General features: G+C 36.6%; 4 protein-coding genes and 1 long non-coding RNA gene across 6 annotated transcripts; all 5 read left to right on the top strand.

Annotated features, from left to right (window-relative positions):
- Positions 1-4402: 4402 nt before the first annotated feature.
- Positions 4403-30825, top strand: STRS1 (DEA(D/H)-box RNA helicase family protein). 2 transcript variants are annotated; one of them, XM_010263317.3, is made up of 14 exons: positions 4403-4604; positions 7104-7790; positions 7935-8059; positions 9114-9221; positions 10166-10246; positions 14039-14117; positions 18376-18461; positions 18542-18598; positions 18705-18772; positions 21121-21189; positions 21379-21472; positions 28094-28258; positions 28373-28465; positions 30253-30825. In XM_010263317.3, the coding sequence occupies exons 2-14, from the start codon at positions 7106-7108 to the stop codon at positions 30346-30348; spliced, it is 1806 nt and encodes a 601-aa protein (XP_010261619.1). In that variant the 5' UTR covers positions 4403-4604; positions 7104-7105; the 3' UTR covers positions 30349-30825. The 2 variants fall into 2 exon arrangements, with proteins under 2 accessions (XP_010261619.1, XP_010261620.1); XM_010263318.3 differs by having other exon boundaries at positions 4464-4604; positions 7099-7790.
- Positions 30826-35940: 5115 nt separating this feature from the next.
- LOC104600438 (uncharacterized) lies at positions 35941-37257 on the top strand. Its single transcript, XM_088903217.1, has one exon. It carries the CDS (start codon positions 36213-36215, stop codon positions 36942-36944), a length of 732 nt encoding a protein of 243 aa, XP_088759343.1. The 5' UTR covers positions 35941-36212; the 3' UTR covers positions 36945-37257.
- Positions 37258-41995: 4738 nt separating this feature from the next.
- On the top strand, positions 41996-45995 carry LOC148804196 (uncharacterized). The gene is made up of 3 exons (XR_016085533.1): positions 41996-42154; positions 42387-42442; positions 42563-45995. It is a non-coding gene; the product is annotated as an uncharacterized LOC148804196 (long non-coding RNA).
- Positions 45996-47497: 1502 nt separating this feature from the next.
- Positions 47498-49471, top strand: LOC104600437 (protein EXORDIUM-like 2). The gene has a single exon (XM_010263359.2). It carries the CDS (start codon positions 48244-48246, stop codon positions 49087-49089), a length of 846 nt encoding a protein of 281 aa, XP_010261661.1. The 5' UTR covers positions 47498-48243; the 3' UTR covers positions 49090-49471.
- A 2033-nt stretch (positions 49472-51504) lies between these two features.
- On the top strand, positions 51505-57166 carry LOC104600394 (Pentatricopeptide repeat (PPR-like) superfamily protein). Its single transcript, XM_010263316.3, has 3 exons — positions 51505-54007; positions 54101-54268; positions 56636-57166. Exons 1-2 carry the CDS (start codon positions 51880-51882, stop codon positions 54103-54105), a joined length of 2133 nt encoding a protein of 710 aa, XP_010261618.1. The 5' UTR covers positions 51505-51879; the 3' UTR covers positions 54106-54268; positions 56636-57166.
- The last annotated feature ends 3782 nt before the right edge of the window (positions 57167-60948 follow it).

Raw genomic sequence — 60948 nt, forward strand, 5'->3', positions numbered from 1 at the left:
GGGTCAAAACTTGGGTATGTTGGGACAGTCCGAGAATTCATCTGAGTGGGTGATCATAGTGACAGGATCAACCCCTTTGTCGGACAAAGGTAATGATCAGGGATGCACTCTCACTGATGGAAACCAAGACTGCCGGCAGCCGATTTCAACCGTTGAGATTTGTTTTGCAAAATATATTTTATATAATATATAAAAGTATATATATTATGGTTTCTAAAATGTTTGCAATAAGGTTTTAATTCCCGGGATCCATATAAGTGGAGAGTGCAACACTGTTCCTTGCAGCCGAGGGAGAGGTCCTCTCTTGTCGGGCAGTGTATGATCATTATGGGCTGAGAGGTTAAGTGTAAAACCATTGAGGATAACACCTGAAGGGCTAATATTGCATCTGCCCACAGTCCCTGGGTGTTACAAGGTGGCTTGGCCCAGGGACCACTTAGTGTAAGTGTTGGGCCCATATAGCCCATTTGATGTGTTTCAGGGGGTACACTGTCTTCAGCAGTGCGTTCGGCCAGGCCTTGTAACAAAGGCTGGGCTGAACCCATGTGGCTGATGTGTAGATCAATGCTTGGGTCCCACGCCATACAAGGAAGCCTAACTGGGCAGCAGTTTGGAAGGCTTTTTGAGTACATAACCTTAAATGGGCCTTAAGCCCATTTCGAACTAGGCTGATTTGATCAGTCATTTAAAGGGGGCGAATTCTGAAGTGGGTCAGCTAAAAGGATTGGGCTTAGACCCTATACACTCAGAGAGTCCAAGATCTAAATGAGATTTAGATCTGGAAACCTCCTAATTAGATTAGGAGATAGCTGATATGATCTGCAGATAAGATAAGGATTATCCCTTATCCCTAAGGGACTTCTAACCCAAATATGATTTGGATTAGCAACTCCTAATCTAATTAGGAGCTGATCCCTTTGAGATTACAAAAGGGGAAGGGGGCGGCAGCCTTTAAAATAAAAAAAAATAGCACTCTTCTCTTTGAAGAAATAGAGATTGAGAGATTTCCTGCATACTGCGAATTCTCTCCTACCGCCACCTTCATGCCATTGCCATTCCTTCAGTTCGATCTCCAGTTCTTGGGAGCAATCAAGATTTGATATTGATCTCAATCTTTTGGGAAAAGATTGGTTGGAGCTGTACTCACAAGCCATCCAGTTGATTCTTGCGAAGGGTCAAGTTCATTTGAAGAACATTGTTGATTCTGCTCCATCCTTCACTGCGCCATCTTCAGTGGGAGCAGATTTTGGATCCTTCATTGGGCGTGAACACCTCCATTGGGAGATAGTATTTCTCCGTATCAGGTATAATCCTCTCCCGCTTCTTTTGGTTCAGATCTGGTTCAGTTTATGGTTCAAGATTGATCATTGAAAATATGATTTTCTAAATAGAGAATACGATTCCCATATGAAGGGAGAGATAAGTTTTTGAAATTCGCCCCTTATTCCGCAATCTTTGGGCGTCCATAGGATGGATCTCTCATCCCCTTCATAAACATCAAATTTGATGCTTTACTCAAAACATTAAAAAGAGTTTGGGTTGACTCTCTTATACGACAAGGCAACACATCTTTCTCGTCAATTTCTATTGATCAATCCCAAAGTGTTTAATGAATAAACTGCAATGGCACCAAACACAACATTAATGGCTCGAGCCCAAGCTGGGCAAACTACTCTTAAGCCATTCCATTAAACAGCAACAAGTGTTTGGTTGAATTTCTTAAATTGTCCTTATGGTTTAGCTAGTTGACTAATTCTACTTTTATTGTTTACATATTATCTTAAAGTACCTTTTAGTTTTTTGACAACTAACATCATTATTAAGTGCTAATGTAAAAACAAAATATTGAATTTACCCTCCACTATTCCTCAAAATTTCAAAATAAAACCCAACTAATATAAAATTTTGAAAAGGTGTAATCTCTTTCCCTTTCAAGTAGATTTGTTCAGATCCCACACTTGCCATCACCACCACTTGATTAACCATCATATCTCCCTACCGGGTCTGGATGTAGTAGGCACATTAGGTAAGCACAATGAGTGAGCACGTAATAGCTGTGTGACACATGTCTTAGGTAATGCGCCTTTCATCCAAACGTTTTTTCTTCGTTAGACAGAAATTATCAATTTTTTATTATTTTTGTCAAAATAATTAAAAATAAAAAACAATAAAAAGGAAAACGTAAATGAGTCCCAACTCCCAACACGCTTAGGTTTTCCTTTTTCATTGTTTTTGTTTTTAATTATTTTGACAAATATAATAAAATAATGGATAATTTCTGTCCAGCGGAACAAAAACGTTTGGATGAAAGGCGCATTAGCTGGGACATGTGTCACACAGCTATTATATACTCACTCATTGTGCTTACCTAACGTGCCTACTACATCCGGACCCCTCTCTACCACTTTCTCCCGATAGCGATTATACTTTCCCTTCTCCCTTATCTCTAACCCAACTAAAAACCGTCTTCCCTTTACATCAAGGTTTTTAAAACTGACCCGGAGGCCAAACTGGTAAGGGGTTCGGTTCCTGGGTTGAATGGTTCGACCGCCCGTTCGAACAAAAAAAATAAAAAAATAAAAAAGGTCAAAACATCTAACGATTTAACTGCTTGGGCCAGCAGTTTGTTAACCAAATCAACGTTTTTTCACTTTTTTTTGCAAATATATAGTTTTGGGAAAAAACAGAACCAATCACCTGACCGGTTCCTGGTTTTTTCGGTCTGACCATCCAGTCCAATCTGATTTTGGAAAACCATGCTTTACATGGACATTGGAAGCAGCAAAGTCTTCCTTTCTCAATGTTTCCAACCCAACTGAAACCATCCACTCTTCTTTCTTAGCTATCGACATCTGCGCCCGTGTCTCCTGCAACTCCCCCGCCTACTATTCTCTCCCGTCTAAACCACTGAATATTTCAATTGCTCCTCCTTCTCTTTTAGATATTAAGAAGTCTAGATATTCAAGCAGTTCAACTTCATTTAGGGTATAGAAGATATAAAAAAAAGCAAAATTTAATTATTGGACAATAGAGTTGTTGGGTATTTGTTTCTAATGGAAGGGCATTGGATTTTAGTTTTGCCAAACGCCGCCCACCCAAGTACCGATTTGAGGGGCTTTTACGCTGGGGTTCTCAAGGGTGACCATTTTCGACTCAGTCTGGAAAATTTGGGCTCATGTTTGGGTTTTGTGTATAGACTTACTTGGTCCAGGCTGGCCTAGAATCCGGTTCCAACGGAGGCCTTAGCTCTTACCACGGGTGCAAAGCTGGATCCGGCCCATAATCACCCAAAGCTCTTATCTAGGGCAGTCAATGGGTTGGATATGACCTAATGGGCCTAATGAAACTGAACTTTTGTTTGGTTAATTGGTTTTATGATTTAAATCGATGGATCGATTTCGGTTCTTATTTTTTGATCCCAGTTATTATCGTGCCAGGACCAGCTTTGCCTTGTCCTGAACCCAAAGCCAACCCGTTGACAATCGTAATCTTAGCCGCTTACCATTATTTTGAAAATTGGATCGGACTGGACCGGATGATTGAGTTGTTTGACACGAGAACTGAGTCAACTGACTATGGATGGCTCTCGGATCCGGTTTTGGATTAGACATTTTTCTTGAAAAAATATAAATGTTGTATTTGTCAAAGAACCAGTAACCCATGCGATCGAACTGCTAAACTGCCCGACTCGGACAACTATTCACGGGTTGCATTGAAAATTAATTTAAAACACAAATAAAAATATAAAGGATACAGGAGTCCAAGATCTATTGGTTTAAATAAAAATATAAAGGATCCAGGAGTCCAAGATCCATTGGTTTAGCCGTTTAGGGTTTAATGAGAAGACTCAAGTCTCAACGGTGATCAAGAGCTTCTAGCGGTGACCGTTCACTCCTTCATCTATTTATCTCTTACAACGAGACCGGTTGACCGGCATTAGCAGTGACCATCACAGCGCCTTTGCAAGCCTACAAAACCTTGTCTCTTGCACCAGAAATAGTATTTGACTATTTTTCCTTTCTTTGTTAATGAATTTCTCTGTTTTCTGAAGGAAAAAAAGAAAAGAATATTTGCAAAAGCACTTTTTTAATTTGTATAGAAATCTACAAATGCATTTGTGCGGTGACATTTTTTAATTTCTTTTATACGATGGTTTCTACAATCTGCATATTTATTCTTGTATCTGTTTAATCTACCATCTGGCATCTGTTCCTTTTTTTTTTTTTTAATTTTTGTGATATTTTTCATTTTCATTATTTCTAAATATTTAACATTTTTATTATTATTTTATGATATCACGGGTTGAACCGTTTGATTCGGGCGGTTGAACCAATGACCCGGAAACCGGAGGTCAAAACGGCTCCGTTTCCGAGTCGGTTTTTAAAACCTTGCCTCTTACAATGAGTAAGTGGTGTGGTTTTGTGAATTTGTGGCCGACGTGGTGACCGTGAAACTAGCAAGAGAAGGGTTTTAGTGTTTGTTTTGGGCGAGCAGGGTTCAAGGGTTAAAGAGCCAGCCTCCGATCGACAGGAGCCTCCACTCTGAAACGACCGGAGCTCCAAATCGATCGAAGGCAGCACCAAATCGATCAAAGCCCCAAAACGGTAGCTCTTCCTTCTCTTCTCTCGTTAATTAACCAATGAAGGAATATTGCTATTGTTTATCAGTTCGTCGGCCATTTTACCAGCAATTCATTTCATCTTAGAAAACTTTTTTTTTGGTTTTCTGTAATCATTCATTGAGTAATTTGATTTTTGATATATGGATGCATTTATTGATTCATAAAGGAGTGTGAATGATTGTTATTGAGGAGGTGTTTGGAAACGCCGTGAAGCTGAAATTACTCATCGCTATAGAATTTCAGATTGAGAAGATTCCGTGCAATGAAATAGACTCACTTCAACTAGAAATTGGATTTTTTATCTTAGATGTGAACATGTACAAAAGGACCGACCTCCTTTTATATAATCACGTAAAATGTCTTCTTGTAACTGACGAGCTTATTTGCTGGAAAGCTGTTAGCTGTGAGAAATTGAGTACCAGAACGAAAACATTTAATTCCCAAATTCTTTACAGAGGCTCCCAACATATTATGGCTCTTTACCTCTTGGAGTTTTCCGTATTAAAGTTTGAATTTGTATTTTAATTTTTTTATTTATTATATTGGTTCATTCTAACCTTTGGGTTCTTGTTCATGTGGTTTATGTATGTCTTATTACTTATTAATTTACTGAAACGAATGCACAGTTGTGGGCTTATGCTAGACGCTTAAATAGTACTCATTTTGATGCCACACCAGCATATTTTGAAAGAACGCTCTTTTAGTTTTTTTGGAAATTATTTTTCTATGTTTTGGAAAATGGAGAGAGTTTCTTGAAATGATTATATTTTTCCCTGAAAAAAAAAACCGAAACAAACCTCAGCAATGAGTTTCCTTGTTTCTTTTTGTTGACATGGCATGAATGGAGAACAGGGAAAATGAAAAAGACTTAGACTTAGTTCCTGAAAACGCTATCAGTTACCTATTTTGGTGGTCAGAGTTGATCTCATTAAGTTTCTGTGGAAGATTTGAGTGGGAGTTTTGTAAAGCTCCTTTCTTAAGATGCTTCTCAGCTTGCATAACATTATAGCCGGCCAAACATCAACCAACTTGGCTATGTCATGGTTAAGTAAGCTAGTCTCAGATTTTGCTTGTGTTGAATTCCTTTGGCAGAGGTAGTATCAGTTTGCAGATTGACTGCCCAGCCTTGTCTGTAATTTCATTTGCATCCTTGTCTGTACTCTCTATGTATTTATTCCTTTTATAGGATGATTCTTATTCAAATTACTAGCATTTCTGTCAGCTCCTTTCATGAAGTAGGATTGCAACATGGGTGGGATAGGCCAGGTTTAGGTCAACCAAAGCCCAATCCTAACTTTTGGGCTTAAGGTCTGAGCTTGGACCGAGGCTTCAAGCCCGAGCTACCCAACTTAGGCCTGGCACAAACTAAAATTTAACACACTCGGGTTGGGCTTAGGCTGGTCACCCATGCTTAGGTGGGCCTATTGGGTTCAATGTATTAAATGGTCATAAGCCTATCTAAACCATTAGATAAGGATAGAGGTGTAAAACGTGGCCCGCGGGCCTTGCCTCCCTCCCTTGGGATATTTTGGGGGTTGGCCCGGCATGGCCCACGGCCCGAGCCCGTGCGGGCCACGGACTGGGCTGGTCCGTGGACAGGGCCAAAGTTACTTATTTAAAAATTGAAAAAAAACTTAAAATTTTAATTTATATGAATTTTGGTGTATACAATTGCTTTTATATACAATAAATAAATAAAATAGTATAATAAAATTGAAAAAATGTTTATTTTATTAATATATTATATACTATATATTATTATATAATTATAATTTATACAATGTATACTATATTATATATAAAATATATAAATATTATATATACTATATGCATAAATATATATAAAATATATATGGGCCGTGTTGGGTCGTGCCAGCCCGGCCCGCTGACTTGAAACCCCAAGCCCGGCACGATCGAGCCGGGCTGCGGGCGGCATGGGCCGATTTACGCCTCTAGATAAGGATATTTTATGTCTATATGCTTGTATGTATGTGTGCTTATGTATATAAGCAAGTAAATATGTATGCAGCTGGGATGGTTCGGGCTGGGCTTGGATTACCCAAGGGTTGGGTTAGATACAGCCTGAAAAATGAAATAACTCAAGGTTTTAGGTCAGGGTTCAGCCCAAGGAACTATAATCCAAGTGCAGCAAATGCAAATTTTGGGTTAAATGTCAGTTGGGGGAACTTTAGCTATTGGATAACACTATTTTAATTCTTCAAAAGGGTATCGAGGCACATCAGTTTGAGCAGGGTAAATAGTTTCAATGCAGGCATGAAATTTTTGTGAACTTTGTAACTCATGTTAAATAAGTTTAAGAATATAGTCCATGAATACTTTCATGTTTTCCATAATATAATCCATGAATACTTTCATGCTTTCCATTAGAAAAAAACATAATTTTTACCTTTCTGAGTTCTTTAGGATCCTAGGAAACAAACTTGCATTCTTTCTTATATTGGCCCGGTTTTACATAGTCCAGCTATGGGTAGAAAATTTGAAGAAGTAGCTAATTTCAGCAAACCAGAGATGTTGGAAGCTGCAGAGAACCATGAGATTAAATCTGAGAGAAAGAAAAAGAAGAAGAAGAAGAAGGAATTCAGAGACAGTGATTTCATTGAAGAGGATAGAAAGGTAGAGCTGCTTGGGAATCAGAAAGAAGAAGTTAAGAGAAAAAGAAAGTCCGAAGAGGTTGAGGTTGTTCATGAAGAAATCCAAATTTTAGAAGCTTCAGAAGGTCCTTGTAGAGAAGCCGAGGACAAGAAGAGAAAGAAAAAGAAGAAGAAAGAGAAGAGAGCAGAAGAAGAAAATTCAGGCAAGGAACTCGATATTAATCATGGTATATGCAGCGACACCCCAGAAATATTGGATAAGGAGGACAGGAAACAGAAGAAATCTGATGGTGTTGGAGGAAGGAAAAATGAAGATGAAATCAAGATGGGTGGCAATGAAAGAGATGAGGCAGAATGTAACAATGGTGTGGTCGTGTCTGGAAAGAATACACAAGAGTCAAAGTATGCACCTTTGAGCTCGTTTGCTGAATCTCATCTCCCTGATGAGGTACTTGAGTGCTGCAAGAACTTCAGCAAACCATCACCAATTCAGTCCCATGCTTGGCCTTTCCTTTTGGATGGCCGGGATTTCATTGGGATTGCAGCCACTGGCTCAGGTAGCCTCCAGTTTCCTTTCATAAATTTACCTTGCCAATTCATGTTCATTCTTACAAAATACCTGTTTTTTGTTACAGGTTTTAGTCTACTAAACAATCACATTTCCATATTTGGACTCATTTCTTGATCTGTTCTCATGGTAGGTAAGACATTGGCATTTGGTGTTCCAGCTCTCATGCATATATTGCACAATGGAAAGAAGAAAAAGGAAAAGAAATTAAATCCTCTTTGTCTTGTACTATCACCTACAAGGGAGCTTGCTCAACAAGTATTCACTCTTCACCACTAAATGTTTTACTCTGTCGATGCATAGTGTACAACAATTTATTTTCAGATCTTTTAGTCAATTCTATCAACTATTTCACAAAGAGATTTAGGAAAACCTCTATATTTGAATATATTTTCAGCAAGTGTTAAATATCTGATTGTAGTCTATAGTACCATTGTGCTCATATCCCACTCTATAGGCATACTTCTCAGATTCTTAAAAGTAGTAGACTGACCTACCCTCCATGTTGAGGTGTTGGCCATAATGCATATATAGGGTGGTGATTTGCCCTATTTTTGATAAAGTGGATACACCTTCGGTAGGTTATTGAAAGCAATCTTTTAAAAGACAAAAACACCATTGTGTATTAACATCCTTTGTCACTTGTTTGTTTTTTCTCTTTCCGCAGGGGTAGTGCTTATTTATAAAAGAATGTGATATGCCTCTACTACTACTATTACTTATTGTTATTGTTGTTGTTGAAAAGTTTCCTAGTTAAGGAAGCTTGCTGGATTGCCCCTCCTATTTCTGCCATGAGGAACCCTCTGGATTAGATGCATTTTCATTCCCCCAGTCCATATGAGCCATGCATCCCTTGTAATGGAATTCCTCTAAGTTACAGTAGTTGTCAATAAAGGTCAGGGAGAGGAATAGGGGGCTTTTGAGCCCCAAAAGAAGTTGCCACATGGCAGATTGTTAGGCCAGTTAGAAAACTGTCTGGCCTGACTAGCTGGCAAACAATAATGGCATTATGAAAGTAATGATTATACTAATGATGATGATCATGGCCTTCTTTTTTTTTTGATCAGTATCATATGGCCTTCTTTTTACCTTGAAGCTTATTATTTTCATGTCCAAATCTTTAACCAGTATGGAACATCCTTGCAAATTTTCTTTCTCCATTTTTCCAAATGGAAGGGATCTTTATATAGATTTTGGGTTTCTTTGCTTTTCTTTAAATTAGATTAACTAGTAGGTGGAAATATTTAATTGTTCTTATTTCTCTAAAACATGTATTCCTGTTTTGAGTTTTGACTTTGTGCACTGCTGACAGATAGCAGATGTTCTGAGTGATGCTGGAAAGACCTGTGGTGTCAAGTCAGTTTGTTTGTATGGAGGAACTTCCAAAGGACCTCAAATATCTTGTCTGAAGTCTGGAGTTGTAAGATATTTTGATATATTTTCCCATTTTATTCTGGATTTTCTGCAGTTGTAAATTTTATTTACTACATCCATTAACAATTATTGCATGCATAAACCTATATGTTACCCGTGCAACTCTTTATCATATTTTCAACCTTTATGCCATGTAGTGCTGTGTCTTTAACCTCTAATGAAGTAGCTATGGTGTTTTTTTAAAACCTCATGGCGGTCTAACCTAAGCCTTTGAGGCTGTTTCATTTGATGAGAGAGCATTTAATTAGCCACTTAAGAAAAAGAATCCAATTATATCTGGCCTTGTTCACATTAGCCCCATAACTTGCTGCAAGTTACACTTGTATTTTCTCCCTACATGTAATTATGTCAAAAAAATCTTAAATTTCTGTGTTTTTAATAAACAAGGTGGGAAGGGTATTTCTTTATGCAATATGTCAGAGGGTTAAAAGTATGAAACTTGTCATATGGGAAGAGGTTGATAGACAGTAAGGAACATATGGGCCCATTTCTGGAAGAGGTTAGAAGTCTGAAACTTGCCATATGGGAAGAGGCTGATATAGTGAGGAACATATGAACCCATTTCTGGTTGCTGTCTCAGTTGCCAAGAGTAGTTATTAAAGATGAGTTAATGAAGTTTCTCAAACTAAATGCACTACTGTGTATGAATACCCCCCTGCACACACATATACAAACACAAACCAACAAAAATAAGAAAAAGGGGAAGAAAGGTTTTGCAAGTTTTTTGCACATGGAAACTCTCAGATTTGAACACTCATAAAAAAAAAACTCTCAGATTTGAACCTGCCTTCTCATACACTTGGCCTCAATTGCATTGCTACTAACAATTTTATTTATTAAGCCTTGACAAAAGTTACTCTTAACCTTTGCATAGTGCTATGATTTCTTCCATCCAATCTTATGCAGTATGCTTTTTCATGTGGTAATTAGGATATTGTTATTGGGACTCCTGGCCGTTTGAAGGATCTGATGGAAATGGGTGTGTGCTGCTTAAAAGAGGTGTCTTTTGTGGTGAGTATAACATCTTGTAAAGAAGTCTGTTTGGTGTATATCTACTCTTATTGCTTTTCTCCATTGTCCATTGGATGGGTAGTGCACATGTTCTTTCCTTATTTGCTGGTAGTATTAGTGTTGTACATCTGAACCTTCATTTTGACTCATGTGAATGGGCAACTTTTTGCATCGACACAAATGAGGGATTTTGATGTATCTGGAGACACATTTCTCTTAGTACAGTGTCAAATTATGGCAAAACCATTAAGAGAAGGGGAAACAATTTTGGTGATCTTAATCCCATTTGTACACCCAATTTGTTAAGAATCTCATGTAGATAAGATCTGTTTTGAATAATGCTAATATTGAGGCATGGAGGGCTGCAAACGGATTGGATTAAATTGGGTAATACCTAGATCCAATTTTGATTAGTAAATGTTTGGATTCGAATAAAATCTTATTCATTGGATCCAGATTTAATTCAGATATTGAATGCTGTTAATAAATTAAACTAGAAATGTTAAAAATTTATATATTATTATAAATGAACTAAAATTGACTTTGATATTGTATATCATGAATAAAATGAATCGAAGAAAGCTTTCTATTAGATTTGAACCTATGACTCTTCTCTTTTCTTTCTTTTTAATAAGCTTGAACCTCTGATTCTTTAGTAAACATAGAACATTTAAACAAACTTTGTTAATAGATAGATTATAAATTTTGTGTGTATGTATATACATGCACACGGATGAATTGTATTATATTGGATCAGATGGGGCTTGATCTATATTCCTTCCAATTATAAATGGTTCAAACTCGATTCACCCTTAAGCAGATTGGATTTGAATAAACAGGTACTCTTTGCAGCCTTGATGTTGCTCACCAAAGTGCTATTTTGATTTGTCAAATGGGAGCTAATTAAATGAAAGCATGGTGGTGTTCAATTCATCGGTTCACTTGCATAAATTTTATGGTTGGTGGGGTCCTCAATCTTCATTTATTGCCACAGTATTAATCTATCCATTAGGGCAACAAAATGCAGTAATTTCAAAATGCCTAGGTGAGGTTGGTGATGACATTGATGATGTGCCTTGGCAACTGAATGGGGGCCTAGGTGGTTACTTGATGAGCCAAAAATACATTCATTAACCAAAGAGGCTGATAATATCAAGCTGCATAGGCTAGGCATACAAAACATAGAAAGATTTGAGGGTGAAATATAATTGTGGGATGGGGGATTGGGGGTGAAGCAAGTATAATAACCTACTCAAGGATGGCAGCTCCTGCATTAAGTTTACTTCTTTCGAATTCACCTCTGAATTTTTGTTCAAGTGATGTGGATTCCATTGGCTCTTTGATAAGTGACATACATGCACAATGACTAGTTGAGGGTGCAATTCAGATAGGTTGGGTCAGGTTGAGTTTGGGCTTTGTCCAATGCTCTAGGCCAAGCCTGAGTTTATCAACAGAGGCCCACTTGAGCTTTACCCAACACAACTTGGGGCCGGGTTTGAGCTCGAGTTGGGTTGGGCCAGGCTTGGTTGGGCTTGGGCGGGTCAGTTGGGTTTGAAAAAAAAATTATGAATATATTTTTGTGCAGCCATCTTTGTGGATTATCTGGGAAGAAAGGGATGCCAGAACCTTCTAAGAAAAGGAGAGAATTTTTTCAGAAGTGGAGTGTGTATGGGCATGTTGATGGAGAAATCTCTAGTGGTTGATAGGGGTGCAAGTCAGGTACCCATTTTGAAGTATTTACACAACATTCTGCCTGGGCCCTCTGGCTGCGCTCATTGGAATTTTGGCAAATGATCAACCCAAGCCCACCCAAGTTGCAGCTCTAGTGGTTGATGGGTTGGAGGAGGTATAATTGAGAATCATTACTTGTGGTTAAAGGGAAAAGGAGGTGTCCCAGGTAAGGCTGCAAATGGATCAGGTTTTATCCAATTTGAATTTGAATATGATCCGTTTAAGTTGGATTCAGTTATACATTTAGCTACAATTAGATCATTTAGTATTTGAATATGTGATCTGCTTATTAATTGGATCAAATTCAGATATTGCTTGGTGTAAATACGTTAGGATTTGATCTGGTTTAATTATATATAAGCATATAGAAAAGACCATCTGTTGGATATTGAATTGAAGTTGGATCTCTTGGATTCTCATAAGATCAGATTTGGTTACACCTCTATTTGTATTCAAACCAATAGGTTTGCAGCCCTATCTGGGTGGGATGGGAGGTGCAAGAGGTTGTGATGGGAAGATGTGGAAGAGCAGCTACATGCTATGTGGTCTATAGGTTCTTTTTGAATAGTATCTTTATTATATGGTGTTGTTTTTCTTTACTTATTATTTTTCAATTCGGGATGGATTTTTGTTTCCTTGGAGTACTACGGCTTGTAAGAGCAAATTCATAGGCCCATGAAATTGGGCAAGGTTCACATATATACAATTGCTGCTCTACCATGAAAGCCCATGCAAACCTGAGAAATATATGGTTCAGTTTCCAATAGAGTGTTTGGCGAATAATAATATTTTAAACACTATTTTATGATATCTGTAATTATCTATGCATACCATTAGAGGGATGCATGCTTGCAGCTTTGGGCTATTTCATATTATCATTTCAAAGCAAAGTTGCTGGCCAAATTAGTTGTGTTCTCATTGCTTTAAACCTTTTTCCCTTTTGATACTAATTCATGGTGTCATGTACTGTCAACCCAACTCAACTCAGTCTTAATCCCAACTTTTTGGGTTGGCTCCATGAATCCTTTCCTGCCACCTTGCTCTATCAAGAGCCATGTTTTCTGTCAAGCTGCAAGTCCTTAGATCATTTTTTACCATTTCAGACCATGTTTTCTTCGGTCTTCATTTTGCTCTTAAAGAGCCTTCTACTTGTAGAATGCACATCACTCCATGCCATGTTTCCTTTGCTCGTTTACATCCTTCTACTTGCATCAAATACTCTTCATTGATGTAGTAATTTGTTGTCTATGCACAAATAAACCATTTCAATTGGCTTTCCTCATCTTGTCACTAATTAAAGTTATTCCAAAGTCCTATCTGGTGCACTTGTTTCTGATTGCCCTCTCTAGTTTTGCCACTCATTCATATCAGTTACTCATTTTTTGAGCATTTTTTTTCTTGATTTCTCAACACTTTTACCTTTATGGAAATGCTGGTCTTTTAAGAATTTGCTTTTAGTCTCATTGGTATATACTAATCACGCAGCATGCTAGATATACACACCTCTACACTCCAACTACCATGCTGTAATTCTATGGACAATGTCCTCTTTAATTTTCTTCCTCATTATGAATGGTTGATCTAACGTACTGGAAATGGTTTATTTGGGGTATCTCTGATCATCAATCTTAATTTTACCACCATTGTTATTATTGCTCTATTTTTTTTACAAAAAATGAAATTCACATATTCTGTCTTAATCCGATTTATCTTGATTTTTTTCTCTTTGTGAGTCTAAAGCTTCTCTTTATCATGTACTATGAAAAAAGGCCATTATCCTATGTGTGCTCTAGGATGTTGGGAGCAGTTGACTGGATATTTTTGCTCAATATTTCATCACTATCATTAATTTAATTTTCATTGTAGCAATTGCTTAGAAATTGTTTTTCTTTCTTTATATGCAGTATTAATGAAATTATATTTGGTTTTCCTATTCTCTTGCCACAATTTAAGATGCCGGTCTAAATTGCATAGTATTGTTCAGTTGTGAGGGAGTATTTTCTTGGAACATGACTATATTTTATGACTTGCTGGTTGTGCATTACTATTTCCTGTCTGTAGGTTCTAGATGAAGCAGATCGAATGCTTGATATGGGATTCGAACCAGAAGTCCGTTCAATATTGAGTCAGACATGTTCTGGTGTGTGATGGGAGCTTATTCAGTCTCCTCTCTCTCTCTCTCTCTTCTTTGCATAACATAATACAATCATTCTCCCTTGGAGATAGAGTTCCAATATAAGTATTTCTAAGAACTCCTTGTCTAGCTGGTGCATCCATGGTTTAAAATGTTGCGAAATGTCGCCCGACATGTGTCGGTAAATGTCGACCATATCGTTCCAAAAAACAAAAAAATGTATAATATTTCGAAATATTTCCAAGTATATGTTGACAACTCAGCATATATTTGAACTACAAACATCTCATATCAAACAAAAAGAGACGTTAAAGGGGAAAAAGAAGAGGGTTTTATGTTTTAGCTTGTGTACCTGGAGCTGGAGTACAATTTCAGGATCTAACCAAGCACAAGAGTGGTCATGCGCTGAAATATCTTTTTCTTGGAAGCAGGACGTTCAGCTTATGGAACTTTGAAGAAATTGCTCTCATCTTGATTCAGATATGCAATAACCCTATTTCTCTCTCACGGTGAATAACCATGAAAAACCTAGGAAAAAAGAAGAGAGAGAGAGAGGGCAGTGGAAGGTGTGAACTCAAGGTCGAGAAGGAGGAGAATGCTCTTCGTCTTTTTCTATTTTTTTCTTGAAGGGCTTCATTGAGGGCTGGTTTGCTGCTCACTGGTTGCAGACACACTCTGTGTCTCTTCGAGATTTGAGGAGGCTGAAGTTCATTGAAATGAAATTGAAACCTTAGCCTTAAGTTTATTTAAACTTTAAAGACTTGCTATAGACCATCACAATAGCAAGCCCTAAAGTGGAATCTTTAAAACACCTTTATAAACATGCTACAATGCAAGAGGGTCTATTGTAATATTATAGACCTCATAAATGAAAACTTATAAATAGAATCTTTATTTCACTCTTATTACAGTACATGAAGGTCTACAGCAATAATGTAGACCCTCACTTCAAAAGCCACTAAAATGAATAAATAATAAGAAAATTAATATTTGAGATAAAATATACAATATTCATTAGAAAACAAAATTAAAAATCAGAAAATGTTAACTAGTTAGTATTTTTATAAAATATTTATAAAAAAGAATTAACAAAAAATAAAAACAAAGGAATAAATTAATTACTTTATAATATAAAACATTAAATATTTTTCAAGCAATAAAATATTAACTAGTTAGTATTTTTAAAATATTTATTAAAATCAGAAAATGTTTATTAAATTTTATAATAGATCATATTCTACATTTAATATAAAAATCAGAATAAATTTATTAAATTTTATACTAAATCATAATTTATTATAAATTTAGTATTAAAAAATCATAATAAATTCATTAAGTTTTTAAAGAAATCAGAATTTATCATAATCTTAATACTACAAAAAAGAGAATCAGTTTATTAAATTTATAATAAAACATAATGTATAATAACTTTAATATTTAAAAAATCAGAATAAATGTATTTCTATTTACTAGTGTGAAATAAATATATTAGAATTTATAATAAATCAGAATTAAAAATAAGAAGAAAATATCGGGTAACCTTGTAAAAACATGAAAATGCATAATAAATCATTAAATCGTCATTTACTAATTTGTTATTGATCTTAGTTTCTTAGCTTTATATAATGGTTGGGAATATGGTAATAGTCTAGAAATATGTATTAATGCTTTTTTTAAATCATTTTACAAAATATCATTGCATATTTCCACATATTTCATAATGTTTCCACAATGTTTCTAATTTTTACAATATTTCCCCTCGACATTTTCGAAACATGTCCTATATTTTGGTAAGCGACATTTCCATTGACATCGACATTTTAAACCTTGGGTGCATCATTTGAACTGTTTGGTTGATGTTTTTACCCATTTGAAGCTTTGGTACTAATTCATTGCAATTTGAGTTTCTTTGGATAGTTGCATGTACTTATTAACATTTTCCGCTTGCAATTATTGTTTTTTTTATTGGTACTTGCAATAAGAGTTTTTTTACTGTCCACTTTGAAGCTTTGGTACTCATTGGTATTCTAATAGTTGAAGACTTGAAAATTTTATTTGAATTTTATTAATATCACTTGTATGAACCCTAACATATGGAAAATGGATATGTCCATGTGTGGTTCTCTTGGGTCATTTAGTGTGCAGATTCTACTGAGATTGAAATGCTCTTTCAATATTGGAAGAGTTTTTTTTTGGTTTGGGTAATGAAATAAATTCTTAAAAAAGAAGAAAGTTACAGGGAAGTTGACCAGAAGTTACTCGAGAGAAAAGAGGAAAAACAACAATATTCCCCAACAATACTCCAAACTCGATGAGACAAAGAACACAGACCAAACTAAACAACCAAACCGGCACAAACCACCATTATCAGCCCATCAGCAAACCCGAACAACAAACTCTTTAATCAATGACGACAAACAAACCAGACCCTTGGATCCGACCAAGACCAGACACCGAAAACCAGAGACACTCTGAAAAAATAAAACCTTTCTACTTAATAACTTTCTTTGATTTCATTGCCATTTTGTTTGAACTGATCCCAAATAGACCCCCTTTCAGTCTAACAAACATGCTTGAGACCAACATATTTTGATGTTTTCTCTGATTTCTGAATCTTCTCATTGCAAGAGAGTTCCTCCTTGAGATCTTCAGCTTCTTTGGTGTTTCATTAATCCTCTCCAGCTCCAACACCGAGTTCCTTTCAAAAATCTGACTTTCAACTATTACACCACTACACCACCCCCTTCATTGACACTCCTTACCTGTCCCAATTCAAAATGCCATGATTACCTTCATTCCCTGAAAAATTTCCTTCTGCATCTTCAATGGCATTATTATTTGTCACTGGCATCTTATATCTCTCTTCTAGTGATCGATTTGATCACTACTCAATATTTGAATGCCTTCAGATTTGATTTGATCACTACTCGGGTAAATCCATTTGCCTGCCAACAGGGTTGCTAGACACAAAAATTCTACAGCATTCTTTTATCACATTTAATGAAAGCTTAATTATTAATAAGAAAAGGCCAGACTAGTGATTGGTTTGATCTGTACTCGAGTAAATCCATTAGGTTCATACTATGGAGGTATGTGGAGAAGCGTCTTTGGATTTGATTACTAGAGAGTGGTTAACTGTGGCTAGGTCTATTCCTTGAAGAGCAGAGATAGTTTAGTGAATTCCCCCTTGCCAAGGGAAGTCTATCATGTTAAATCTTGATTGATGTTTGCTGGGAGATGCTGAACTATCAGGAGCTAGGAGTGAGAAACAAAAATAGTGTGAACTCTTATATTATGGGCCTATGATTTCCGCACTGTAGTGATGGTGGATGATTTATTCCTTCGTTTTTTTCGTTGGCTTTTCAGTAGTTCACCTTTGGGGGTTGCTGTTAGATCAGAAGGTTGTCCAATATGCTCTCTTTCTCTCTCTCCCTCCCTCCCTCCCTCCCCCCTAAAGATTTGTGGCCTACCCCTATAATATATATATATATATATATATAGCAGCACATTTTGAACTTTATATTATTGTGAATGTACTATGATGATTTGTAATACACAAAGTATGGATTTGGAGATGGTAATTTCCTATTACTAGTGCTGCTATATTCATATGAAACTTTCATGGGAGTTATTCCCACAAGATTGTTTCCTTTCTTCTCCCAATAGAATATTAATTACCAAAAAAGAAAAAATAATATATATTTTGGCAGAGGATCTAGTTAGTTGGTGAACATTGGTGTTAAACCAACCGACATGTCTGTTCCATCAGCTCACAAACTATACCGACTAATAGGTATTTTTGGTACATTTTTCTGAACCTTTCTAACTTGTACTGGCACTCTCCTGATAAGTAATTTAGTGAAAAAATGAATATGTCAATCTGACTGGAAAAGCCTTTCTGCATTTTCTTTTATGTTTAAAGTGTAAAAATTTCTTTCATACAGCTTTAGAGATGGTTGCATTGAGAAACTTTTAGTCTTACTTCTGCATCCAAACTGTTTCATGTGCTTCATATCTCTCCTTGAGTACTACCGTCAGTATAGTTTCACAAAATTATGTCTCTTTGGAAATTATCATCCTCCTTTCCTTTTCCTGTTCTATTCTTTTGAATTTTTTAAGATTTGTATGGTTATTTTTTGAGTTATCTTCAAGTTCTCTTACGGACTTGTAATTAGAGATATTTTCAAGCCAGAAAAATTTTAATTCATATTAGCCTATTTGTGTTCCAAATTTGTTCCATGAGTTGACATAGTTTAACTTGCAGTGCGTCAAATGGTAATGTTCAGTGCAACATGGCCCCTTTCTGTTCATCAGTTAGCTCAAGAGTTTATGGATCCAAATCCTGTTAAGGTATAGTTCCTGGTTTATAATTTGATCCTTTCAAGAATTCATGTTCACGTTTGTTTGCAAAACAACTTGAGTCTTTACAGGTTGTTGTGGGTTCAGAGGATTTAGCAGCAAACCATGATGTTATGCAAATTGTAGAGGTATGTTTCATTCTGAGATTAGACAACTCTTGATGCACCTTAATTATTATAAGTTTTCCTTTATTATCTTTTAGGTGATCAAGTATGATCTCTATCTGATTTGTAGGTTTTGGATGACCGCTCACGAGATGCACGTTTGGTTTCCTTGCTAGAAAAATACCACAAATCCCAAAGGTATGCTTCCTCCCTATCAACTGTTACATCTTTTAACTAATTAACATTAAAAATAATTTTATTAATTCTTAGTAATTATTTCCAAATCAATTTTATTATTTTTAATAGTTTTATTAATAAAATTTATTTTTATTAATTAATTAATCTTAATAACATTTATTTCATTTTTATTAGTTAATTGATTTGAAATTATTGATTGAATAATTTTAAAAATTAAATTTCTTATTAAATTTCATTAAAATTGAAAATTTAGTTTTTATTAATTATTAATCTTATTAATAACATGAATTTCATTTTTATTAATTTTGTTAATTTCATTAATAAAATTAATTTATTTTTATTAACAAATTAATTTTAAAAATTTATTAAATAATTGTAAAATTTAACTTCTACATTTGCCAATTTTGCAACTTTTATGTGCGTCCATCCTGTGGATCTCTTTACATGCAACCCATGGCTAGGTTGGTAGCAGCAAATTTATATAAAACCTAGATGTGTTTTCGGAAAACAAAATAAAAAGTTCTATTTATTTTCTCTCTCTGATCAAACTGGAAACTTCCCTGCCATTTCCATTGTTTAATCAAAACAGCAGAAAGTTAGCCTTCCCCTGCCTTGCTTTCTTTCAATCAAACACACCCTACAGGTCTACAAAGAAGAACAAATTGTATGGAAGTCATCCATATTATCTCATTGAAATCCAGAAACAAAAAGGTATTCCATACCATGGAATCCCAACCAATGCCAGTGAATAGCAGTGCCTTATTAAGACATGAAACAGAACTGCTTGGAACACTCAATGTGGAGGTAGTGCAGATCTGAGCTGACATCAATGTATAAAGACAACTTTGAACAGTGTAATTTTGGTTGGCATATGGGATAATGGGACTGGGTCCCAACTAGTTGTTTTGGGATGACACTGTTTAATAGAAATGGGTGGAATATTGAAGGGCTGCAAGGAGGATTTTTGCCTCTAGGTAGTGGAGCTGCCATGAGAAGTGTTTTAAGCAATAGTTCTGCTTACATTACGGCCTACAAGAGTCTCCTTTTTGGGAAATTTCTTTCCTTTGACCAGACTATCAATTACCAGGGAAGCCTGACAGCTGTTAATCCTGAAGACATGATCCCATTTCCTGCTGATACCATGCCATAGGGATGAACATATTACATTCTCCGGTTATTGGACAAAGAGATGATGTTGCACTCCTGTGTTACTTGAATGAGCAATATTCATGGTTGAGAGCTCAGGCAATGAAACTACATCAAGGAAGGAATCAACATGGGAGTGGTGATTGAATGCTTCAGAGAGGCTAAAAAATTCAGTAATGGTTGATTTTGCCTTCTTTGGTTGCAAATAAGAACTCTCAGGTTGAATACATGGAATAACAGTGCAGATTTGAGTTGGACTTGAAGGCATGCTGTTGTTATGTAGTCTCTGCAACCAATCTATTGATTTCTCTCTCTTGGCAAGCCACCTTCAGGAGCTCAATTAACTGCTTTACATAGTCATCACTTTTTCCTCATCACCTTTTATGCATTCATCCATACTCTGTTGGAGTGAGTAGCATTCGAATACCTAATTAATTACAAGAAAAATCATAGAAAAGGGCAGCACCAAATCAAAGATCAAACAAAATATAGAAAAGAAAATGTCAGTTAGAAACCACACAGGAACATGAAGATATAAGGAGTCAGGACCATTTCTTTACTTCCTGGAAAGACAGAATGATTTCATTGTCCTTTTCCCTTGATGCTTCTGTGGCCAAGGATCTATTCATTGCTGAAGTGGTCAAGGATATATACTAAATGATAGAAATGTTTTAGACTTTTATTATAAACGCTTCTTTTCTTCCTGGAGAGAGAAAGACAGAATGGTTTCATCACCAGAGTTTGCAAGGATCTGTTGCCCAAGTATTTCAAGCATGGTAAAGCTTATTGAAAACAAAACATCTATGTACAGTAGTAATGGTGGGATGCATCTCTTGAGACAGTGCACTCAAAGAGATGCTCATGATTACCAGACTGATGTGTTCAACTACATTTTCTAAAAGAAGTAAAAAATAAAAAAGCAAAAAATTTCGAAGGGATGGGGAAGGAAAGAGAGTGAACGCTGAGCTGGACATTGGAAAATGAAACGTCTTAAGACGCTCTTGTATGGTGCTGATACTGACATGGATTAATGGTTTTATTCATTTTTAGAGCAAAAAAAAAAGCGAAAAAACTCAAAGAAACCAGAAAAAAGTATACTGCTGACATGGACAATGTTGTTTTAGTGGATAATTTCTTTCTGATCAGCATTTAAGGTGACTAGTGTCCTATTCTTTTGATTTAGAAAGTATATTTTTGAACAGGAACAGGGTATTAGTTTTTGTCTTGTACAAGAAGGAAGCAGTTCGTGTTGAAAATATGCTTCAAAGAAGGTAATTCCTCATATTATTTACCCTGTCACTTTTTTGGTTATCTTATTTCCTTTTGGATTGCCACCATGGCCCTAGTAAATTGAAATTCTTCTATTCTCCTTATTGTACACAGCCAAGTTAAGCAAATTTTTAGTTGTAGAATAGATGGTGCTGAACCCATTTATTGATGCAATATGTTATGGCTTATAGGGGATGGAAAGTTGTTTCTGTACATGGTGACAAAGCTCAACATGACCGTACGAAGGCACTTTCATTATTCAAGGAGGGAACCTGTCCGCTGATGGTAAGTACAATTGTAGATTAATATGATACTGATGCAACTGTTATGCTAAGCACACAGTGGACACCAAAATTGATATGCTTGGATATTGTTGATAGTACTGATGTACCTGTTACTGGTATTATTGATAGCACTTATTCACACTTGGATATTTTCATTTGGGAGCATAGTAGTCTTTAGTCATGTGAATATGACAAAATATCTTCTGATTAGAACCTTTCCAGATGGTTTGATGCACATCTTATTCTAGTCTCAAATGTATATACAGGATATCAGTGTAAATGCTTGGATATTTTCATTTTGTAGGATGGAAACTTTAGTCATGTGAATATGACATAACATCTTTTGATTGGAACCTTCCTAGATGGCTTGATGCTCATCTTATTTTAGTCTCAAATGTATATAGAGGATATCATTGTAAAAGCTTTCCATATTCAATTACTCTTTTCATGCAATTGACATTTGGTTTCAAAATTAATCTTAAATTGGGGCGTCTATTCATTGTTTTTGAAGCTGTGCTTATCCATTTTCAATGTGACTCAGCAGCCTCTATCAAAAAACAATTCTAACATTGTAGAACATAATTATTGAAGTATCTATTGTGTTTCCATGTGTATCTTGATTTTTTGTCTGTATCCATGTGTATCCAAGGTGTATCTGGATATGTTTTTTAAAAATTGCCTTTTTGATACACTGTGTTTCTAATACTTTGAACCTTGATCTTAGGCTGCGGCATCACGAGTATTGACTGACTAGTTAGTTATGCGGTCAGTCTGGCCCTCGACTGACTAATCAGTTGCTAGTTGATGCTTTGATTACTGGTCTGAATTGAAGCATTTGACCAGGCAGCTGGTGGAGGAATGCTTCATGTTCTACAACTCCATCGGTGGCCACTTTGACCCTGTTGAATGACCTGTCCGCCTGAACCGAAGCTTCTTACAATAGGCTTCAATCTGACAAAGCCGTTCAACAGTCAACCATTCTTTTTTTATAAGTAAACGGTCAACCATTCTTCTATGGCCGCGAAATCATGGTAGTTTGAATTGAAGCGTTTTATCAGGCAATGGTGGATGAATGCTTATTGTTTTGCAACTCATTGTCAGCCACTTTCTTTTGAACTTCCTGAATCAAAGCCACTCCTTTCTCCTAGATCCCCAATGTTGCCATACCCCTCATGCTCCATGTTAGAGAAAATTCTCTTGCCATTCTACCAAGCTTCAAAGTATTGGAAACACAAGGTATATTGGAAAGTCAATTTTAAGAGATGTATTAGGATCAGTGATTTAAAAGGCATACTTAGGCGCTCAGACGAGGTGCATTTTAAGGTATGCACCTTGCATAGGCCCTAGGTGCAACACTTTCAAAAGGCGAGCGCCTGGTGTGCTTGCGCTTCATCCCTTATTTGCTAATGTTCATTCATTGATCCTAATAAAATATCTTCTTAAAAGGCAATTAAAATAATGAAATCATTTTTATTGTGCAAGGATTAAGAATTTAAGACCCTAACATGGACTTCTTCAGGCTTGCCTCAAGGGGCTTAGTACAAAAGCGGCTCGTAGAATCAAGAGTGCAAGATATTTTACATCACATTAGCTAATCGTTGGAACATAACCTTGTCTTCAAGAGGCTCCCCACTCTCTGCACTAATGCTGTGGTTCTGTTCAATGGGTGTATCCGCAGGCTTGACTCCTAACTTTCCAGTTTCCGCCAACAGATCTAGGACATATTTCCTCTAAGAGACAAATATCCCCTGCTTATATCTAGCAACCTCAATACCCCCAAAATACCGAAATGCACCAAGATCTTTCATCTCAAACTCTTGATGAAGGAGTTGTTTGAGGGACTCAATCTCATGGCTATCATTTCCTGTCACCACAATATCATCAACGTATACTGCAAGTAGTGTCAGAGAAGACTCCACCCTCTTGATGAATAGGGTATGATCTGACTGGGCCTGTACATAACCGAACTTCCCAAGGGCTAGTTTGAATCTATCGAACCAAGCTCTAGGTGACTGCTTCAAACCGTACAATGCTTTATTGAGCCGGGAGACCTTACCTGTCTCTGTATCATAGAATCCAGGAGGCAACTGCATGTAAACCGCTTCCTGCAGGTCTCCATTCAGAAAATCATTTTTAACGTCCATTTGGTACAAAGGCCAAGTGTGGCTTGCTGCAAGAGATAATAGAACTCGAATGGTGGTCATCTTGGCTACCGGGGCAAAGGTCTCCAAGTAATCTATACCATAAGTCTGGGTGAACCCTTTTGCAACTAGCCGAGCTTTATACCTCTCAATGGAGCCGTCCGCATTGTGCTTCACAGTAAATACCCATCTGCAACAAATTGGTTTCTTTTCTTTGGGCAGATCAACTAGCTCTCAGGTGTTATTTTTTAACATGGCATCCATTTCAACCTGCACTGCATCTTTCCACTTCGGGATGGATAGGGCTTCTTGCACTATTCTTGGAATAGGGACATTAGCAACGGAAGTAAGATAGGACCTGTAGGTGGGAGATAGGCGATCATAGGATAAAAACTGGGAAATACAGTGGGCTGTAGATGTGGTACAATGCCGTTTCCCCTTATGGACGGCAATGGGAAGGTCAAGGTCATCTGGAGGAGGTGGAGTGGCAACAGTGGAAGAAGTCTCTGTGGGCCCTGGGACTGTAATACCTGGACTTGGAGCCGCAAAAGAGATTGGAGCTGGCTTGGACTATTGATGACCGGGACCAACCTGCCTGCATCGCCTGTGATAGACCCTCAACTCCTGATCCCTTTGACCACCCTCACTATGGTAGCCTTCATCACCCAATGGAATAGGTAAGGGAACAACTCCAAAAGTATGAACCCTACCCTCACTGCGCTCCCCCTGAAGAAAGTGACCCAAATCCCGACTCGCACTGCTCTCCCCCTGAAGAAAATGACCAAATCCCGACTCGCACTGCTCTCCCCCTGAAGAAAATGACCAAATCCCGACTCGCACTGCTCTCCCCCTGAAGAAAATGACCAAATCCCGACTCGCACTGCTCTCCCCCTGAGGAGAAACCCGAGATTCTCAGGTGTCTCCTCAAAGAAAGTGACATCCATGGAGACAAATCTTTTCCCTGAGACAGGATCATAGCAGCAATAACCCTTTTGAGTTTGTGCATAACCAAGAAAATGCATTTGGAGGCTTTTGGTTCGAACTTGGAGTGATGGGGTCCGAGAAGCTGAACAAAACAGGTACAACCAAATGTTTTAAGGGGAATAGTGAACAACTCCTCATTTGGGTATAGAAGGGAAAAAGGAGATGACATATCAAGAACCCGGGAAGGAACCCGATTAATAAGATATACTGCCGTGAGGATAGCATCACCCCGGAAGCGAATAGGGACATTGGAGGTAAACATAATACTTCTAGCCACCTCCAAGATGTGCCTATTCTTCCTTTCTGCAACTCCATTCTGCTGAGGTGTATGGGGGCAAGTGCACTGGTGGATAACCCCATGATTAAGAAGGTAAGATGCCAATGGCTTAGCAAAGTATTCCTTTGCATTATCAGATCTAAGAACTTTGATCTTGGCATCAAACTAGGTTAGGATCATTTGGTGAAAGGTTTGGGTCAGGGCGGGAACCTCATCTCGTGAACGCACAAGATAAACCCAAGAAAATCGGGTATGGTCATAAAAAAATAACAAAAAATATCTGTACCCACCCATAGAAGGGATGTGATATGGCCCCTAAACATCCGTATGCACAAGATCAAAAGGACGATTACTCCTTTTATTACTCAATGAATAAGAGTTTCTACAATGTTGAGCAAACTCACAGGTTTCACATTGCAACTAGGATAACTCAACAGACTTAAACAAATTAGGAAACAGACTCTTTAAGGATCGAAAGGACAAATGACCCAATCGGTTATGCCAAAGCATAACCGAACTCACACTCTGGGAAACAAGTGACTTCTTATCCACTGACTCTTCCCGACGAGAACTTTCCCCGAGCAGATAGATCCCATTCGTCTCACGGCCAGTCCCAATCACCTTCTTCGTATTTAGGTCCTGAAAAACACACCGGTCAGGGAAGAAAGTTACTGAGCAGTTCATGTGTTTGGTAATACTACTGACTGAAAGAAGGTTAGTATCAAGCTTAGGAACATGTAAGACAGAAGACAAGGAGATGGTATCCGATAGCTTGATGTCACCCTTGCCAGAAATGGGGACAAGAGAGCCATCAACAATAAATACTTTATCCCTACCAGAAGATAAATGATAAGTGGTAAACAATGAAGGCAAGCTAGTCATATGGTCAGATGCACTTGAATCTATTACCCAACAGGGTTCAGTAGTACCTGGAGCTGAGGCATGGTAGGCTGAGGCTCGAGTACCCGAGTGTGCGAAAGCAGATGTGGCAGGGGCTAATGGTGACTACAGTGGCTGAGCTGAGTTCCCAACTTCCTTTTCCAACTGTATAAGGGCAGCCCGAACTGCAGCTAAGGTCTCTAAGAATGTGCCTCTTGTGCTAGACGAGGATGCTGAATCAGTATCCACGGCCACATGAGCATTACCCTTCTTGCTTCTCAACTTTGTCGGGGCCAAATGAGGTTGCAACTTCCCACATGTTTCTTCTGTGTGTTTGGGTTTCTTACAATGCTCACATATCACATAACTGCTGTTCCCAAAACTGCCTTTGGCCTGATTTTTAAACTCCATTTCGGTCAAGAACCAGTAGTCTCAAAATTAGGGTTATTACAGTCAAAGAACAGCATTTGGATTATCAATCACAACCAAAAATCAGTATAGAACCAATCTGTATTCACGGTATGTGCATGAAACAGGTATAGCTGATGATCTTAAACCAATTAGCAAGCACAACAGCAACAGTCCGTACAGTTCTCACCCTTTAAGAGTGTCCGAAAACCCCCAAAAAAATCTGAAAACAGCTTGGAGGCAAGTCTGATATGCTTAGCAGAATTAGGGTTTTAATCAGTCTTTAAAGAACACATTTCAGTTGCACATTCCAATCAGTACCGTACAGATAGACTTGCAGTAGGGTTAATATGAAATCCTAAAAGCTGATCAATGCTGAAAAAAAACTTGAGGAGAGCTCCAGGTAAATCGCAAGGTTCAGCCTAACATTAAGGCTTGCCGCAAGCTTATTAGGGTTTGCCTCAAGATCACTTTCAAACCCTAGAGTAGGAGAGAAGAACTCTAAGGCAGTTTGGCCCAACAGTAGGGTTTGTTGTAAAACCCTAGAGAATAGAAGGGAGAAAACCCTAGAATGGTTCGGCCGCCCTTTTCAGATAGGTCAAACCTATCCTCTCTGATAGTACTTCTCTTAGAAAATAAACAACTTACAAGAAAAAGCTGTTCGCTGCCTTCCAAGGTTACCCGAACCCTAGCCTTCTCTGATTCTTCCTGATCACCAACACTCTGCAACCGTGACAAGTCTTCAACAGCTGCTAAACCCTCTGGCGATCTCCAAGAGTCAGTCCATGAACTCCACTTGCTCAGCTTCCAGCCCTAGGAGATTCTCATGTGGTCGGCTGGACTAGACTCACATGAGAAACCCTAACCTTGCTCTGATACCAAGTAGATGTTCAAGACTGCTATCAGCCTTGAACCCTAATAGATTTCAGGTTCGAAAATAGGAGAAAAGGTATAGAGGAGAGAGGAAAAAGAGTAGAGAGAGAGCTGTAGAACACAAGAATTGAAAGGAAAGACAGAATCTGAATGTTCTGCCACCACCACTTCTATTTAGTATTTATAGGTTATGCTAATTACATGGAAAGGACAGATCTGCCCTTAGTATTTATATAACAAATAGAACAAAATAAAGCTGAAATAAATAACAACTGAAATAACAGATTGACCACCAGTTAACCCTAGGATGACTAGAACACATTCTACCCTACGAACACAGTGGGACCATAGCTGTGGGGCCCACATCAGTGTTCTCTACAGTGTGTATTTAGAGGAACTGTTGGGAAGATATTCCAGGCATATTGTGTTCTATAAGCAGAGAACATTCTGATTGTCTTGCAGCTTTATTGCTCCTTTAATGGCTACAAGTGGCATACATCTTTGGATATACCAGATTACAAGTTTGAGGGGGTTCTCAAGTAGTGGTAGATACATCATAGGGAGGCTTGGTCACCAACCTCGGGTGAATATCTTTTCTTAGGGTGCCAAATATCACAGCTAGTGGTATAGAGACTGCTCCAAAAATACTGTGGGCCTTCTAATGCGGGGTGGGAATAATGAGTTTGTATAGTAAATGAAGTTTCTTTTTGCATTTGCATTTTCTTTATCATTTAATAGATTCTCTTTGACTTGTTACTGACCAAAAGAAAGAGGGAAATAAATTCGGGAATATGCATGTATTACAGACCTTGAAAATGCCAGTCTAGTTCATTGGTTCATTGTTATCTTCAGCACAATCCCTTTCGAGATGCTGGGGCATGTTACGTTAATATGATTCTGGTTGCTGTTGTTGATCATTTTGGGTCTATGAGGTCTATATATTTACAGTTCATACATGTGCTTCATTTCCCTTGTGGATTGGTCCTCGTGAAATGATTTTGTGTTAGCATACTGGTACATATCAAACCATGGTGTTTTTTAATTCCATTATGTCCTACAGATTGCTACTGATGTAGCTGCTCGAGGATTGGATATTCCGGATGTAGAGGTGGTGATCAACTATAGCTTTCCTCTCACTACTGAGGATTATGTCCACAGGATAGGGAGGACTGGTCGGGCGGGTAAGAAGGGTGTCGCTCACACCTTCTTCATGCAGGAAAACAAGGTGATATTTGAATTATGCTTAGCTTCTCGTTTTTAACTCCAATTTTATACTATTTGGAACTTTCTTTGAGTTTTTGACTTGCTTTCTTATACAAATTAATATGTTTCATTCCAGGGCCTTGCTGGTGAGCTGGTAAATGTCCTCAGAGAAGCTGGGCAGATAGTGCCTGCTGCCCTCATGAAGTTTGGCACTCATGTTAAGAAAAAGGTGTGCATCTGTCAATTTCTCTCTTTTCCATTTTACTAGGAAATCAATTGAATGTGAAAAAAAGTGAAACAGATTTGTAAGCACAGACCTGTTTTTGCAAATCATTCTTAGTTAACCTAGAACTATGCACAAAAAGAAAAGGAAACATTTCTAACCCAAAAGTATTATTGAAATATGTTGATTATAGTCATGGTTTGTGTACTTGATGGAATAATAGAGTGGAGGGACGGGTAATGTTGGTTTTGACAAGAAACCACAAATTAGCTATATTCCTTGGAAAATTTCTTGACTAAAATAGGGGCATCTCATACCTACATGATTTTTCTCATAATTTTTCTTTGTTGACACATCAGCACTGTAATATATAGACTAAAAATGTAGGTGTGTTTGCTTACTGAATGGACAGAAGTGTAAATCCTAGAAGAGATATGAAGGGAAAAAATGCCATACAATGAATAAGATATAAAAAGGGTGTAACAGATTTTTTTCCCCTTTTTGTGGGGGAGGGTGGAGTTGGGATGTCTGAGCAAAAGTTCTTACTTGTTTTCTAATAGGCAAAGGGTTACACCAACAAAAATGGGTCGCAGACATGCCTGCATGTCAACATTTTATCTGTTCCAGCCAAATAAATTTTAATTGTTATTTTTTCTATGCTTTTAAACCTGTGTAGAATTTTTTTGAGTAGATAACTTGTTTGTTTTTTGAGTACATAAAGTTTAGATATATCTGTTCTGGAAAAAAATTTAGTGATCTTGTTTTCTAACTTTTATAGAAGATTTATGGGTTATATTTTTGTGTTTTTCAAAGTGTCCTAACTCCTAATTCTGAAAAATAGTACCAAGCAAATATTTTCTACAAGCCTTGTCCTTTTCTATCTAGATGTTATTTGTAAAATCCTTAAGAAGCCCTTTCCACAATCACAAGGTAGAAATCACAGATCATCTTAAAATTTATACATACACCATTAAAACATTCCAAAATACAGATATTACACTTCTGAGTAATGACAATTCTGTATTATAGACTGAACATAAGGTGTATATGAAGCAATATACGAAGAGGAAATAATTCATAAAAAAAAAACGAAGAGGAAATATATGAAGCTACATGAAAAAAAGACATGGACATCCTTCTGATACAAAAATTAACAAGGTAAAGAGTTATTGCAATCCAAAAGAGCTCTTAACACCCCATTGTTTTGCTAGGCCATCAGCTACATGAAAAAAAAGACATTTGGCAATTCTTCCTGTTGGTAGGCTGCAAAATTGAAAACCTTTGCTCCTCTATGTTCCTTTTCCATGATAGACTGCAGTTCTGGCAACAATGGTAATTCATCCTTGGCCAGAGTTACTGTAAAGGCTTAGATGATGATGATCATGGTATGTGGAAAGTAGGCTTGACATCTTAAGGAATAAAAAAGAAGAGAAAATAAAATTATTGAGAAATGCAAATTAGAATCAGATTTAGATAAATTGCCACAAGACAACAGGAATTTTCATAAACATCTTTTATGGGAGTAAAAACTCTTGAATCTTGTGATAAATCGATTTGTGTTCTTATTTGTCATGTTGATTTATTTTATGTTCACGAGCCCCTACTTGTGTATGTATTACTTACAGCTCACTAAATATTTTGAACATTCTGAAACAGTCCAATGATGTAAACCTGTTCCTGCTGGGTTTTATCAATGTTTGCATTTGCTGAATGAATTTGGTGATGGATATATGCTATCCCACCTTGAGTCTCCATTTATTTGCTACTCTGATGTCCCTTATATTGTACTGTAGGAATCCAAGTTATATGGTGCACATTTCAAAGAAATTGCAGCTGATGCCCCCAAATCCACAAAGATTAAATTTGACAATTCAGATGAGGAAGATTGACTCCTGAATTACAATAAAGTTTCATTAGGACAGTTTTCTTCAGATAACAATGAGTGGTTTCCATATAATGAGACACACTGCCTTCGTTTGGTCATACATCTCCAATGGTGATACTCTGGAGATGAGATTCATTTTGGTAGGTTCTACACGAGTGAACAGAACAGGGAATTTTTCATGAAGGTGACATGCTGGTACGCACTCGAGTTGTGAATGTCCAACAACTATGAGTTCATGGTTCAGTTTTTCTTCTGGCTGACCAATTTTTACAAGCTCTATAGTATATGATGGCAGCATGGTTCTTGGGTAGTTTTTTCAGTCTGACTTCTTAATTTTTTAACATTTTATAGCCAGCAGTAACCAGTAAGCAGTCGTACTAAAACAATGTATGTATTTATTCAGCAATGTCCATTTTTGAATCAGTCTGGAATACTTGAATAGTTAAAACTTATGATTTCACTGGGTGGTAATGCTTTCTCATATGCTGATGTAGTGATGTTCATTTAGTGAAAGGCTGGGGATTCTAAATTCCAGGCTCCATGCAGTGAAAAATGATGGTCATTTGGTACAGGCCTTGTTTATCACGAGGCGCGTTATAGGCTTGCTACCACGTCACTCTGTTACCTTGGTGCCAAATTCGTTTTATGGTTTTATACTTTTATATTAAATTGAGTTTCCAATTCAATTTAATAAACTAATAATTTCAAGTTCGGTTCGAATTCGGATTTGCTCCTCACTGAGTGCATCTCACACCAACCCGCAGCCGTGCATTGGGAATATCTTATATCTCTCCATAAATGATAAAAAGTTAAATTTAAAACATGAACTGCATATTGTGCATAGGAAAATAGATTTGTTTAAATTCCAAATCTCAGACAGGTTTAAATTAAGGCAAAGTTTATCATCCAATGCACTTTGCAACAAAAGAAATGATCGGTCGAACATGATGGTAGGTACAATAAAAGATATGATTGGTAGAATATGATGGTAAATGCATTAAATGTAAAATTATATTTGAACTAATGAAAAATAAATAGACTTCAAGTAATTGGTTGAGATCTTCATTTAGTGGTGAATCTGTGAATGTACTATAGTTGAATTCTTAAATTAAAATTCTAAATAAGGTTTCATAGTAAATACATACATTATCGTATAATTGTATATAATAAAATCCAATTTTAGCTAATAAAAATAGTAATATCAGAACTCAATTTGGTCAATAAATGGTCGTCATTTTCAAATTCAATCATTGCAACATAGATATCCAAATCTGCCTTAAACAAAGTATATTTGAAGTTGAATCAGATTAAATCCGATTCATTTCCAATCCCATCATCAGGGACTATATATATATATATATATATATATTTTCTTTTTTGAAATTTTTATTTTTTTATTCCATGTCATTTTTGAAACAACCAATGAGATATATTTTCCCAAAACCTAAATAATCTATTCTCCTAAAATTTCTCGTAAACTATCCCCTACATTCTACAAAATTATCTCTAATTTCTATTTATCTTCTAAATTATCCCTAATTCCTATTTATCTCCAAAAGTATCTCTATTAGGGCTGTTCATAAGAATGCCCAACCCGACCAAACCGATCAACCCGGACTGATCCAACCCGAGTCGGCCAGGTTTTCATCAGTACCGATCGGTTTCGGGTTGGGCAAATATATAAACCGATATATTGGGTCGGTTTCGATTTTCTTGTGTGAAAACCGAAACCAACCCGACCCTTACTAGTTCGGTAGTTCTTAGTTTGAGTAGTTTCCTACTTAACTATAACTAGTCTTCTACTAGAACTAGAAAGCCCATTAGGCAATTACAATTAGAATAGGCAATCTATCACAGTTTCTAACTTTCTATAGTCTTTTACACCAAATAGGCAACACATTAGGCAATTACAATTAGAATTCAATTAGGTGTCCTTTTGTACAGGAGCAAAACCGAAACCGACCGAAACCGACCCAATCCGAATCAAACCGACATAGTCGGTTTGGCCTATCAGTGGGTCGGTTTCGGTTTCCACCTCAGGTAACCCGACTAGGTCGGGTCAGTTGGGAAAACCCCAATAAACCAACCCAACTCAACTCGTGAACACCCCTAATCTCTAATTTAGTAGAGAGTTTTTCTCCCAAATTATCTCTAGAAAATTTGGATTAAAAAATTTAAGAATTATTTAAATATTCTAGCAAAATTATAAAATAACTTTAAAATATTTATTAAAAACAAAAAATAATTTAATACTTTTACAAAATGTATCACGGAATTATGTACTAACAATTTCAATTATGTTTTTCTAGATTGTCAGTTTAAATGTTTTTCAAATATGTAATAATATGTAATATCTTTAAATAAATAAATTCAAATAACAAAAAAATTTAAATATTTATCATAACTAGACTTTAAATAGTTAAAATAACAGAATTATGTAATAAATTTAAAAAATTCCTTTAAAGTAGAAAAATAATTATAACATAATATTGAAATTAATAATAATTTAATATATTACAAAATTAATAATGAAATTTTGTAATAATAGTATAAATTATGATTGTATGAATAATTAAATTCAATAAATAATTAATATTTCAAAATTTAAATATTTTACATTTTATTTAAGTATTTAAATAACTAAATATTTTAAATAACAAAATATTTAACATAACTAGATTATAAATAGTCAAAATAAATAAATTATGTAATAAATTTAAAAAAAATTCTGAGAAGTATAAAAATAATTATTACATAATATTGAAATTAATAATAATTTAATATTTTTACATAATATTGTAAATAACTAATTTAACTTATATCAAGTAATAATTCGAGAAAATAACTTTCAAAAAATTAATATTTATTACTAATAATTTTAAACTCTTAATCTGTATTTATTAAATAAATATATATACTAAAATTAATATTTATTTTATTTTAGTAATTATTTATTGTTTTTGTGATAAATGTATTTTCAATGATTATGTATAAATTTATTTTATTTTGTTATTTAATAAAAAACTTTCAATAATTATTGAAGATTAAACTACTATTGTTGAGTTTTTAAATTTATTTTATTGAACTTATTGTATTTTTGTTATAACTTACTATTTATATAATTAATATTTATTAGAGATTAAACTATTATTTGAGATTATAATATATTTTTACTAAGTTAATATATTTTTAGTACTTATTGTATTTTTTATTATCAATATATTTTCAATAATTGTGTATTTTCGCTATAAATTTTCAATAATTATTGGAGATTAAACTATTGTTATTTATCGGAGATAAGACTATTAATTTATCTAAAATTATAAGTATTCTTGCGTTGGTTTGGTTCGATCGTAGGCTATTTGGCCAACCAAATTGACCTAGTTAGGTAAGGTTGGGGAGTTGGTTAGCTGAAACCGACTTACCTTTTGTGAAAACCGACCAACTCAAGTTGTATCGGTTAAGGACAATTTTCACAAAAGGTCAATTGGTTCAAAAGATTTCAACTTAAAAATTAAAATAAATTTAAAAAATTACAGTGCAATTATTGAAAACTAAATTAAAAAAATAAATTTATGAAATAAAACATTTTAGACTAAGAAATATGGGAAACTTCTCACTTTTTCATATTAAAAATATAAAATATTAATATATATCTATCTGTAGGTCATCGTTTTTGGTCAGTTTACAAATAACCAAAGTGAAACTGATCCAACTTGGTCAAATTGGGAATTTTTTGAACCAAAGCCAGCATAAAATACTAGAAAACCACCAATTTGGGTCGAGTTGATCGGGTTGGTCAGTTTTATCAATTTGATGAATAAGCCTAACTAAAATTAATTAATGTTATCTTTGTATTATAAAAAAAATATTAAAAGTAGTATAGTAAATATGAATAATTATTAATTATTTAAAAAGTTGAAAATATAAAACAATTGTATATCTTATGTGTTTCTATTAGGGCCATTTATTAGAACACACCTTATAGTTTTACATATTTACTTAAGCCTACCTTATAGTTTTCATTTTACTAAAACATCCCATACATTTTACAACTTATTTACTTAATCAACCTTTCATTAAGGAGTGTTTGTTTTGCCATTAGGCCCATGATTTTTTATTCCAAAAATACGCTTAACACTTTTTTCGTATAGAAAACAAAATTAACCAAATAAAGCCAATAGAGTGGCTGCCTGTGTCTTATTTATCGGAGATAAGACTATTAATTTATCTAAAATTATGAGTATTCATGAGTTGGTTTGGTTCGATCGTAGGCTATTTGGCCTACCAAATTGACCTAGTTAGGTAAGGTTGGGGAGTTGGTTAGCTGAAACCGACTTACCTTTTGTAAAAACCGACCCACTTAAGTTGTATCGGTTAGGGACAATTTTCACAAAAGGTCAATTGGTTCAAAAGATTTCATGGGTGTTTGACACCATAGAATTTCACGAGTAGGTTCCATTTCTTTTGTTTGTTTGAAAAACACAAAAAAAAAGTCAAGATACAGGTTGATTGGGAATTTAATGTGATTTGGTTTATTATTATAACATATTTACAATGACAATTGTTTGACATCTTAAAAAAAAAATCAGCTTTTTCAAAATTCAATGTGCCATGCAAGGTTCAAAATATCGATACACCCGATATGCCGGTAGAGGCGTATTGGTAGTTTTTTTTAGGTTTTACGTATTTTTTTTGAAACCGGTTCAGAGGGGTTGGTTTAAGGCCCCGTCTACCCTTTGAACTAGTGGGTGACCCAATATAACCCCTGGAGGGGCGTATCAAGAAGCCATCAGCACGATACATATTGATACTTTGAAGTTTGAACCTTGGTGCCATGTCGCCTTAGTGATTCAAGATCACCAAGGCAATTCAAGAATAGTCAATCTAATGATTCGAGAAACCCCTCCTTTCCCATCCTGTTTTTTTTTTTTATTTTTATTTTTATTTATTTTTAAACATACTATCAAAATGTAATTTTCTTACTAATTCCATTGACATGAATGATACATCAACAAAATTGGAATGCTTGTGAAACACTCCAATGCCAAACACCTACCAAGAGAGGGTAATGCTCTATTTAATTGGGAGACCAAAAAGGATTTCCCCGCATGAAGCAAATTTGAGCTTCAAAGCAATTGTGAAGTGCTTGAAGCTTGATCGGATGATTCGGCTAAATATCAACTTTTTTACATTTATAAGTAAATTACTTAAACCTTCCCCATGAACTTTGATCTCTCCAAAAAGCTCCCCTGACATTTGGGGTAAATATCAGCAACCTGCGATTGGGTTTCTGACAAGAGGGTTGGAAGGCTCAAGCTTGGCGGGAATTGTTGAGAAGAAAGAGTACAGTTACTCCAAGAAAGAAGTGGTTGAAGAAGGGTATTAGTTCTTAGTTAGAAGAGAGAAAATGATTTTCTAACAAAATGGAAAATGCGGGGAGATTTATCAGAAACGTCAGGGGTGATTTAGGAAATTTACCCAAATTTCTATTTCTATTTGTACACGAGGAATTTTACGCGGTTAAGATTTTCTTTCCATTTAAGTAAGTAATTTCCGGGTTTCTTGTAAATGAAAATGGGTTTTCCAAATTCAATTAGAACTTTGGGGTTTGGACAGCCTCTGGACTCTGGGGTGTATATATTAAGGTTTCAATCCCTCTCTGCAGATTTCGCCTTTTTCTTGTAAGTTTTTCTGATGATCTATATGTTGTCTCTCTGTTATTAGTGGTGTTTAGCCCTGCTTGAATCTGCTCTTCGTTTCCGCTCCTCTGTTGTTAAAAGTTTTGTCCGTTTTAGTGAAGTGTTCAAATTTGGAAGCTTTCATATTACTAGTCTTTTAATTATCTTGAAAGGTTTCAAGTTCAAGATGATTAGCCATATTCGCCTGGATCGAAGCCTGCTTGAACAATCCAAGGAAATGGACTACTCGAAGTTTAGACAGCAACTGAAAGAATCTATCAGGAGGAAGATGAAAAGGGAATCTGCTTCGGCCGATGCTTGTGCAAGAGACGATGGCTATGGATCCTTCTTTGGATCGTCTGAGATTGTTGCTTCTGAAAGAGTAGTCCAGGAGATCAGCATATTGTTGAAAACCCAGAATTCTTCATCCAAGTCTGGTGCAGTGGGAAAGCCTGGAGATTCAGTACGTGAGATCTACTTAATGTTGAAAAGCCAGAATTCTTCATCCAAGTCGGGGGATTCAGGACGTAAGACCAAACCACCCCAAATCGTTCCTCGCCTGAATACGAAGGTGCAGACGCTCAAGCGTACGCGGGACTATTCTTTTCTGTTCTCTGATGATGATACTTCTGCAGCCCAGTTTCCGTCCGAGAAGCGCTGCAGTTCAGTTTCCTGTGGTGGTGGAAGAGGAGAAACTGCTGCTGTTACAGTTCCAGGCCGTGTGCAGTCGTCAGTTGAAAGGCAAGAAAACAAGACTAAGGTGATATCGAAAAACCCAGTTTCTTCTCCAAAGCCTCGGATGAAAACCCCCAAGCAAAACCCAACTCTTCCTGCAATGCAAGAGCACCGTCGGACGAAGAAGCCTCCGAGAAACATTCCGATGAAGACGGTGAAGATTGTCATCGGGCTATCACGATGATCAGAAAGATGTTTGGCTACAACCCCAATAAATATTCTACGTTCGATGATGATGATGATAGAGACATGGAAACTAGTTTCAGAGACATCCAGAAGGAGGAGAAGAGAAGTGAGAGAATCGGAAAGAAAGAGGATGCAGAAGAGCTTCTTCGAATCCAAAAAGAAGAGAGAAAGGAGAGGTTGAAACGTGAATCAAAGAAGAGCAGGCTAAGCAAGCAATAAACCGAAAATGAAAACCTTAGAATGGTGTTTGATTTTCTTTTAGTTTGACAAGAATCATTGAATCAATATGTTGCTACAGAATCTTTCAATCTGATGACACAATAAAATAATGCTAATTGTCGTTACTTGGGATGATTATTGTTTAATATTACGGCTGTGTTTGGTTTAAAGGACAAAAGTAGGGAAAGAAACCCTACATTTTCCTTTCTTTCCCTACCCTTTCCCTTCAAACCAAACATAGCCTAATATTAGAACAGTTTCTCAATTAAATTGGTTGTGGCATTATTTGAATTACTTGCATTTGCATTCAACTAGTAGTCACGACTTTATGTCTCCAATTCTTGTTGAAATCTCTAAAACTAAAGCATTATGATGCATGGAGAAAAGAGGCGGTTTAGATTTCAAGGACTGTGAATGAAAGAAGCTAATTAACATGTGTCTCCAATGGACATACTAGGAACTCAACCTATTAAGGTGGTGGTGATCGGTACAATTGCCGCTTTTTAGAAAATGGTGCCATGTAAGAGCCACGTCAGATTTTGAGAAATGCCACCTCACCCATATTCATAAATCCCCAAAATGCTCAGCGTTAATTTCCCTTTCCTCTTCCACTCTCTGACTCTCATCTTCCTTTTCACCTCCTTCGAAAGTTAGAATGCATTCGTCGAAAAGTCTACAGCGCAGCGCCTTCGATCCTCTTCACTGGCGCACACCAACGGAAGTGGAGATATCTCCCTATTCCTCCAGTTGACTCCCAGCTTCATTTTCATGTCCATTGAACATCCTGAAAATACACCCACTTTGCTGAAAAATCTACACTGCATTTGATCTTCTTCACCGACCCACACCGATGGAAGAGGAGATATATCCCTTCCTTCCTTTGATGTATCTTTTGCACCGGACCCAGTCGTACAACGAGCGTAGAAGTGTGAGCTGTTGTAACTCGAAATAGAGGTATTTGAAATTTCTGCCACATAGTATTTATGTTGAATTCATTTAAAATATTAGTTGGAATCTGATGTAACCGTTTCTGGTCATTTTTTTGTGATGTATCAATTTTTTGGCTAAGTACCTCGTCATCTCGTCTGCTCCCAAGTGGTTTGTGTCTCAGATGCTGAAGTGGAGCTCCCTGGTGGCGAGCTACCCAGTGGTGAATTGCCTGGTGCCGAGCTGCCTGGTGGTGAGCTACTTTGATGAGCTGCTTGGAGGTGAGCTACTTTGATGAACTGCCTAGTGGTGAGCTACCTTTATGAGCTGCCTGGAGGTGAGCTACCTTGATGAGCTGCCTGGTGATGAGCTACTTTGATGAGCTGGTTGGAGGTGAGCTACCTTGATGAGCTACCTTGAGCTCTGTTGCTCTTTTAGAGGCTTGCAAGGAACCAAATGTCAGAGGACCCGGGGGTGTTTACCCGGCGAGGTCACTCTGATGGCTAAGTTAGCACTTAGTAAAGAGAGCTTGAAGAATGATATTAGAGAATGAGAGAGCTAGAGAGCAAGGGTTACCACCTCTTCCTTCAGCCTCTTGGCCTTTTGGCCTTTTAGCATACCTTTGCCCCATGGGGGTGAGATCTTTATATACTAGAGTCCTCGTGGGTTAGGTGGAGCAGTTCCTGGATTCCCGCTGTGATGTGACTTGTTGCGTGTTAGGTGGATGAAATGCCGTCAAACGGTAATACTGTCCATTCCCGTTAGAACGAGAAGTTGGTGAGCTAATATAGCCGTTACAAGTCACAATCCCGTAAAATGCGGGGTACGGTAGTGAGCTCCTTGAGGTTGTCAGGTTGGCGCCTGTGTCAGGCCGCCGGGTCGGTTCCTGGGCTAGGCCGCCAGCTCATGCCAGGGCCAGGTCGCGTTAGGGCCAGGCTGCCAGCTCGTGCCAGGGCCAGGTCGCACTAGGGCCAGGCTGCCAGATCGTGCCAGGGCCAAGTCGCGCTAGGGACAGACTGCCAGCTCATGCCAGGGCCAGGTCGCGCCAGGACTAGGCTGCCAGCTCGTGCCAAGGCCAGGCCACGCCTGATGGGACACCATCGACTTAGCAAAGACAGGTTGTTGTCTGGGTGTCACCTAGTTGTTTTGAGGTGCCAGGCTACAAGATGGCGAGCTGCCTGTAAGTGCTGCAAGGTGGCGAGCTGCCTGTAGCGAATTGCTTGTGGCGAGTTGCCTAGTTGTCAAGAGGCTGCACTTAATTGTCAAGAGGCTGCACTTATTTGGCATGAGATGTCAGATGTCACAATGTCATTGGAGGGCCAAATCTGCCCTCATCAGATTCGAATATATGTTCTACGTTTGATTTTTCGCGTGAATTATGCATCTGCTCATGCGTTAATGAAATGAATTGATTGTTCAACCAAGTGGTGTTCGCCCAATGTTATATTGTTCATATTTCTTTCTTCTATTAAATTCTTGTCCAAGGAAGCTAACGTGGAATGCTAGTGAATTCTTTCTTCTATTGAAGTTTTAATGACTAATTTAAGTGGCTCAAATGGAATGAATTATGAAATTTTCATTGACCATATGACCCCAGGCACATGAGTTCTGAAATTTAAGCTAGTTAATGGCAACCACTATCACTACTTTGTTTGGAATTTCTCTATGTGCCTTATCCATAATATGAATTTGTCTAACAATAAAAACCATTTTTACAATTGAATTTATATTTTTCTTATTCTAAGCTATAACAAATGATAATATAGGGGTATTTATATGAATTTGCATTATTTTACTCTAACCTATGGGAAAATGTGTTCATATATCTTGTGTAATGGTGTTGGAATTTATTTGTACATTGCATGACATTGTTTATTATATATGCATTAGCGTAGTTCGATTGCTATGGTTAATGGATTTGCTTAGAAGTGTGAATTTATTTTGTATATTCCTATTTATAGTATCTAACGCGTGGTTGATTATATGTTCATGGTGTTCAAATGTTATGTGGTTTGAGTTATACGGTGGAAGATGACTCTTGCATTTCAAGTATTTGTTTCAGGCATTCGATCTACATGGTACCAGTTCAAAGTGGATTGTTCGTTGAAATATTTTTGGTATTACGTAAATTACAACTACGAGTTTTCAGTCAATAGGAGGTTGCTCTCTCCACAACCTTTTTTTTCTTTGCATGTGAATAGGGGAATCCACCAATTCATAGGCAGTTGAACGCAAGTTAGATAGAAGCACGCATTGATGGTGATGGTAATTTTTTGTTGGGCAATTCCCATTGGTGAACACGTTCTTAAGTTGGAGAGAGTGGTTTCGGAGTGTCACAAACAGATGGGTCTATGGTGTCGTCTCAAAACCTATTGGTGAAAGAAATGAACACAATAAGGTCTATAGTTATTTCCTGTGTCGTTGTATTTCTATTTTCTTATATATTTATGTAGTGTTTATGCATTTTTTTTTGTCGAACTTAAATTTTGAACATGTAGTAAGATATATGGGTAATGTATTTTGTTTTATTCATTTTTCTTGTGGTAAACAAATATATGGGTAATAATCCATTCTCTAGCTTTTAGTGTTAGGGGATGCAGTAAGTTCAACGGCCAATAATTTCAATTGAACCTAAAAACAAATTGTTATGCAAACATCCTATAATTTTAAAATTTCAATGGGTGGTGGATAACCTTTGGAAACCTATTTTTCTTTGTACTTACCTTTAGAGGTGTCTCTATTGACAACCTCACCTTTATATCTTCTGTTTAGCACCTTGTAAGTAAGAGAAGAGGAAGAGTGTTAATTGATGCTATAGCTATAAGTAAAAATTAGCTTTACGTAAGAAGATGAGATTGGTGAAATGCCAATTTTGTAGGACTGAGGCATACATTGCATGAGCTTTTGCGAATGCATACCCTTTGAATGTTGGGATAGTGGAGGAGGGTACTCTTTGGGTCAGTAACATAGCAATATGTCATTTGTATTAATCGATGTCATTGTTTTTGAGTAAGTGAACCACAAAATACTTCCAATCATGTTTGCACGACGGATGAGAAGAAATTGAATCGATGTCGTTGGGTGTAGCAGAACTTGAGTTTAATAAAGCTATAGCGATGAAACTAGAAATTTTGTGTGCCCATTTGCGGTGACCCATCCAACTTGTAGGTATAAACCCAAGTTGACTCAAGCACTGATGACAACCACAGAATCAGATTCCCGATTAGAATTTTTTATAAATCTAGTTTCCCTTCCACTTAATCATGATCACCTCCATTGTTTCTAAGGGAAAAACGGAATGATAGATAGGGTTAAGCTAACATGATCGCTGCAATCTCGTGATGACGGAACCAATGATGGCAGCGGATGGCGTTCGCATATAGAACTTTATATTTTATATACGTCTAGCTTCAACTTAATCCTATTCTTTGCCATGGATTCACTCTCAATGCTTCCTATATAATATTGGGATGGTAAGGGTGTTTATTTTTAGGGGTGTTCATTATATGGTTCAAACCATAAAACCGAACTGAACCAAATTGAATTTGCGGTTTGGTTTGATTTCACAAATTTATAAAAATGTGGTTTATGATTTATGATTTGGTTTGTTAAATTTTATAAACCATACCAAACCAAACCATAAATCGTATTAAGATAAATATATAATATAATATATTGTTGAAAAGTAAAAAAAAAAAGGTGTGCCAGTCGGTGGCTCACCAAATTTACAATCGGTGGCCCACCGAGCTGAGCCTACCATATTGAACGGTGGCACACTATTTTTGTTGTTTACTTAACGTTGAAGAAAATTATTAAAAGACCCCATTATACCCCTCAGCTCAAATATAAATAGGGGTCCCCCTATGTATTTGAAAAGATATTCCATTTCATTTCAGTGTATAGTGTATGTAGTGTGTTGAGAGGAGTATTGTGTTTGGGTGTATTGAGTGTCGGGTACGGGTGTGATTTTGGTGAGGTCATCTTTGTATTTTCTCCTGTTTATAGTAAGAAAATGAAGCTCCGAGCTGCTGCCCGTGGACGTAGGCATTTTGGCCGAACCACGTAAATCTAGTGTTCTCTCTTTCTTTTTCTTTCTCTATTGCTCTGCTTTTTATTTTCTTTCTGTGTACAAATTACATTATTTCCGCTGTACAATTCCAACATATATAAATATATTGAATAATTAAATTTTAATTTTTACTTTTTAATTTCTCTCTCCTCTTCAATAATCGATATACGATAGTTGATACCTAGCCTTTTTGGCTTTTCCTTTTCCTACCCTTTTCCATTGCAGTTTTCTTCTTAGAGAATACAGAGCACTGGTGATCGGACGACTGAAGCCACGCGAAGGTCCGTCTTTGCGATTGCCATTGTCGTTGCCACTGTTGCAGTGGCAGTTTTACTTTTGTTTTACTTTTGCGATTGCAAACGCTGGTGATCGAATAGTTGAACACAACTTTACTTTTGCAGTTTTACTTCGTTGCTGCTGCTGGTTTTGCCATTGCTGTTGGTTGTTGTCGTCGATCAGACCTTCCTTGTCCGTCTTTGCAATTGCGGTAAGCTCTCTTTCTTTCTCTTTCTCTCTCTCTTATTCTCATACAACAAAACCCTAACTATTCTTGCCAACTCATCGTTGGTCACTCGACCACTGTCGCTGCTCCCGTCTCCCTCTCATGAGTGTAATCTCTCTTTTAACCCTAACAAAACACCTAAACCAAAACCCTCTTCCTCTATTCTGTTCAACTGAACCCTATCTGTCCTAGGGTTTATTTTTTAATTATATGTTTATTAGTTTATATATGCATGTTTTTAGCTTTAGAAATTTAGAATGTGGATGTTCTATATGAGAATGTTTTCTTTAATGTTCAAATTTATTTAATTGATTGTTTTGAATGAGAATTTAGATGTTTTATATGAGAATTTTGGACAAATTAATTTTTTTCCTATACTAGTTTAGCATAGAATGGTGCAAAGTCCCCAAACCTTATTAGAAATTACACCAAACCGTAATAAAATAGATTGGTTTGGTTTGAGAATTTCCTAAATCGTAATTTACTGGTTTGGTCTGAGAAATTCTCCAAACTGCATCAAATCGGACCGTGAACACTCCTATTTACTTGGCCCATTTGTTACAACCTTGTGGCAAGATACACACAAATGGCAACGAACAATGCTCACAAAATCTGACTATTACCATTGCAAAATTTACATGTAGTTTCCCTTTCCACTTAATCCTATCATTTGGCATGGATTCATCTCCAATGCTTCCAAGAGGATATCATGATGGTAAGTGGGGTTTACTTGACCTGTTCGTCACAACTCCATGGAGGGATATGCACGGATGGCGACAGACGGTGCCTACAAAATTAGATTAACGATACAAAATTTTATGTAAATTCAGTTCTACTTTCCACTTAATCCTCTCCTTAGCATTGATTCACCCCCAATGATTTAGAGAGGATATCGGGATGGTAAATGGGGTTTACATGACTTGTTCGTTACAACCCCACGGCGGGACACACATACACAATAGTGGACAATGCTTACAAAATCAGATTAGTGGTGTAAAATTTGACGTATATCTAGTTCCCCTTTCCACTTAATTTGATTCCTTTGCCATGGATTCACCTCCAATGCTTTTGAGAGGATATTGGGTTGGTAAGGGGGTTTGCTTGACCCATTTGTCACAATCCAATGGCTGGATACGCACGAACAACAATGGACAATGCTCACAAAATTTGATTAGTAGTGTAAAATTTGATGTAGATCCAGTTTCTCTTTCCACTTATTTTGATTCCTCTGGCATGGATTCACCAACATTGCTTCTAAGAGGATATCAAGATGGTATGAGAGTTTATTTGATCTGTTTGTCACAAACCTATGGCGCAAAATACACAGATGGTGGTGGACAGACCTGTTCATGGGCCGGGTCGGGCCGGGCTTGAGCTGGGCTTTTGCTCTTCATTAACATAAAATTTTCAGGCTCGAGTGCGAGCTCGACCCGACCAACGGAACTACAACTTGAGCCCGAGCCTGACCCTCATAAAAGCCCAAAGCCTAGGCCTGAGTCTGAAGCCCGAGAGAGAGGACTCACCACCGGAGAGAGAGAACCTATTCACAAGTGGCGCCGATGCCTGAGTTCGCTAGTTCCTGGGAGTCTGAGAGTGGGAATGAAAATTGAGAAAGAAAGAAGATAGAAGATAAAAAGAGGGAAATGGAAAAGGTGGGAAAACTTAACGAGAGAGAGAGAGAGAGAGAGAGAGAGAGAAAGCTACCGGAGAGAGATGACCTTCACTGGTGGCACCGGCCACCAGTGCCACCAGTGCTTGAGTTCACAGAGTAAAAATGGTGCACTTGGGTTCGCCAATTTTGAGAGTTTGAGAGTGAGAAACTGAAAATGAGAAGAAAAGAAAGAAGATAGAACGCTACTAAAAAGAGGGAAATGGGAAAGGGTTAGACAGTTTAGGAATTTAGGGTTTAAACTATATAAGTCTGGCCAAGCCGGGCTCGGGCCGAGCTTTTTTGACAAGTCCCGAGCCTGATCGGAAAAAAAACCGAATCAGGCTTTTAGGTCAAAGGTCAAGCTCGCAGGCTAAAAATCATGTTCAAGTCTATCTGGGGGTCGGGCCGGCCCGTCGGGCTACCTGTCCCATGAACATGTCTAGTGGTGGACAACACTCACAAAATCATATTGCAGTGCTAAAATTGACGTTTATCCAGGTCCCTTTCCACTTAATCCTCTCCTATGGAATGGATTACCCTCTAATACTTCTGATAGGATATCAGGAGGGTAAGGAGGTTTACTTGACCTGTTCATCACAATCCCGCGGCAGGACACGTGTACATTCGGTTCCCTTTCCACTAAATCCTTCTCCTCTTGCATGGATTCACCTCTAATATTTCAGAGAGGATATCAGGAGGGTAAGGGGGGTTAACTTGATCCATTCGTCACTTCCCTGCAAAGGGATAATAAATAGGGATGGTGGCAGACAATGCTCATAAAATCATATTACCATTGCATTTTTTTGTACATGCAACTCTCTAATGCTTTCCGAGAGGATATTGGGTTGGTAAGGGGGTTGACCTGACCCATTCGTCACAATCCCATGGCGGGATACACGTGGACGGCGGTGGATGATGCTCACAAAATTAGATTAACGGTGCAAAATTTGACGTGCATCTAGTTCTCCTTTCTACTTAATCTAATTCCTCTAGCATGGGTTCACCTTTCATGCTTTTGAGAAGATATCGAAAGGGTAAGAGGGTTTACTTGACCCGTCCATCACAACCCAACTATGCGATACATAAGGGGGTTTATTTGACCCTCTCGTCTTAACCCCACAGTGGGATACATGTAGACAACGGCAAATGACGCTCACAAAATTAGATTAACGATGCAAAATTTGACGTGCCTCCAATTCCCTAATAACTAAATCTGATTCCTCTTGTATGAATTCACCTTTAATCAAGATTTAAATTATTGATACGATACAACCTGTATTATATGTATCATATCGGTATAAGGAATGGATCTAGGATACACTACGATTGGCATGATACATGTTCAGTCGTGTATCATAGGAATGTATTATATGTATCATGTGTATCGACGGAATACACATGAATATTGAAGCGTATCGGCTGATACGCGGCAATACACACTGATTCGAGCATATCTCCATTTAAAAAATATCAATAGGGTGACTCAAACTCAGCCTCAATGCCTAATCCGCCTTTTCTCTAACTTGTTGAACCACTAGGCCGCCTCATAGCTCATGGTGACAAAATAAATAATATATCAAAATTACATTTATACAAAAAATTGATTTTTAATCTTAATAAATTTATATAATTACAAATATTAATAAAAGAATAAATATTTTAGTACTTAAAATTCCTAAATTATATGATATGTATCTTAAAATTTTAATATATTTTTATAATTATTTATTGATATTTTAATTTACACTAAAAACAACATATTTATTATTTACAAAATATTCAGGAATATAATATTTAATTGAATATATCAAATTCAATAATTTAAGTTTATATCAATAATGATTTTTTATTTCAAAAAAAATATAGAAATAAAAATGTTAAGAATTGTTCCATTATTTCAGTAATTAAAAATTAAAAATTTGCATATGATATGTATCTTAGAAATTTTAATAGACTTGATATATTTAAGTAAAGATTATATATTTTTATAAATTATCAATTGATATTTTAATTTACAATTTATAATGACATATTTATTATTTATAGTAATAAATATATTGTTTATCAAACATTTCAAAATTAATATTTAGGTCACAATTTTTGTTAATGTTAAAAAGTAAAAGTAGTAAAATAGTAATATAATAATTGTATATGTTTTGTGTCTTGAACTCTTGATTGATGGATTATCAACAAAATTGTATAATATCTATGCATTTTATTATATTAGCTATAATGTATTTCTCTCTTTCTCTCTCTCTCTCTCTCTATATGCATTTATACCTTATTTGTGGCTATTTTGACCTCAAATTTAGTATAATTGATGTATTTGTGGAATTTGTATAGATTTTCCTAGTGTATCCATGTGTTTCCCTCTTTTTCGTCCGTATTCATATGTTTGCAAAGCATATTTGTATCCACATTCCTATCCAAGTTGTCCGATATGATACGTAATGCCGATACTCACAAAATCAAATTAGTGGTGCAAAATTTGACGTACATTAGCTCCCCTTCCTACTTAATCTGATTCCTCTAACACAGATTCACCTCTAATGCTTCTGAAAGGATATTAGAATGGTAAGTGTAGTTTATGTGACTCATTCGTCACAACCCCGCGGTGGGACATGCATAGACGATGGTGGATGGCACTCCCAAAATTAAATTGGCGATGCAAAATTTGATATACATCTAATTCCTCTTTCCACTTAATCTGATTTCTCTAGCTTGGATTCACCTCCTATGCTTCCAAGAAGATATTGGGAGGTTAAGGGGGTTTAGTTGACCCGTTTGTCACAACCCTGTGATGTGATATGCACAGATGGTGGCAAACAATGCTCACAAATCGGATTTGTGGTGCAAAAGTTTACGTACATCCAATTCCCCTTCCACTTAATCTGATTCCTCTAGCATGGATTCATTTCTAATGCTTCCGAAAAAATATCAGGATAGTGCGTAAATTCAATTTAAGTACATAGCTTGTGATAATAAATATTCACCTCCAATATTTTTGTTGGGGTTTGGTGCGTAAGTTTACAAAAAAAAAAAAGAAAATGTTTTGTGGTTTTTTCGAATAACTTTTCAACATTGAAATTGCCATTTTTGTTGTTGTTTTTTTTTTTTATTTTTACAAAGTGTTTTTATATGGTTGTCGACGTGGCTCCTACACAGTACCATTTTTTTTCAAAAAATAGCAATAAAAACCAAACAATACCATAAAAATTTGTTTTCTCAAAAATTGCAAAAAATACAGTGAGACCCGTGCCATGTTTTCATAAAACCAACCATGTTAGCAAAGAATTGGGTTAAGAGAATTTTCCTAAATTTTTCTCCCTTTGCAGGGCCGTCAATGAGTCCTGCTCTATCCGATAGAACTGAACCTACCAAACCGATTATGTGGTTTTAGCTCCATTATTTGTGCTTGATCAATAATTAAGTCGGGAGTGATTCTTATTGATTTATTGTTCCGCTGATGGTCAAGACCCAAATTGATTATATAGTTAATAGTATATGGAAGGTTTTTTTTTTGTAATTTTTGTTATATTATATTTTAAAAGACTAAATTTTATAAGTAGTATAAAGATAAATTTGGTTATAAACACTTTGTTTTATGATTTTTTTCTGTTAATAAGTAGTGTAAAATCGAACTGGGATAAACTTTATACGTCGGTTCTGTAGGCATTTGGTAAACATGTACATTTTACCGTTTAATTAAATCGATAATCGATGTAATAAATATATGAAAATGATCGATGTATTTATTACATCGCTCGCTCTTTCTCTCTCCGACGAAATGAGGCTGCCATAGCAATGGTTGGCTGTCGGCGACAGCAGTGGTTACCAGGGCAAGGTTGACGGTCGATGAGAACAGAGAGGTGGGGACAACAGTGGTTATCTGTTCATCATCTTCCTCCGACAGCAGTGGTTAATTGAAAATGGCGTCTTCCGACAAGTTTGTCTTCCTTTCAACTCTGGTTGTTGTTCTTTTTCTCCTTCCTGTACCAGCTTCCTCACACGACGCGGCGAACCACAAACCAGTCCTTGAATACCACGGAAGTCCTGTCCTCAGCGGTGACCTGAAAATTGCCGCGATATGGTATGGCACCGTCGGCCGCGTCCAGAAATCAGCCATCCACAAATTCACCCGCTCACTAAACAAAGACAACACACGTGGAGCCACATGTGTCGGCATGGTGGAGAGCTATCAAAGTGCAGTCCCTGGAGGCCCCAAAACAAGCCCTACCATTCGAGTGCGCGTCGCCAGGAAAATAACCGACAAGTCATATTCCATCAACAAAATCTTAACCCAAGATTTCATACCAGGTCTTATCAAGGAAGCAACCGGCGGATCCACACATTTGGTGACTGCCATCTTCGCAGCGAAGAATGTTTCGGTGCAGAATCTGTGCAGTGGCAAATGCTCAGACCATGGGGTGGTGGACACGGGGCCGGATGCTCAGCTGTACACGCTGATCGGGAATCCGATGCTAGAATGCCCTGAAGCATGCGCTTGCCCGTTCTATAAGTCCGGGGCTAATTATCCGATGCCTCTACCATTGCAGCCATCGAACAAGGATGTGGGCACTGACGCCATGGTCATCAACTTTGTTGCAGCCCTAGCTAGTCTCGTCACCAATCCTTCCTTAGTTTGGTTTGAGGGATTGAGTAACACCATGGACAGAGCACAAGTTTCTTACCAGACGCCGCTCGCAGTGCTTTATTTCTTGACCGATCGGCAAAGACTGCAATCTCTCGGTTGCAGTGGACTTTTATCTCAATGATTTACTAAACGAAAAGAAGTGTTAAATTGTACAAACATCCCATTTCCATTTTACACTCTCATGAATCCATCGATATAATAATAAATTTACACCGCAAACAAATGAAGCCTAACGTTGTTTAAACCCAATTACCCGATTAATAGTTGGGTTCTTTTTGGGGTTTATGATCTATCCATTGGAATCAATTAATAATCAATCTGGGATTGGTCCATCCGGTCTTGAACCACGTCCCATCCATTGACAGCTCTAATTTACGGCGTACATATTTGTATTTATACTCTCATGAACATAAATTAGAGGAGAAATGAATCTTCAAATTGAAGTTAGAGGTTTAGGTGTCGTTCTTTTGGTCTGAAGTCTGATGTTTGAAAAGCAGAAAAAACGGGACTATGAAAAAAGTGTTCTTTTTTTTTTGCTTTATCTGGTATTTGAATGTTGAGAATTTAAGTTGAAACGTGAATGTTGAATATGGTTACTTTACAATTTTGCCTCGATAATTGATAATGAGAATGGACATTTACATTAATTATAATTAACATTCATAAATTGATATTAATCATTATTTTTTAATAAAACTAATTTTAAAAAATAATAAATAATAAATCATGACAAAATAATAACAATAATTCTAAAAATTAAATAACTAAAAATAATAATAACAAAATAAGTAATATTAAAATTAATAACATCATTATAGTAATTAAAATTAATAAAATAATATATAAAATGGTTACAATAATAACTTAAGATAATTAAATAAAAATAATAAATTGAATAAAATAAAATAAATAATTAAAAAATTAATAATGGGTAGCTAATAAAATAATAATAAATTATTAATATTTAATAATAAATAATTAAATGAGAATAATAATGATAGTAATAATAATATTAATAAAATAACTCAAATAGTAAATCAAACTAACAATTAAAATAATTCAAATAATAACTAAAAATAATTGAATAATAAAATAAAATATTATTTTAATAATAAATAATTAAGTGCAATAATAATTAAATATTAAGAAATTATTTAATATTGTTAAAATGGTATTTTAATGCTGCTATTTATAATTTTTTAATACGACAATAGTGTGTTATTAATAATAAATAATGAATAAAATGTCGAAGGGTCATTTTGGGGATAATAATAAAAATGATGTCAGGCCTAAAAATCTTTTTGATGTCTTAAGAATAATAGGTATTAAAAGAACCAACTTGATGTGTGAAATCTTTTGCTTTTAAAGATCAAGGCCTATGCAGTTTTTACTAAGAAACCCATGAGTCCCCTGATTTGAATTGTGCTCTTCTAAAAGACGAAGTAGGGCCCCTGGACTCAACTTTTGTGGCTGTGGGGCTCCATTGTTAGGGTTCGGGGATCTGTCATTCTAGTATGGCTATCAACGAGTCAGGTCTGGTGTAGTACATAACCTATATCAATCATATTTTAATTAAGGAAAAAAATTCCATTTTAGTACCTTGAACTTTAGAGATAGTGTAAAATTAGTACCCAAACTTTTAAGTGTCATTGTAGTACTTGAGCTTTCAAAAAGTGTCAAGTTGGTCCTTGTCGTTAATTGACTGTCAATTATCTATTGAAAATGTCAAAACTACCTTTCAAAAGAAGAGACTTTCATTGTCTACATTGAGACTGAACCGGTTGAGGTGTTTGAGATTCTATTGTTTTCCTCTATCATATTTCATATTTTTTCTATCTTTTTCTTTGAAGATAACCTGTTCAGTCTCAATGTAGAAGATAATGAATAGTGTCTTCTTTTCAACAGATAACTGACATTCAGTTAACAATAGAGACCAACTTGACACTTTTTTAAAGTTTATGTACTGTGTGACACATTTAAAAGTTTGGGTACTAACTTGACACTACCCCTAATGTTCAAGGTACTAAAGTGGAATTTTACCTTTAATCAATAATTGGGATAGTCGGGTCTGACATGAATATATTGACAACTACACTTAAATATGGTTTTTGATAGTATAATTTTAATAAATATGGCATTAAAATAATAAATTATTTATATATTAATATATCAAGTGTTTTTAATCAAAATTATCTTATATATTATCTCTAAAAATTTATACATAAAATACAATAAAAATATAAAAACTAGGACACCTTTTAATATTGTTAACAAAATAATCGGTTCGGGTCTGAATCGGTTCAGAACAAGTAAAAACCAGAACCGACCCCATTACTAATCGGGACAAAATCTCTTAACCATAACCACTATAATCGGTTCGGTCGGTCCGGGTCTATCGGGTAGAAGTAGAACCGACCAGTTGACAGCCTACAGTTCAGTTGGCCCAGGTTACATCATTCATTCAAACCTTCGAGTCTAAAACCTCATTTTCGAGTTCCACTCGACCTACTAAGCCGCTGCTAATTTTATAACGAGCACGAGCACATTGTTACTCTCATTCCATGGAGCTACCGAGATTTCTCCTCCTTCCTTCCTATATTCTCTTGTCATGTGATCTTCTATGAAAACAAAATGTGGGTTCTAAATAATCTTCTGATTTCAGGTGAAAAAAGGGAAGAGATTGGTCGATCTTGTGGTCTCGATTCCGTGCGGCTGGGATTCAAAGATTGAAGAGAACTTTGCTCGCAACATCTATGAGTTGTCGGAAGCAAGAAATTGTAAGGACTCGAATAGAGAGAGCGGTGGTTTTAGAGCTCCTGTTTCGGAGAAGGGGTGAAGAGGACTACTAGGATTGCGGACCAATTGTTCGACGGGTTCTCTGTTAAGGAAAACCATATGGTTACTTAATCAGATGAAATGGATTGCTTTAGAAAGCTTCGACCTTTATGGTGTTATGTTTGTAAGGCTTTACAGATCCTCAAGCTCTTTCTTCTCTTTTTCAGCTTATGCATTCAAACCCAAGCTCAGGTCTTTCAGTAGCTCCGTGAGTATAACAAACCAACCAAACATGAAGTTGCTTTTAAGCTCAGATACTAATCTGCATCCAGACATGAACGGAAGGGTTTCGTCTGAACCCCAGAAAAAGGAAGGCGAGAATCGGCTCACCCACATTTTGGAGACGAGCAAGAAACCATCTTTCTTAAGCTCTGCTTCCAAAATTTGCAAAATCATTCTCCAGTGCCAGCAGTGGTCGGATACGGTAGAGATGAAACTCCAGGGACTGAATGTAGTCTTGAACAACTACATTGTGAGTCAGGTCTTGATGTGTCTCCCAGCTGAATTGGGTATCCATTTCTTCATTTGGGCCGAATCACAGTTGGGTGTTAAGCATGATTACTTTACTCACAAGTCCATGATTTTTGCGCTTCTTCGAGATAGCAAGTTTGATCTCTTACAACAGTTTTGGCAGAGAACCAAGCAAACTGGGTTTCCCATCCATCGGTCTATATACCGGCTTCTTATATCTGGGTATAGGAGGGCTGGTTTAATTGACGAAGCTGTTCAAACTTTTGATGAGATGGTGGGATCTGATTGTAGGGTGTTCGGTATAGACTACGAAAGATTTATTGGAGTGTTGGTAAAAGAATCCCGCTTTGATCTGGCTGAGAAGTACTATGATAGAATGATTGCACAAAGGTGTTCTTTGAGTTCACTTACATATTCAAGATTTGTCTTTGGTCTATGTAAGGTAAAGAATCTGACTCTCATTGAGAGACTTTTAGAAGACATGGACAAGCTGGGATGTGTTCTTGACATTTGGACTTACAACACATATATAAATTTACTGTGTAAGGAAAACCGGTTAGATGTGGCTCTAGAAATACTGCAGAAAATGAGTCAGAAGGGAAGAGACCCAGATGTTGTTACTTATACTGCAGTTATCAATGGTTTTTGTAAATTTGGAAGATTTGAGTCCGCGGTTGAGATTTGGCATGAAATGTCAAAGAAGGGGCTTACTCCAGATGGTGTAGCTTGTGGGGCATTGGTCCTTGGTTTATATAACAATGGGAAGGTTGATTTGGCTTATGAACTTACTGTGAGGATGATGAAAGGTGAGATTGTCTTCAGTAATTCAGTTTACAATGCTCTGATTAGTGGATTTTGTCGAGCTGGTCGAATTGATAAAGCCCAAGTAATAAAGTCGTTTATGGGAAGGAATGGGTGCCATCCAGATTTGATAACATACAATACTCTATTGAATTATTGTTGTGATGAGCTTATGTTGGAAGAGGCAGAGAACTTGATGGAGAAGATGAAGCGAAGTGGTATTAAACCTGATAGGTACAGTTACAACCAATTTATTAAGGGTCTTTGCAAAGCTAACAGGTTTGACAAAGCATACCATCTTATAGTGAATAAGATGCACATCGAAGGTTTGTGTGATGTTGCCTCTTGGAATACTCTCATTAAAGCACTTTGCAAGGTCCGCCGCACCAAGAAGGCATACAAATTGTTTAAGGAGATGTGTCAAAAGGGGTTTGTCCCAGATGTTGTCACCTTTACTATTCTTATTGATGCTTTCTTCAAAGAAGGTTGTTCTGACTTAGCAGAGGATTTATTTCATCAAATGGTGGGAATGGGTTTGGTTCCTGACTGCATAATGTATACTACAATGATTAATCACCTATGCAAGACTGAGAGAATTGAGCTGGCTCGAAGTTTTTTCCACAGTATGATTGAGAAAGGAATTGCCCCTGATGTGGTTTCATACAATGCCCTTATTAATGGTCTTTCCAGGGCATCTAGGACTAGTGAAGCCATGTGTCTGTATGAGCATATGTGTACCAGTGGTCCTTATCCTGATGAGTTGACTTATAAGTTGATAATTAGAGGGTTAATAAGGGAAGAAAAGCTTGCAACGGCTCGTATAGTGTGGGACCAGATGATGGAGAATGGGTTCACTCTTGACAAATCTGTTTCTGAGGCATTAATTAATGCAATTCGTTCTAAAGATGCATCTCACATAGATATTAGAAGATGTATGTATTTTTATTTTTTTAGAAAAGCTCCTCTTTTGCCTAGAATTTACAAACTTTTTAGTTATTGATACTTGATGCCCTTTTTTTTTGCAGGTTGAAATTATATGGTGCTAGTTTAATTTCATTTATAATCTCTTGTGAAGCCTATAGAAGGCAGAGTTGAAACTGACAAACTTCACCAAACAAAGGTGCATGGGTAAAAGCCAGCTTCATTAGTACTTTGCAGCTCTTCCTGGATAAACAGAGGCCAAGGACATTGAGGTATGAATAATTAACTTCTTCTGGAGCAGTTTACCAATCCAGTGTTGTTTAATCTCTCTAATTGTTTTAAGAGTAATGGATAAAAGAAAGAAAGCCTAGGATGTTAATGTTTTTTCAATTATTGCTGTTTTCTGTCTTTACTAATTTGTTTTTGAACATACGAAGGAAAGAAACACTTGTTATGACAAAGCTTTGTAATCCATTCAGAGCATTTTAAAAGCTAAAACCTGAGATGTAAGCTTTGCATGCTCTCTATTTAATAAAAAGGGTTCAAATGGAGAAAATTTTAGAAGGATTCAAAATTTCAAATAAGAAATGAAATTAGATCACAAACTTAAGGGAGGTTGTAGAAAGATTCAGAGATGGAAGATTAAAGTGCACCTAGAGCATCAAAATGATTTTTGTAGCTATAACTTATATTAATGACCAAGGGTTTATTTCAAACATAAAAATGCTTCTGTGCATTGCCTTATATTATAGTAAAAAAAGGCTCTCTCTTATCAATGGGGGTGCCCCCATTTATCAGAAAATTGATGTGCTCAAGTGAGTCCCCTATTTGTATTAATGAGTGCAAAAGGATGGAAAGCATTATTTAATGGCAGTGCAATGAAGATAAACCGATTATTTTCATCACTTAAGATCAAGCATCCTTAACAAGGAAGAAACCAAAGATGATGTTTCCCATAGAATTAGAGCAGGGTGAATAAAGTGGAAGAGTGGATCTATGATGCAATGTGACCGGAAAATACCTATTAGACTAGATTACTAGAAGGAAACTAAGATGAGGACATTGAAGGTAGTTGAATGGCAAGACTAGCAATGGCAGAGTAGAAACAAGTTCATTATTGAGGACTTAGGATTAACTACAGTCTAACAGGTAGGACTGCAGCTTGGGTAGGCCCAACCCGATCCTGAACCAACTTGACACAAGCTTTTGCATGGGTTGAGTTTCGGTAGCTTGAGCCCAGCCTGACCCAACCTGAGCCTGTCCAACATTGTATGACATGAATGTATATATGCATGTCTATATTGTGTATTTGTGACATATATATGTATGGATATTGTATAATACACCCAAAAGCATATATAGTTATTTGTCATATGTATATTATCCTAAACTCAAACCCATGCACAAATATACATATATCATGCATTTTATTTATATGAAACATCTTTTTGTTATTATACATAAAAAATATGTGTATATGCATTCAAAACCTGATCAACCCACTCACGCTCAACCATGCCTGCCCGAACCTGAGCTCGGCCTGCGTAGTGTTAAGTTAGGCATGGGTTGGGCCAGGCGCGAGCCCCAAGTTTGATTCTTAGGGTTGGGCCTGGGTTGAGCCCCAACCGGTGTCTAAGTTGCCCCCTACTAACAGGTAACAAAATGAGGGAAAGTCAACTTAGATGGTTCATCCATGTGCAAAGATGACAAGTGACTACACCAAAGAGAACAAAAAACTGGATAGGCTTTGCAGGAATCTATTATGATGATGATAACTTATTTAATTTATATATATATATATATATATATATATATATATATTTGGGGGGGGGGGTGAAGAAATCTAGATAAACCATCTGAGAAACTTCTCTACTAAAGATTTTTATCAAGTTGTCTACATTATAAATCAACGCATATGCATATTAATTATCCTACACATGATCAAGGTTTTTTTTTTTTTTTGATCAGTAAAAATCTTTCATTAATAACAGAGAGATTAAGATACAATAGCTAAAGATTGCATAGGAAATTGCAATCTCCAGCAATCAGTTACAATTCTGCCCAATATACACATGGACAAGGTTTTGAAATATACATTTCCTGTTTTTTCCAATCTCACGGAGACTATGGATCTGGCTTATTGATATGTTGTTATTTGGTGGTTTGGCAGAGCACATTTGTTAAATGATTGTAAAATCTGAGGAAATATAACATGGTGCAGTGTACAGTTGTACTGTAGTACATGCTATATCCATTGTTGAAGGCCCTTCCTTGGGTTAAACAATTTCGTTGCCCCTTATCATTTAATGAATTGCTTTTCTTCTTGGACACTCAATAGACTTGTATAATAAAGTTAACACAATCAAATCTTGCAAGAAAACTTAGAATGGCCAAGCTCTGCTGTTCTAATACTAGCTATTACACTTACAAAGAGGTGGAACATCATTCATCTTTATGCTTTTCTTTGAAGTCTTTAACTTGATTATTTTGTTGGATGTTGTATTTGATGCATTTGATTATTATTTGCTAATAAAGTAAAATTAATATTCTATTTCCTTGCCACCTGTTCAACACTCTTCACCAAGTTCTTTTGTTCATTTCTCATGTCTTTTTGTGTTTCCTTGCCTTTGTAATTTCAGGGACAAATTCTGTCAGACTACTCAGAGAATTCCTGATAATGGTTACCTCCCTAAACACTTCCTTGGTCCAATCTGATGGCCTAGAGTGGTCCAGTTTTTCCTTTCAGATAACAAAGACCGGTTGGGATTATCTTCAACCCCTTCCTCTTGATACCACCCACTTGGCTGTACCTTCACCATGACGCTGTATCTCCAACCTCACAAACAGGATTAAGATTCAAATGGTTGGTTCCTTTAATTGCAACGAAAAATACCTTCTCTGGCTGGAAGACTGCATTCTTTTTTTTCCTCATGCAGATATGAGCACAGCCATTACAAGCCTTTTCTAGCCTGGGGCGAGTTTCTGAATACATACTATATGTTCTTACTTTACTAGAAAGAGTACCGTCAGACTAATATGCAATGGGTAGCTTGAATTGTAACCTTAGCCAAGAATAACATTGCAGATTATTGAATATGTTGTGAACCTAAATGCTTCTGGGGAAGGAACGGTTGGAAGTAATGGGTTATGAAATAAGGTTGTGTTTGGTACCTTGATGTTGCATTCCCATTTTGAATCCACAAACGCACCAGATAGGTTATTTGACTTGAGTTTTTGGTGGGGGATATATGACTCCAAAGAGACCACGCTTGCATTCATTATGTGCATGGGGGGCGTCAAGAAGATGTTTCTTATATTTGGGGTCATTTCCACTGAAGTTGTCCTATGGGGCACGTAATGGCACCTATTTGGCTATTTGTACGAGACTGTACTTGTAAGAATATTGTGCAGTGTGTTTTATAGCAAAACATCTCACTTTCATGAGTTCAAATGTTGCAACTTAAAACACAATGGTACCAAAAGTCTTCTAACTTGGTCCAAGATGATGGACTGTTGGGATGTCTGAAATATAAATTTTAATTTGGATTGCTGATATTATGAATTAACAATTCAACACTAAATCTTAAGGGGTCGTTTGGCAAGTCTTTTTTAAAAGATATTTTGGAAGCTTTGACAGTCAATATAACCTGAAGACCATTTGGTTAAAGCGCGTCTTTCGATGTATAGATAAGTTGAAAAAAAAACAAAAAATTCCATTTGGAGCTTCTTAAAAACTGTCCAAAATGGGTTTTATGTGTCTTTTCAGTATAATATTTTTTGGCAATTAAATCTTTTTCCAACCAAATAGGAAAAAGGTAAAAACATGTGCTGCTAGACTTCTAAGAAACCCGTGTAAAAAGATGCACCAAATGGCGTAAGTCTATAATGAATAGTGTGAAGATATCTTGAATGGCTCATATTTATTTCAATTTGTGCAATTAGACCATGTTGTTGCATTTTTTTCTGTCCCTCGTTTAGCTTAATCATGTTAGTTGTTTTCATTAACAATATCTAGTTCCTTGCCAAAGGTTTTCTTCTACTACAGTTCATGAAGGACGAGACTTCCATGCTCTTGTGTCACCAGTTGCCGTATATGTAAAGACCGGAGTCCGGATTCAGTGGACCCTAAGGTTCATGGGGCACGTGAATCCTCCAATAGGAGGTGTGCACGTCGTGTCTTCGGCTTTCTCTATTCTGTTACCTAATTAACATTAAATAGTCTGTTTTCCTTGTTAGCCCGGTTCAACCGGATAGGAAAAAACAAAATCATTCGAAAGCCCAGTACTCCCATTCTTTCCCTCCTTCATTTGAACTCCCTTTCCCCATTTTCACCCGAGTCCTACCTCGAGAACACAAGACCACCGGTGGCGTCCTCATTGTTTCATTGAGCTCCGACGACATGCATTCAACTGGAGACAAGATTCAACCTCCAGTAAGCATCCCTTCTCCTTTTCCTTGAAACCCGGTTATTCATCTCAAATATTATCTTCTTCCTCTCTACAAGATTCAATGACATTTTTATCTTCACTATATTGTATAACACCCACAATCTCCTTGGTTTTGCAACTGGTGATTGTTCATAAATTTAATCACTGAATTAAAGATATTTAAATAAATCAATAAAGAAGTTTTTGGAATCTAAATGTCCTTAAATGAAATGATATAAGTTAAACCTTTACACATCATGCAAGCAGCCAAGAACATTCGATTTCATTATTCGAACCTACAGATATGAATGCAAATTACCTGGAAACTCAAAATACAACTTGCCAACAAAAATGGCTGAAATCCGGTGAACGAGCAATTGGACATTTCCTGGAAAAGAGAATATCAATGTATGGATTGAAAGCTCTTTATAATGATAAGCGCTGATGAGGTGTTGGCCATTTTAAACTGTTGTCTGGCTGCAGTGGATCTTGGAATTAAGAACTTGATTATAGGCTATTAGGCTCTGACTCATTAAATATTGTCAGAACTGTGAGCCTAATATCTTTTGATTGTTCTCTTGTAATTTGGTTTAGCTAGTTTGGTTAGTTTGGGTTTGCTAATCGTGTGGTTGTTGCTATGGTTGTTTGGGGTTGTGGTGTTTCTCATCATTTTGTACCATTTTTCTTGAAGAGTTTTTCATGTATTGGGAGGTTTTGTTTGATTGGTTTTTTGGGTGTTGATGGCAAGGTTTTGAGTGGGTTGGAGCTCAAAGGAGCTGATGGGTTGTTTTGTGGGGTGTAGGGGTTCTTCTTTTCAATGCCATTGAATCTTGTCACCGATTGAGTGCATGCCGTCAGAGCTTGGTGAAACAGTGAAGAACACTGTTGGTGGTCTGTAGGGAGGAAGAAGATAATATTTAAGATGAATAACAGGGTTTCAAAGAAAAGAAGGGATGTTTACTGGAGGTTGAATCTTGTCGCCGGTTGAATGCAAAGTGTCGGAACTCGGTGAAACAATGAGGACGCCACCAGTGGTCTTGTGTTCTTGAGCTTAAGCTCGGGTGAAAAGGGGAAAGGGAGTTCAAATGAAAGGGGGAAATAATGGCAGTGCTGGGTTTTCGATTGATTTTGTTTTTTCCCATCCAATTGAACCGGGCTGACAAGGAAAACAAACTATTTAACAAACACAGCCTTAAGATTTCCCTAGTTTTTTTTTCAAATCAAATACAGCCTTGTGGTTTTGTAGAAAGTGGAAGCCATTAGTGGAGTACTGCTACAAATTAGAAATGTGTTGTTTTCTTTACTCCTCTTCCTCCTCGTTATCCCAATCATATGAGGTTAGGTACATGAATTCTATTTCACCATTTTGTTCAGTTTAATGCTATGCCATATCTATTGTTAAAGTATTGGCGTTAAAAAATAACTATAAAAAAAAGTGATGCTTAAATCATTTGGGTCTATCCTCCCTTGCCTTCCTAGCATCTATTTGCAACAAATCTTTTCTTTCTATGAATACTGATGATGGTTAAACCATTTTTCTTAACACTGTTGCATGTAATTAATCTATTTGGATGTTAACTTTATCTTTATGTAAGGTTTTAAAAACTGACCTGGAATGGAACTGTTCTAGCGGTTTCCAAGTCAGTGGTTCGACTGTTTGGATAGTTTGCAATTTTGCATTAAGGCAAAATGGGGAAGAGACTGATAGACTGATGTCGGCTAAGAAAGAAAAAAAGGAAAGAAAAAAAGAAAGAAAAAAAGAAAGAAAGAAAGGAGAAAGGAAGAAAAAGAAAAGAAGAGAAAGAAAGGGAAGGAGGGAAGAAGAAGGAAGAGGAAGAGGATGGTTCGACGCTCACTAGCGATGATAATGGTGACGGCGATGGCAAGGCGGCAGCAACAGACATAGATATGAGATCAATTTCTCTGCAACATTTCTTTGTCTTGGATCTCAGATATGAGGTCTTGTGTTTTTCTTCTCTACAACTTTTTAAAAATGTGAAACGCTGTTTGGGTCAAACGAGTCGACGGTTCGACCGCCCGGATTGGTGGTTTTTTGATAGAGTCAACGGTTTTTGACCCAAGAATGGGTTAGAGGTGAAATGGAACTAGTTGCTTGGATGGTTTCTGGGGCGAACGGTTCGACCATCCGGGTCAATAACAGTTAAAAAACATTGTGCTTATAAACTTTTAATTCCTACTGATTTCTAAGTTGTCTATTAATGGATAGAATTATTTTGCTATGAAATCTATGAAAAGATGCTCATGGATGTGTATGAAGAAGAAAAACTTATTTATAAATCCAACCATCTTAAAATTTTCAAAAAAGTACACCGTATTCCATTGCAGAATTTTGAATTCTTCTGTAGACATACAATAATTCAAAATGTCAAACACCTCATCCTAAACACCAATACCCGCTTGTGTATTGGCATCAATTCCGAGCTGACACATACCCCAACTGTGCAGTGAGACTAAGAATTCTGATGATGGTCTGAACAGTCATTCTCCCTAAAATTTTTTAGGTT

This window comes from Nelumbo nucifera, chromosome 1, assembly GCF_055504915.1.
Source record: "Nelumbo nucifera cultivar China Antique chromosome 1, China Antique-T2T, whole genome shotgun sequence".
Lineage (NCBI taxonomy): Eukaryota > Viridiplantae > Streptophyta > Magnoliopsida > Proteales > Nelumbonaceae > Nelumbo > Nelumbo nucifera.

Bases quoted from the DNA above. Each gene is read 5' to 3' on its own strand.
- STRS1 (XM_010263317.3), top strand. From the start codon at position 7,106: ATGGGTAGAAAATTTGAAGAAGTAGCTAATTTCAGCAAACCAGAGATG. The intron at 18,599-18,704 runs GTATGTTTCATT...TCTGATTTGTAG, and splicing joins ATGTTATGCAAATTGTAGAG to GTTTTGGATGACCGCTCACG. The intron at 18,773-21,120 runs GTATGCTTCCTC...ATTTTTGAACAG, and splicing joins AAATACCACAAATCCCAAAG to GAACAGGGTATTAGTTTTTG.
- LOC104600438 (XM_088903217.1), top strand. From the start codon at position 36,213: ATGATTAGCCATATTCGCCTGGATCGAAGCCTGCTTGAACAATCCAAG.
- LOC104600437 (XM_010263359.2), top strand. From the start codon at position 48,244: ATGGCGTCTTCCGACAAGTTTGTCTTCCTTTCAACTCTGGTTGTTGTT.
- LOC104600394 (XM_010263316.3), top strand. From the start codon at position 51,880: ATGAAATGGATTGCTTTAGAAAGCTTCGACCTTTATGGTGTTATGTTT.